Raw genomic sequence first — 60,948 nt, 5'->3', positions numbered from 1 at the left:
ATGAAGAAAACAACTATATAAATAAAAATGAATCGCCAAATGTGTTGGTAAGTGCAAAACTCGAGAAAGGATTAGTCCAATTTGCGCTGTCTCCATTTTGTATCAAATCTGTATCAAATATGTATTCCATGTAACGGAGAAACATATTATTTGCAAGTAACTGAAAAATCTTGAACGAAAATTGTGTCTGAAAATAATTTTACATTATAATGAGTTTTGGTAGAAGTACTAGGAAATTTATAGTAAAAGCAATTAGTAAAGGGTTAATTAGAAGACCAATTAATGAATAGTTCTGCGAATAGATTCATGAACGTTCGCTTAGTAAGAAAACGTGAATGTTTGAAAGTATGTATACGAAGTGTGACGGGTCAGCTAGTAAATAAAAAAAATGGATTTTGGTAGATGACCGGACACTGATTATTTTGCAGGGTACACATAATTTATTAGATTTATCATCTGATCAGATGTTGTTCACATCCACATTCAGCATAATACAATGTTATTCTACAAGAAGTCATATTGAGATATGATAATGGTATTTATTCTGCGCAGCGAGTTACGTGAGATCACTCACGTCACTTTTATTATTCTATAGTGAAAAGAAAACGCTCCTAAATTGTGAAATGTTTGAAAGCAAACCAAGAGTATTGGTTCAGGTTATTTTTCCAGAAAAAATAACTTTCCATCGCCTATCAACCAAAATTCTTTATAGTGGAATAAAAACGTTTAACTCTGCTTCTCTAACACCTTGTTGCTCGCAATTTTTGAGCATCGCTTTGCTGACATTAAAATGTAACAAGGACATTTCCGCTTTTTTAGTATGTGATAAATGTCTCACTCACCCAGAAATAAATTTCTCACTGAGTGAGTGAAGTCATCTCACCTCATTTGCCGCGCTTAATAAACTTCAATATTCAGAACTACAAGAAGCATGATAACATCAATATATATCAGCAATATTGGATTACTACAGCATTGCTATGCAAGATCTTCACTACGTGATAATAACTGCAAAATATTCACTGGTTCTTGGCTTCTTCTTTGTCGTTTTCATTTTCCTTTGCCATTAGCAACAATTGAAGCACCAGTAAAGCCTCTATTTTGTCCAGAGGATCCATGACACCTCGTTGTAACCACTTTGGTATTGTGGTGCGTGCGTGGCTGAATCCCAGCTTGTTCAAGATGTAGTCGATGCCGTACGGTTCAATAGATTTGCCTGCCCATGATAACAATCTGGAAAAAGATAAGTTACAACAATCGCATCAAACCGCTATGTCGACATGTATCGAGTCACGTATTTTACCTCACGGTTGGTTCCAAATGCCACGTCTTACAGCTGAAATTTCGCCAATCAGTTCGCAAAAGTAACTCTACGTCCGGTTTGTCAGACTTTTCCTCCGTTCGATTCCTAGAACCGGAGGTGCCCGCTTCCGGTATGTTTACGGCACTTCCATTGGCGAACGATTGGTTCGAGTCTTGTAATGAAGCAGATTCTGAGCCCTTGGACATCGACTTATTCGATGGGGTCGGCGATGGGCAGGTATTTGTTGTCCGATGGATTGGCGAGGAAGCTCGTGCACTGGTTAGCGTTCCGAGCTTGAAGTAAAAAAAATAACATTAGAGTGGGGAGTTTCGTTTTTATATTCCTAGCACTCACCACCCTGTCTTTTTCCCTCAGGTAAGATGTAATCAAATCGTGCAAGAAGAAGAACGCATCAGCATCCACTGTGACAAATATGTGGTCTTCAAATTCGGTTATGAAACTGCACTCAACAAGTGGTTTATCTTCTGCAAATTACAGTTTTATTATATGGTGCAAACGGTTCATATTGATAAAAAAAAACTCACTGGTAACATCCGGTGTAGTAACTCCTTGCAAATGTTCAGTTTTAAAATGCAATTGTAAGCTGGGTAAAGCGAAAATCACCTCACGGTTATGATTTGGATCCTGCAATTTTGGATGCGTTGATGTACCAGCACTGACTCCCCTGGACCGTTCAAAAGAATTAGTGTGATGCTCTTTATCTCTCTCCAAAACCGGAAAACGATCGACGGCTGTGTGTCAGAGAATTGAAAAATTACAATCATTCATAAATCACGAGAAAGGGTCTGGCCGGGTATGGAAGTAAAAAGTGCTCCCAAACCAAATCATCCGCTCTATGAAAAATAATGTATAGGGTACTAAATAAGAAATATTGACTATTTTTTTGAACTCCTATGAGGTTCAACAAAAAATGTATGGTAAAAAACGTACTTTTCAATTTTTTGCACGCCATTCTAAATAGCTTCGAGATAAAAATTTGAAAAAATACTGTGCAAGTGCATCTGGTGTATCGAGAAATATTATCAAAAAAATATTTTATCAATCATTTAGGTACTAAAAAAATCTTGAAATATAATTTTTTTTGTGGGATTTAGAGATGCACTACTACTCTAATTCGTATTTAAATTTGATTTTGCACCTTTTCTTGATATGTGCGATTTTTTTGAGAATTTTACCAGTGTTGCGCGGTACAAAACAACTATTTCTAAATTTTGATTTTTCATAGATCTCAGACCCATTACAGGTTTTGTTTATATTTAAATATGTATATTCATTTGTTTGTTTATATATATTATTTGTGTTGATATTGGCGATCTTTTTTCAGAATTTCCATTCTTTGTGATTTTCTAGCATTTTTTAAATTTTCGTAAAATCTATTATTGTACTGTATTCGTGTATTCGTAAAAAGAACCCCAAATCTTATCACCAGCGCTATGAAAAGTACTTTTGCGAATTAGAAAATTAGATAATTTGTCTGAATCACTGTATGGTTCACTATAAGAGTTATGGCTAAAAATGTAGTTTTTTTTTCACGACACTCTCAACAGCTTGGAAAAGAAAATATAGACTCATAGTACCTTACTATGATCAAATTACAATCGAAAAGTCATTTTTTTGGCATTTCGATTTTTTTATACGAAATTGGATAGTTCTATAAATAGAACAGATGTTTATGTGTTTATAAAAATAAAAAAATGCAGACGGTGAAAATTAGGAAAACATTTTAAAATAAATGATTCACTGCAAACTGCTGTCACTTCTCCTCAGTCTTTTGCCAAAGATGCGGAAGCTTTGTTGGGAGATGCTCATGCAGTCCGGGCTTGACTTCAAGTGGATACCCCCTATCAGTGACTTTTTTGGTCAGTTTGTGGAATATAATTAGGTATTATTTTTATTACAAATTTTGTTACATTCGTCCATGTTTAGGAGTTATATGACATTTGGTAATTGAAATGATTATTGTCACACAATTTTCACCGTTGTCCTATCACAATTGGAAATATTCTATGTTTCGATTTCACAACTCTATATTCACTAAATTTGTAACACATTCATCCAAATTTATACCGTAAATTTTGTGTTTTTAAATAACATACTTTATTTATCATCTAAATACAAAACATGTCCCTTTTGAATCAATAAACTTTTTCCAAAGCAAAATCCATTTTTATAGCCGTATTCAAGAATTGCCGTAAAATAGTACCTTCAATACTTGATACCAGGGCACGGCATTTTCATAGTAAACTGAGGATAGTCGGCTGACTAACCGACTGACTATATCCGTAGTCAGTTAGTAATGGCTTTTGGCTTCTTCACGCAGTTTCTCCGCCAAAACGACTGAACAGTCAGCCGGCGTTTAGTCGCTATCTCCCTCTACCGACTCGATTATATCATTTCATTCTTCCCAGTCAAATTGTCCTCATTGCATTTTGAAGTGACTTCCTCCAAAACGAATTCGTTCCTCTCTCTCTTTCCCATGTATCTTTATGCATGCATCGATGTTTGAGTTCACCGTGGTTTGACAAACGCTACAGGTGAGCTAGATTTTTTGTATCGTACACGAGAATTACTCACACGTATAAAATAGCGTGTTGTGTGTGAGCTATTTTGCACGCCTAATACTAACTAATACTAACGCGAGGACCTTTATAGATTGCTTGATAAATGTCTAAGTTCGTTGGTTTGAGTTCACAATGAGTAAAAAATAAACCGTCCATTGATGGGGAAACTGCTTTTTTGCATCAAGAGTCAAGCTTTCGTTCTTCTTTATATGGACGTACAATAAGATTGCATACGGGGGTACAAAATTAGTGTCAGGGAGAAATGGAAATGTGGATTGAAGTCAGTTGAATGAAGAGGCAGATTTGTATTCATTAGTCGAGTCAGTTAAAATAATCACTGACTGGACTAGTTCACCAGTCATCCTCGCTAGTCAACGCTAGTCAATTCATTTTCTAGTCAAGTAATTTTTTTTTGGTGGTGACTGCCGAAGCAGCTCTAGTCGAAGCGGAGCTACTGGGAGTAGAGTCGGTCTTCATTTTTCACCGTCGAAGATTTCGGGCCCTGCTTGATACACTATGAAAAATCATGAATTAAAAAAAACAAATACGAACAGAGCAGCACTATGTCTCAAAACTTAATTTAATAATTCCAAACCTTCAAATTACGAAAAAATTGTACCGCAAAACCATCGAAAATTCTGAAAAAAAACACATCAAAAAAAGGTACATCTAAACGAAAATTATGTTTTAATACGTTGAGTGCCACTTTGAATAATGTGACGGTAGCGTAATGGACATTAAAATATTTTAGTCCAGTTTTATTTTTCAATTTTCATTTTTAGTAAATCTATCATTTTAAATTCTATCACATTAAGTTCATGTCGAACTTTATAAATTAAACATCATTTAACCATATCTTTCATTGTTGCCATGTTCTCGAAAAAAAAACCTTGGCTTGGGGAACAACTGGAAGTATTGCTCCCAATAACGATTTCTTCCGTTGCTCTTGAATGCCTCTCGGAGCATTTTGCCGCTTCATGTTGCCATCCAACGAAAAGTGACCAGCTGCAAGCAATTCTTGTTGTTTCTTAGATAGCAGAACACAATGAATTAGTTGTTTACTGTCGACAACATAAGAATAGCCTATATCATACCGACCTTTTGCTATTTCCTGCGTCCACAACCTCGGACTCCATCGGATTATCAGAAGACGCTTTAGAATTCTAGTTGAAAATCTGATTCAGATGGTCATCCGTTGTAACATCCAGCGCAGACGGACGGGCGTCATCACCTTCCACTTCGTTATTAACACTCGCGTACGACACTTTCAGAAAGGCTAATGCACTCATTTCTGGATTGGAATAACGAACGAATTCTCAAACGAATAAACTTTAACAGAACTTCTATTCGCTACAACGGTTGGTCGATGAAAGAGGTAGAATTCTGGTTTGGTACATGCTTCATAATATTTGCTGTAATAATTAATGGTGCCCAAGAAAATAACGTCTATATTAAAATGCCGTTCTGCGCATAGTTCTCACATGTTACTTTTTCGAAAAAATTCATTTTTTTCACAAAATGATGTTTCTATGCATAATTTTTCGGAAAAATTCAAAAAACGTATTGTTTATTCCCAGTATTTAAAAAAACAACACGAAGTTCAATTATCACATGTTGACATTCTATGCATAAGAGTCCCACAATGAATTTCATTAAACAATAGCTTACTGCTTATAGAAAACCCGGCGTATTGTTAAACTGGAATGCTTCAAGCTTCTGGTAGACAAAAACAATAGAAAACTTTGATTGCGTTTTTCTCAGTTGCTAATTTTGCAACATGGGACAACTATACGTAGAACGGCAGTATAGGGATTCAAAAAAATTACTTAATTTTTCTAATTTGATTTTCTAATTTTTCCATCACAAGATGGCGCCATATATATTTTTTTCCAAAACCCCATCAATATGGGTATCAAATAGAAGGGCTCGACTAGTAGAATTTATGAAAAATGCAAATCCATGGCCGCGGCCGTTATGGCGGGTTACATATTTTCCCAGAATCCCATCAATATGAATATCAAATGAAAGAGCTTAACTAGTAGAACAAGTTATTTTTGAAAAATGAAAATCCAAAATGGTCGCCAACCCAAAATGGCGCCATATTGTTTTTCAAAGCCCCACCAATATGGGTATCAAATGAAAGTGCTAGACTGGTAGAACACAGTAGATAATGAAAAATCCAAATCCAAGATGACCGCAGTTCCCAAATAAACAATTACTTTCTAATGATTTCATTCATCTACCCTGTTTGCATGTATGTTTGTTCGAATTTGTAGGGTTGTCCCACATTAATTAAAATTTGACCTCGTTCCTGATTACTGATTGGTCTGAAATTTGGAACATACCTTTAATTCTACTGTCATTATAAAACTGCGTATTCCATGATCTTGAAAAATTCAATTTTGCCGCCGCCAAAAAATGGCTGAATGGTTTGACTTGGAGAATACACTACATTATGAACAACATAAATTCGAAAAGGTCACCGCCACTAAATGGTCGACTATGTATTTTTTGCAAAGAATATATAGACGAACATTTAGTGGCGGCGACCTTTTTGAATTTATGTTGTTTATTATGTTTTGTGTTCTCTAAGTCAAGCCATTCAGCTAATTTTTAGCAACAGCCAAATTGAATTTTTCAAGATCATGGAATACACAGTTTTTTAATGACAGTAGAACGAAAGGTATGTTCCAAATTTTAGACCAATCAGTATACGTCAGAATACACAGTTTTATAATGACAGTAAAATTGAAGGTGAAATTTCAGATCAATCAGTCAACAGGAACGGGGTAAATTTTCTATAAATGTGGGACAATCCTACAAACATTCAAACATACATACAATACAAACAGGTCAAGCTGAATGAAACCATTTGAAAAGTAATTCGTTATTTGGGAACTACGTCCATCTTGGATTTGGATTTTGCATGATCTATTGTGTTCTACCATTCGAGCACTTTCATTTGATATCCACATTGATGAAGCTTTGAAAAAAAATGGCGCCATTTTGTGGTGGCGACCATTTTGGATTTGGATTTTTCATAAATAACTGTTTTCTGCTAGTCAAGCCCTTTTATTTGATACTCATATTAATTATTCAACATGGAATTATTATCCAAATTATTCAAAATTTCCGAAATAAAATACTCCGGATAATAGAGTTTAAAATTCCGGATAATCGAGTCCGACCTGTATTCCAACAAAAATTTTCAATATTTCAAGATTTTTTTTAGTACTTAAATTTTTGATGATTTTGATACACCATAGTAGGATACACTCTCAGTATTTTTTCAAATTTTTATCTAGTGAATAAATAGAGTAAATAGAGTGAAAAACATTGGAAAGTTCGTTTTTACCATAGATCCTATATTGAACCTCTTAGGAGTTCAAAAAAATAGTCGAAATTTCTTATTTAGTAACCTATACAATATTTTCCACAGAGCGGGTGATTTGGTTCGGGGGCATTTTTTACTTCCATACCCGGCCAGGCCCTTCGAAGCTGTTTACCATCGATTTCGCTATTTGCAAACGCGTAATGGAACCACTCATGGAGCGTTTTGAATTGAGGCGGAAAGATGACATTCCTCGTCATTCGAACAACGGTCGCGTTGGAATGGTGTTGTGATGGTTGTTGAGTATTCATTCCTAGTCCGAACGTTAATGACTGGACGACATGAATCTCTTCGGTCAGTTCAACATGTTGAGCTTCGGTAGCAAAGTTGATACATGGTTCTTTCAAACTGAACAACGCCCATGATTTAGATTTAAAATTGATTCCGTGGAAACAGGCCAGCGAAATATTTTTACCCCGTAGCTCCATCGTACCTCCGAGCACTGAGCCTACATTCGACAGTGGCACTCCTAGCGTTGTAAGCCACAATCCTTTGGTTTGCTTGAATGGGCGCTGCCAATGGCGATGATGTCGGGTGTCATGTGCATTCAGTTCCCGCTCGTAAGCTGACGACGGATCCGAAGCGGTCGAATATTTTTTTGCAGATTGTTTCCTTTTCATGTTACCACGATTGTTGGCTAGCCGCGGCTCTAAATTGGAAAATACTCGCTTGGAGGACTTGAACTGTTGCGAGAAAAACTCTTCCAATTTATAAAACATCTTTAAAATGTCAGCCGTGGTTGATTTGGATATCATCATTTGAAGTTGATCCCAAGATAGGTCTCCATGTATCAAAATTATCGCCGGATATTTTGTGGGCTGACCATTGTTGAAATCGCCTTCTTTGGAAAATTTCCATTGATCCCGAAGTTGAGCACTCAAAGAACTAATTCTGGTCATAAGCACACTTGTCCCCATGTAATCAAACTTGAGCTCTAAAGCAAGTAACTTGATTCCAACCTGATGATCGGGTTCGCTACCAGGATCTTCTTTTATGTGAATGAATGTATCTATTTTGCTTAACTCGATCGTTCCTCCCACAATACCTCCTTTTGCGTCTAGCGATGAACCTCCCAAACCTACACCAATATACATATTTTTATGGCCAGTGCTTCCGATGCTAAGTCGCCCGTCGCTCCTGAATGCTTTCGTTAGCCAAACGATGTTCCCCATAACATTTCCCATATTCATTTGAACGTTCAGTTTGGTGAAATTCACAGCGAATAATACTAGCGTTTCCCATGACGTAATTTGGTTCACGTCCGATGGTGAAGTATTTGAGTCCATGCTGGATGATTTCTGATCTTTCAACTTTGCCGCTGTGGATGAAGAGCTTATACTTCCTGTACTCAATTTTGGAATGTCATCTTCTAAGCTCAGCTTGAGTTTATCTCTATTCAGTGCTTCTCTTGGGAGCTCTGCATCGGCGGCAGCCTTCATGCTAACGTTTTCCACCACACTCTCCAAATCACACATGCTCACCTGTGGCACGCTTAAATCTCCTAGGAACAATCTCCTTACAATGCTCCTGCGGTACCATGCCTTAGGGAAAGCTAAAATTTCTGTTAGACGCCTCATGTCATATTTGAACGATGCCGAACCAATGTCCACTATGGTCGAGAATCGAATCACTGCTTTCGATTGGTCAGACATCTTCCTAGTGATACCTGTTTCATAGTTGATTTTCTTCGAACGGGTAATGTGAAACTTGACAAACTCTACGTTTATGCTAAGAGAATCCTTCCGTTCGCTGTCTGCCAACGGACTGAACTGATGTGTTTCCTTGAGGTTTGTTTTCTTGCCACCGTACGGATGGAATATATAAACGTTAAAGTCTGCTAAACATCCCGTTACGCTTAGACCTCCTGCTGATTTGGCTTCACCTTCACCCACACCAATACTCGTGGAATCTTCCTCCTGGCGATTTGAGCTGAAAATTATGTCCAAACTCGGAAGTTGGAGCATGCACTCAACTCTGGAAACCGGCAAACAGGAAAACCGGAACGTCGACGGTTGCATGTGGAAGTACACCACAACATCCACAGGAAAACTGGCATAGACAGCATAGTTATTCTCGAGCATTTGTAAATTCACTGGATTAGATGGAACAGAGATAATTTTCGATGGAATGGGTTCCAGAGTCTGCTCTAAAAATTCTAAAATGTGCGGTGATATGATCGTTTCCTCGGGAATACTCTGCAGTGTCATCCAGGCGAACAATGTCGCACGCTTCAATCCATGCTTGCGTGTAACTCCGAACGGATCGTTTGTACTGAGCCGTGGTGAGACACCTTCATCGATAATTTTCGATTGATACTGCAGCTTGACATCCAATCCGGGAATGTGGAAAATAGTCAAATCTACCAATGCCGTGTACGGAGAATTGTATTTAAGCCTGGACTTTTCCTTGTTTCTTCTCGGAGGAATGGGACTTCCCCAATCGGTTCCAATACTCCTTTCGCGTCTGTGATGGCGTATCGTACTGCTCACACTAGTTGTCATCTTTTCATCCGCTATATCTTTAGTGTGCAGTACACATTTTCCAGAATTCACCAGCACTTTTATGTCCAATTCAAAATCAATATTAGGCTCCTGTTGCTTCTGGGGATGGTTGGGGCTCTTTTTCCTCAGCTCCACCTGTTCACCATCAATTTCCAACAAATGGGGCACATCCGATGTCATCGAAGATGAATCATACCTGGCCCAGTCGAACCCAGACTCAGAGAAAGCAATATCGGAATCTGCACTTGGCAATGACGATTGACGCATGGCTTCCGTGAAAGTAACACGATTGGTTTGTGACATCTTCGTCCTCAAAGAGGCGCTCCTCGACGGGCCTGAGTTGGGAGATTCCTGCAAACTGTTCAACAATCCATCGTTTGTACCCATGTCTAACACAGTGCACCCATCAGCAGACTCCACCAGATCTTCTCTCGTTGGAGACGAAGCAATGAAGGAACGTGAACGGTTGGCGGACTTCAGCATTGGTTTCCGTACCACTGGTCGCTTCCATTTCTGAAAAAAAGTAAAAAAAATCTAAGTCAAAATTGAAAATAAATGAGTTTATCAGTTATCTTACACCATATTATTTAAAACTAAATGTATTCAAAGTAATTTTCACGATATCGTCAAAAATGAACCATGGTGGCTATAATTTCAACATTATATGGAATTCTTTAGTGTTAATTATGAAAGTAGCCTGAGTTAAAAAAAATAAAAAAAATATGATCTATATAGATATAAAAAAGGAAGTTATGTCTGACTGTCTTTCTGTCATACAAATGAAACACAAATTTCTGCATAACTCGAGAACTAATCGAGAAAAATGGAACCAAAATCGGCAACTTGAGGTTTTAGGAGGCAAGAAATAGTGGTTCGACACTCCTTTCCAAATTTATTAGTAAATATAGTAATTATAGTAATTAGTAATTTATAGTAAAAGGAAATTGTAAAGGATCAATTAGAAGATCAATCAATGAACAGTTCCGCGATTGGACACATGAACGTTCGCTTGGTACGAAAACGTGAATGTTTGAAAGAACTGATAGCAAAAAATCCATTTTGAGCCGGACGAAGTTTGCCGGGTCAGCTAGCATAATATGATATGATTCCCGGAAAAATCGAAAGTAATTAATAACAATAGAAATAACCGCAGAGAAGTAAGCGTTATGTCACACATTCATTCTTCATTCATTGTTTTTAAGAGCTTTGAATTTTGCAGTTCATTCGCCTCTTTCTCTCTCTCTCCTCTCTCCAGAATCTTATGTCAAGGATTACAGAGTTACAGATATTTAGTAGATTTTTTTTTTGTAAAGTATATAATTATAAATTATTCAAAAACCGTAAAAAGTGTATGACATTTATTGTCGTCGTCATAGTATCACGAACCACAATACTAATAATGCATAGTTGTGGAAATGCCTAAAAAAGAACAAGTGGAAGTTATTTCGCTGGTTCAGATCAATCATGGAGAGCAACTACGAAGTAGACTGTACACCCAAACTCAAGCTAAAACTCAAGAAGTTTGAAGAGTCTAACTGTAGTGAAATTATTGCTTTTATTACTTTTAGTTAAATTTTAGATTTATAGGCAATGGAGGTTTCGAAAAAAGCCAGAAAGGCAACCGAGTTCTCATCTACTGTGGTTTTGAATACCTACATTTTCAAACAAGAAATGGAATAGATACATGGAGGTGTCGTGAAAATCGAGAAACGAAGTGCCATTCCCTTATGAAGACAAGAAACAACAACATTATACAAGAGCCAAGTAGTCACTGTCATGATGCCGGTCCTTAAAAAGCTGAAGCAAACAGCGCTGAAAGAAGAATGATTGACTGAAATAAGTGCAATCGCCTGCAATGTTGCTGGAGCGACATTGTCAAAACTAAGCAAGGATGCAATTGCTTATCTGCCAAAGCAATCTTACCTTGCTAGAGCTCTTCGAAATCCTCGGAGCAGTGAAACACTTGTCGAATTCACCCACGGTAGATTCTGCAATTCCAGAGAAATACGAGGTTCAAATCGAGTTTTGCTATTAGGAGATTTATTGGGCCAATTAAGTCAAGTCATACTATTCGGCGACGAAACGTTTGACAAAGCCAACTCTATATTGTTCATGTTAAAGTACTGCTGACGAAAAAAAAATGAACTATTATACTTGGAGATGTTGAATATTTTGAAAAAAGGTTGGCTCCGAATATGGCTCCTTAGAAGATACTTCTAGATTTCAAAAAAGCTTGTATGAATGCTGCTAGATTGATTTTCTCAAAAGCCGAAATCAATGTGTTCAAAAAGTATCGCGAATTTTATGTTTTTTTATATTTATTTATTCATGAATATCTATTTTCTTCCCTTCAAAGTAATCCCCATGAGATATTATACACCTGTGACAACGTTTTTTTCAATTTGCGAAGCAAAAAATCTTTTTTTTTTCGTTGCCATCTTTCTCGTCAATCTCGTCAATCGTAGCGTAGAATCGTCCTTTCATGGGAACGAGAAAAAGTCACAGGGGGACAGATCTGGGGAATATGGTGGCTGCGGCATCATTAGATGCACCACACCCCGGCAATCGAAGAAAACTGTAAGCAAAACTCTCACATTCGACCGAACTTGGTGCGCTTTTTTCGGTCTAGGTTCGTGCGGCAGCTTCCATTGATATGATTGAACTTTGGTTTCCACGTCATAACCATAAACCCACGATTCGTCACCAGTTATAACCCTCTGGAGCAAATTTGGGTCGTCGCGGACAGAGTCCAACAGCTCATTAACAATGTTCATACGATGCTGTTCTTGGTCGAAATTGAGCAATTTTGGGACGAATTTCGCGACGACCCGTTTCATTCCAAAATCATTGATAAAAATCGAATGGCACGAGCCAATCGATATGTCTAGGTCCTCAGCAACTTCTCTGACGGTGATTCGACGATTGGCCAATACCACTTTCTTCACTTCATCAATTTTTTCGTCTGTGTTGAAGTGCTCGGGCGTCCAGCACGCTCTTCGTCGTTCACATCTTCTCGGCCTTCTGAGAACATTTTGTACCACCGATAGACGTTGCTTCGGTCCAAGGTAGCTTCTCCGTATGCCACAGTCAACATTCGGAATGCATACGCGCACTTTATTTCGTTTTTCACACAAAATTTGATAAAGGTTCTTTGATCCTGAACAGTGAGGGACAATGCCAACGCAGCACTAAAATCGAAGGAACCGCAAAACACCTGAAGTAAAAATTGATATCACTTGAGCGTAAATCACTTGTGCGAATGAACACTAGAGAGAAGAACACTTGCTTAAAAACAATTCCGTAAAGTCGCTTGAGAGTAAAATAGTCACTTATCAAATATCTCGGGAATGTCAAAAAAGTGGTTTTTAACTATCCCCACTAGGCGAAGATGGCTCTCCTAGTCCTTGTGTGAAAAAGCAAAATTTTTCACTTACCGACAACCAAATGGTACCTTCCTCCTGTAGTGAATATTGTCTGCCAGTGGTAGGGAAGTGGGGGGATGAGGGGGGAATTCCAAGCAGTGGAAGGGAGCCACGAGGTCTTGAGGGAAAATCCATCACGCTAGCGGGCACCGTCGACCGCGAAGCCACCAGGTAGCAGTGAAGCGGGAAAAAAACCTTCCTTACTCTCTCCTCGACCGGGTTGATGAGAAAAGTTACACTAGCAAAAGCGTCAACCACCAGGAAACGATGCCGTTCGGGAAGAAGACGCCGAAAGCTGAATGGAAAACAGCGTGAAACGAAAGGAGCAGTGAGAACTGCCGGTATAGTTGAGGATTGACTTCGATGAGGTTACCTTTTTTTTCTCGTCTCGACCGACTGAAAAAGACAAAAGTATATATTACCGCTTGAGAGCTTCGAAAAAAAACTCGCATTCGGTAGTGTAAGGAGAAAACTTTATCGTTACTCTTTCCAACACGATAGGATATGACCTTTCGGTTTGATGTCATAAGCGCGACGATGAATGTTGTATCTTCTACATTTCTCTCATATATGCATCGCGCTTCGATACAAGGAGATGCAACGCTGGTCGGGGTGTGGTTGAATGTTGTATCTTCTTCTTCTTTTTTGGCTTAAGAGGCTTTTCAGTTTTCAGTTCTCTTATATATGCATCACGATTCGATGCAACGTGATTCTCTGAGCGGCGCAAAATGGGCATAGCAACAACATTCCCATAAGCCATGCAATGTAAGCTTGCTCTCGAATTGAATGGAAAGGAGGAATGCTGCTTGTTGCATTAGAAAGCGTGTACGAGTTAAATCGACCTCTTTCATCGTTACATTGTTCACTTGTTTTACTATTTCCACTATGCACTGCGTGTCATAACTATAGAACCACTCCATTTTTCTGAGTTTTCAGAAATATTTAAGAAGTCGGTTGAATTGAAGTACATAGTGTACAATACAATAACTGTCTTCATTTATAATACTGGCTATTTGTACTTTATTGTTGTGTTCAGGTGCAAAATTTTCAGAAAACTAAAATTCCAGAGTTTCATAACTATAGAACCAGATAGAAAAACTCTCACTCCTCAACAAAATCAACGTGAATTTCACATGAATAAGTTTCTAATTCGTAGGACATCTTTAGTTCTCAATCAGTTCAAATAACCCTTTCGGGGTGGTTTCTACCAAGCTACGCCATGTTATAGTGTGTATATTGTTCTACGCAGAGGATACTGCTCGTTGAAGCTTTTCAAATGACTCATACTGCTTGTAAGCTGCATCTACTATTCGAACGATCATTCATCATAAGTTCTTGATAAAGTTTCAATTTGATAAACAAGCTGAACAGTCCACAATCTGAAGCCCCTATTCATTAAACCATGCCATGATTTTCCGGATTTTATGACTTGATGCCAAATAACACATCACTGTTTTTGACGCAAACCCCCTATATTGAAAAGTTCGACGTAGTCGTACGTCAAAAGGTCGCGTAATATAAAAATATTTTTTGATTTATGTAAATGCAATTCATTAAATATCTCAGAAGCAGAAATATATGACTTAGACCACTTTCATAATTATGGACCCATATAAAAACGTAATTAACTATACCTGTAGCATGTCCCTTCGGACATATTTAAAGCAAATACTCTGTAGTTCCTGCAGCCTTCTTTCTTCATATTCAATCGTTTTTATGGAAGCTCCAAGTGTTCGCAAATCATTCACAGTCTTCGTTTGCTCGGCTATTTCATTTTCCATCAGTAAGGATCTCTTCTTTGGATCTATCGTAGTGTCAAATAGAAATGATGGGAGAGAATCAACCGACTTTCTACCCTTCAGCCCGAATTCGCACGAAGCACGATTTCCTTCCAATTGATCCGCATCATCACTGTCCTGGGTGTCAGAAGAAATCGGTTCCTCGTCTTCCGAACCAGTTAACATGGTGAGTGTGTGACCCAATGCGGATAATTGTTTGCCAATATTTACATCGAGATGAATATCGACGCCCTCCATCTGCCATTTCACGTTGAGGAACCACTTTGCATTGTCCGGAGGTTTTGCAGCCACTGTTCGCGAGCAGACTTCATAGGTTCCCTCGGAAACGACACACAAGTTCATAATGTTGGCATCATTCATGTTAGGTTTCCATTCATCCAACGACGAGTCAAAGTCGTCAGCGAAACGGAGACAAAGTCCAAAAAACTTTCCTTTCGACACCAATGAGCCACAACTACACGCTGAAATTATTGTGTTCTCCAATGTAATAACTACTGCTCCTTTCTGTTCGAAATCACCAACCGAACGATTGCCCCAGTGTTGTGAGGGTTGATTCAGTGGCAAACAAATTCCCATATCCTCTACCGTTAATTGTAGGTACAGCGTCGACAGATTGGTGGTTGCCAAATGGTTGCTAAGTTTCTCAAATGGAACCTTTTCGAACACTTGTTGAGTTGCCATTAGAACTTCTTTGTTTAAATTAGCGCGTTTCTCGGTCCAATACTCGTAAGCGTTTTTATAATTCAGCCAAACAAGGATTGCCTTATCAACGGCAATCGGTTGAACGTACATTAATGGCCGCTTCAACGTTATCAAAACTAGTTCCTTATCATCATTCATCATCTCATCCTGGAACGCGTTTCTCAAACCGATTGTCGTGTTGAAAAATGCATATTGTTGGAATTCAGGTTCGGCTTCGTCGAATATTACATTCTTTATTATTTGACCGAGAGATAGATTGAGATCAATCTGTGCTTTCCCGAATAACTTGGTATTTGATCCATCAGCCAAATTCTTCACACGATTGGATAAATGCAAATCCAGCTGTCCCGTCTCGAACCTCACTGCCGAGTTGCAGGGAGTAGTAGCTGTCAGCTGAATTCTTTTCACTTTTATGTTCAAAGAAAACAAAATCCTCTTAATATGCGATCCACTATCGTCATTGTCCTCCAGCCAGATTGGAACAGGTTTCTCCCCTCCATAGACTTTCTGAACAACTTCGTTTACTTCTTTCATAAACACTTTCTGCACAAATACTAAATGGTTCAACAAGTCGGTTGAAAGACATCGCTCAAACACTCCAATTTCTGCTGAAGCTGCCAAGTAACCACCCCGCTTGAGTACCACCCCATCTATGGGTGCCTCCTCAGATCCACTCTCAGGTATATATTCGGCACTGACATGAACCGGTGGCAAGGCGATGCATGCTTCGGATGGCAAGTTGGTTTCGGTTGTTTGCACTTTTGTAGTGAAACTGAGAGAATGGTTTGGCAAGTCTATTGTGAATTTTGCTTTGTTTCCGGTTACTCCTGTGGAAGTGACATGATCCATCTTGTATTGTGCTTGTAACGATGGCAGAAGGGCTGCTGTCACCGATAGGCTTTGCAGAATTATATTGAATTGCATAACAAGTGGCTGTAATAGACCGCTGTGTTTGTTCATGGCAGCTTTGGCTGCCGTTGTACTCTGTTTACGTGCATTCGGAATCTTGTCGTTGGTCTCTCTTTGAGGATGTAACGGAGATTCTGGCTCTTCATTTTGGCGAGTCAATCTGGCCGAGCTTCTTGTGACGCGTAGCTCCTGGAGAGTCGAAGAAATTTGTTTAGAACCACGGGTCATCATTCCATGCAACGCTACGGGATGTTGAGGGATGTCAATGTTTACGATACCAATCGAAAGCAACCCGTTGTTTTTGTCCTTCCCTTTGCGAGTGATGCTCGAGTACAGCGTTTGACTTTTGCCGATGGTGACCTTCACGACAGTCCTAGGGAAAAGGATGTTTGTCAAATTATATTGTTTTAGTGCTAAGAAGGACAGAATACGTACTGTTGATTGGGGGGTACACCTTCCAGTAACATAATCATGGCTCGTCCGACTTGACCAGTCAAAGAGCATTCCAACGAGGCCGGGCGAGATTTTTTACGCCATGTGGTGCTACTATGAAGTGCTGTGATTTCTGCCTCCAACTTCAAGCCGCTCAGAGTGGCAAGTAATCTCGTTCGATGAATTTTTGCAACACCAAATACAACCAGTCTGGTTCTTTCTTGCGCCACAACATTCAGGTCCTTTGGTAGAGGCGTGCCTGATCTACCGTCTTCGTAATCACGATTAGCGTGCTTATTATCTTGGAGCAGATTGTACTTTCGCGCCTTAATTTGTCCCACGACATCAGGTGATAATGATACCCTTTAATAATTTCGAGATACTGGGTGTTACACAAAGCAAGAGTCGTGACAATACTAATCAACGTACCTGTGCGCAATGGTTTTTGCTTCTGGCATCGCTGAATAAAGGTCCAATAGATGATAGATTGTTTTCCAGCATTTTGGTGTGTCAAGGATACTATGGATCGGTCCGGTGAATGTTGATCGATCGAAAGGTGCTGTGAAATCTGCAATGTTAGAAGGAATATTTATGAATGCAAATAATTATTTCAAGAAGAGTATTTTTTCACAAAACGTGGAGTTTAGAGATTTGTGCTAGAGTTTTTTAAATTTTCTATTTCATAGAATTTCAGTCTCTTTAAATTGGTTCGTCTCAGTAAAAACGACAATGAAGCCGCTATATGGAATCACAGAAAGTTTTTACAAAATACATTACACTTAATTTTACATAGAATTTAACACAGATTAAACACATTTTGTTTTCTTCATTTTCAAAATCAAAAACACTTTTTGCGCTTGTTGTTCCCCATGGATTATTCGAATTGTTGTTGTTGGTCACATGGCAAGGATGGCAATGGGATGAGGACTTGCGCCGTGAGAATATGCCATGAAATTCCTGTTCCTCTTGATTATAGAGTATCTTGGAGGATGATCAATTATTGATCTGTCAAATTTTGTAAAATCATATCATCTTTCAAGTAACAAAATAATTTTTCAACTCTTGACTGACCGTTACTCAGAACGTCCCGTACACTCCCGCTAATTCCATACATGTTTCTTCTTTTTCCTCGTCATTCTGGCAGACGCACACACATGAATTGCTCGACGAAGTCGTGGATGTTGTAGTGGTCGCAGATTTGGTAAAAAGGTGCCCTGTTCATACCGTGTGAAACCAAATACTGCACTGTGCTCAGTTTGAATAGTACGTACTGCTTCCTAATTGCCTCGATATCTTCGAATCTTCGAACCAACAGCGGCTTTGTTGGCGGGATCGTAGCTGCCACGTAGATTCCGGCAACTTTAACCGAGAAGACCTGGTAGATGTCGACCTTGCTGGAAACTAGTCTGTTATTTCTTTCTGTGGCAGACCTACCGAGCTCGCTTCAGCTCGGAAGTTATTCTTGAAACCGTTTAATACTCGAACGTCAGGGAACCTCCAATCATTCACCCCAAACCAGTGTTGCTATCGTGGGGAAATTGGAGCGTGACAACATGTGGTGTTACTAAACATAGTCAGATGTGTTCCCACCCTACCGCTGGTTTTTGCAAGAAAACGTGCCGTTTTAGTTATGATCGTTGAGTCGAAATCGAAAGAGAGTTTCCTGCTTCAGCGCATACAGGTACTCCTGTCGTGGATGGCAGTAAACCCGAGACAGTCTACTCGGAGTTTCTCTTCGGTCAACCTTGTCAGTTTAAGGCCATAAATGAGGCGGCTGTTGATGATCGCTTTGGCCATCCGTACACTATCTTCCTGGTGCTTCAATGAGGTTTGGACATTGTTTTAGGCAAGTTTAACCGGTGTGTCCCTGGTGTCTGAGAGTTTAAACCCTTTTTCAGATGTATACTGGCTGATAGCTGCCTGCATCCTGATGTGTGGGATTTTGTGCGTGTCTGCTACCACCACCAGAAGAATGTCGTCCGCGTAGACGAATACGAAAACTCCCCTTGGCAGGACATGGGACAATCAGAACCAGAGTGACGCTAAGAACGGATCTTTGAGATAGCCCAGTCTTCTCGTGAAAACTTCTGGAGCTAGTTTTTCCTATTTTGACTTCGATGGTTCGACTAGTTCGACTTGACTTCGATGGTTCGACTTCATATACATTAGGGTGGCAATGCATGTATGGAAAAAAAAAATCCAAAACCGACCATGTACATTTTGTTTTTTGGCCCATAAAAATGACCTGTGCAAAATTTCAACTCAACCGGACATGTTTTAGGGGTGCCTCGAAGCACTCAAAATTTTGTTTTTGAAGTCTCGACGTTTCATGCGAATTGAAGACATTTGGCATCGAAATATTTTTTTTTGAAAACCCCAATTTCGTGTACCTTTGGAAATTTTCGGGGGTCTAAAAATAAAAAATTTGAGCGTTTTGAGGCATCCCTAAATCATGTCCGATTGAGCTGAAATTTTGCTGAGCTCATTTTTTTGGGGCCTATAAACAAAATGTACATTTTTTGAAATTCGATGATGAATTTTTTTCCATACAGAAGGCTTTTTGACCAACATTTTTTTTCGAGATGTGGGGTCTCCTCTTCCCATTTAATGCGTTGACCCAACCCCGAAGGACTAGTTCTCATTTATTCGATTTCAGGTTAGTTTTAGTTTGTATCCAAAATACCAAAATACCGTCGATGACGCCTATCGTCTGGTGTTTGCATTTCCCAGTTGCGGTGGTGAGCATTGAAGTGGACTAGAATGATTTTGGGGTCCTACAGGCCATCTAGCCTCAAGTGGCTTCTGTTTAAATTCGGGGATCCTACCACATGGCAGGTGAATACAGACGATGATCTGCGGAATAAGAACTTCGTTGAATTCTATGTCGGAGCAGGAGATAACCAAGCTAGAGTTTTCTGGTGATACACTTCTCCTTTCCTTTGATGCAGTTTGACGGATATGAAGTAGATTTGGTCGATTGGGATGATATAGGGGTATTCATCAAGGAGAGACTGGAATGAGCAACTTATGTTGTCCCGTATATTTCAGTCAGTGTTTGGATATCGATCAATATCGAATGATACACAATGTGTCATGCAAGTAACCTCTCACGAATATATAACCAAACATGAGTGGATCATTCAGATACTTGTATGAATGACAGTAATCACTTGTGTTACACTAAATGATTAAACAAAGAGAGGAACGGAGACTGTTGATTGCATATCTGATCTGCACCAAACATCGCGCACCATTTTCGAAGTCAGCATACAAGTTTGAACCGCATATCTTCTTCTTCTTGAATGGCGTTAACGTTCCCTGTGGAACTTTTGCCGTCTCAACGTATGTATTAACTAGCGTCATTTATTAATACTTAGTTGAGGTTTCTTAAGCCAAATAACACGCCTTGAATGTATTCCGAGGGGCAAGCTCTTGAATACGCGTGACCACAGTGCAAGTCGAAGGAAATTTCTCTGACGAAAAATCCCCCGGCCAGAACGGGAATCAAACCCGAACGCCCGGCATGATAATGTGAGACGCTAACCACTCGGCCACGGGTGCACAAGAATCGCATATATCGTCCCGTTCTACTATAGCGAAAACCACTGCACAGAGTGCAGAGCGACAAATGATATAAGAAAAATTACGTCATCATTCATATAATCTTACTACCCTTCCCTGAGCCTCTTTCTAGCTGAATAATCATATAGTTTGCACTCTCTGAGACTTATGAATCAGGATCTGCTACATTAGTTGAATATGAATCATTCGCTTTGCGTAGTCCGTATGATCCTACTGTTTCATGATGCATGGAGAGGTTCGATATGTATATGTTAGAGGCAAAGAAGAAAATAAGCTTTCTGCACCGAAACCGTACATGATGGTTTTGGTTTGTTGGCTCGTATGGGGAAATGATTTCTGTAAGATCATATTTGAACGCGTGAAAGAAAATATTACTCTGCAGCAGAAGGAGATACTTAAACCCAAGTTATTATTGCCCCAAATAAAGTACTGAAATCAGTGTTTGTCAATTGATCCTTTCACTGAATAGTTCGCAATAATAAGTGTGAGCCAATACAAGAAAACCATTCTGCGGTCATGAGGCTGCGAATCCTCCAATTCCATCCAAATTGTCGAGAAATGCAATATTTCAGACGTTTGTGATCAACTTCTCTCTTCCTTTCGCTCAGGTAAACATCCCCTCTTCCGTTTCCACCATTCTGTCTTTATATATCGTTCCTCTAGTCCGCTTACTGTCCAAACACTTGTACCTTGTACCATAGACTCGTCTTGCATCCGACAGCTTTATGTGCACCTTTCAAAAGGGCATAATCACTAATACTCTCTTCTTCTTTTATTCTTTCTTAGTTTTTGAGAGGCTTTAAACTTTGCAGTTCATTCGCCTCTAAAGATACTCTCACAAAACCGTTGCGGCGCATCATCTCCTTCGAGCCTCCGCAGCAAATGAGGAACCATACAACAGTGACTTTGGAACCGTACACACCCGCCCCGCCTTGTGTGTTTTATCTCATTCACATTCCATTATCGAAGCCCCGCGGCGGCCTGTCGTTGTAAAATCCGCGCGGGAGGGCCGTCCAGTGTGTTCTTACGCTTATCGAGCCCCCGCGGCGACCTGTCATTGCAAAATCCGCGCGGAAGATCCGTTCAGTGTGTTCTTACGCTAAGAGCATAAGCCGCACCGTTGCTTCCGCCAACACAGTTCTCAATCGATATGCGAATGAAGAAAGAGACGAATGGAAGGACGTTCTCATTACCGTCGTCGCAAACACCAATCATTCACGATATAATTAGCTCACCATGGATACCAGCCGAATCCATATATTCTGGTAACGTGGCGCATAAAAATTTCCCTCTAATCTTGCGGTGGTTTCCATCACATTTATGGCCCCGAACCCTGAGCGAGAGACCGGGGAAACCCGCTATGGCGGCGGCTAATCGTCTACATAATCACTGCTAGACACTACTTGAATGTTTTTGTTCACTCGCACTACGGAGGAAGCCCGAACTCTACGCGACGGCTTCTTCATCCACAAAACGCACAATACATACTTGTTTACTTGTTTCGGATGAAGTTAGAGCAACATTGGCTTTCCCATAGTTGCGGCGAATTGTTATATGGAATTGACGAAACAATGCTTCTTTGGCGACCACATTGACCTCCAGTGTTAAGAGTTCCGATAGAACATAAGCAAGAAGGAATTTTGTGAAACAATCGCGAATAGAGAAAACACGTCTGATTAGTTCGAGTTGGGACATTAACCCGGAGGTTATTCGTCCCTGAGCATTCAATATCTTGTTGAATAGGCTGGTTTTCTTCAGAAAACTGATCAATTTATTCTCGAAGGGTGGCGAAAGTACTAATTCCAGGGCTACTCCTCAATCTCACAGTACCGTCTAAACTCGCCAGTCTGTCGGCTTCCTCATTACCGATAATTCCAGAGTGACCTGGGATTCCGCAAAAAGTGAAAGTGGAAGCCTTCATATCTCTCGCCACATAGTGAAAGCTGAAAGCCTTCTTATCCCTCGCTACACAATTTGAGGAAATGTTGTGGGATTTTGAATGAAGGATTTCCGACTTCTACTTGATTTAGTAGATCTATTTTAGGAGGGGATTGGTTCCAGGGTCTAATTTTGGTTCTGGGTAAGGTAGCTATGGAAGGAAGGTTGAAGTTGGCCATGGAGTATAGTAGTTGGTTGGCTCTCAGTACCATCTTCGCGACCTTCGAGGCTAAGCCAATATGCAGCCTTCGTAACTACACAGACCGTCAAGTAGTGTTTGAACGGTAGCTAACCACACTCGGCCATTAATGTGGAAGTAGGGCTCATGATAAACACTCCAGAGGCACCTTGTTGTATAACGGACAAAGCTTCTTATCAACATGATGGATAGAAGCCAGAAGTTGACGATTTGCAAAATAGTTGTTCTATGGGCACAAGGAACTCTAGATGCAATCGTTTGGATTATTTAGAGGTGCTTATCCGAAGTACTCCTAACATAGGGGTAAACCCCAAGGATCTTGAGAGATCGAGTTGGCAGTTCTGAATCGTAAACGATTAGAATGAAAAATGTATCATGTTTCTCACCATATACTTGCACCTGAAAAATTTTACAGATATCAACAAATAAATAACGCTGCTTACCTCCGTAAGTGCTGGACAAACCACCCGTAATCGAGTTCTTAGCTTCTACCGAGGTTCTCGAAATGGAATCAACAAACGTCGCCGCCGGTGGGCTCGATTTGATCGGCGTTGTTACTGTGTCGTTGAGATTGGTGTAGCCCAGTTTTCCCTTCACAGACTTGCTGGTACTCCTCAATTTTTGAGCAAAACTATGGGGCCGGCTACGGGATCCAGGGGAAGGAGTCAAAGGTATTAGCGGTCCAAGACTTGGCATCTTCGATCGACTAACTGAATGCCGCAATTCGTGACGGAAAGAAATCTCCTCGTTGAACTTATCATATCGCTCGTCAGCGTAGTCGAAAATTGCGTTGTCGATATGAGCCATCAACGGCTCATTGAGTGAACCCATCAATGTCGGATCGTTGATTTCTGATGCTGGAAAATTGTGGGAATTATTGGTGCACCAAAAACATTAGATTCGACAAACATACCTAGGCTAGATTCGTCCTTCAATGGCGCGCTACGCTTTCCGTGCTCCGGATGATCTCTCATTTCATTTTGAGCATCCTTTACATTTTGATACATATTGGTGATTTGATGAAGTAATCGCAACAATGGCATGTTCACTTGCTGTGATAAATATCGTACATTCAAGCTGAAGTTTATCACTGTGCTGGTATGTTTCTTTAATTGCCCTCTGGATACATACAGCATGTTGTGTTTTGCGTCATCTGGGAATCCGTCAGTCATTTTAAGCAGTTCCAATTCGACTCCAACATGTTCACAAAGAAAAGCTGGTTGCTCAGATGGCATTATTAATGAAAACTTTCCATTCCCTTTCTTATTTATCTTGGATTTTGACTTTTTAGAGTCACCCCCTTCGCTCACGACGATATCAATACGCATTGTGTCGAAGCAGCATACGAGTGAAAGATTTGTACCCAGGCTATCCAGTGACGACACGTCCGAGTTCGAAATGCTATTGATCATTTGCTGAGGCATGACACCAAGGCAAGTTAACATTGGTTCGAAAATGAGGTGTGCATCAAGGATACGATTATTATCTTGCATGTACTTAATCGAATGAATTTCAGGACGATTTTTAGAAGTTGAAGGGAAACTCTAGAAAAAAAAACAGTTTGATTGTAAAATTTATCATAAGGCTGCCAAATGCACCAAAAGTACCTCATGTTTATCTCTGCTGTGGGTTTTCTTGGAGTTGCCATTCTGTTGTTTTGCCATCCACGAATAAAGATCTTCTTTTTGGTTTGGGGGTGGAGTCCAAGGTTTATCCATCGAATCCGACGAACTACATACAGAAGGCAGGGATCCTTCCTTCAACGCTCCATATTCAATCTGAGGATCATGTTTGTCGAAGATGATCGGGAACATTTGTATGCTTGCGCGTGATGGCGGTGCTGCTGGAGGTATGAAACTCTTTACCGAGGATTTCTTCCGTTGTTTATGGGAATTGTTAGTACTAGGGGAGGTGTTAAGCGAATCTCCGTGCTTAGTTATGTGGACTTGTACCGGTTCCTCAGGCACTTTTATTACTGTTAAGTACAAATATGGTAAACCGTAAGCAATCGAAAAAATTTGAAATTCAAATAAAATATAATGAAATTTTATATCCAGGACCAACAAATATAGTAACAAATCAGACCACAGCACGGACACAAAACAAAGACAAACAATACGTATAATATACAACAAAACCTCCTCAACGAAGAAGCAATGAATCAATTTTGAATGAGAGTAATTGTGGTTACCGTGATGCTGATGAGCAGTCGTTGTTTCACGTTGATGATTCGGTATACTTTGGCTCAATAGCATTGTATGCTCGTTCTCTTCGTCGCCCAAAGGGTGATTTTCAACGATACCCACCGGACCATTTTCTGCATCAATATCATCCGTATCTTCTGCATCCTGTGCATGAAAATAAAAAAAAGCAAAAGTGGTATTTTGGCGACAAATGTAGCATGATGAGGAGAGCTCGAATAGGTGTGATGATGCATCCTGAATATTGGGACATGTATAGCTAAGTTCATTAGTATAACCGGCTGATAAAGCCGAGTGCAAGGGTCAAAGATAAAACCGGGTACAAGCTGACATCCATTACCTTCCTCGAAGGTGCCAGGTACATTCCAAAGAACCAGGCTTGATAGATTCATTAAACTCATTGAAGTGAAGAATGTAAGTTAGGGCGATATGAATACGAAGCCGTTAACGATACATGCAGGTACGAGAGCACCCCTATAGTTCTTCTTACTGCGTTATTGCAGTGCCCTGACACAGTGGGCTGTATGTATGAGCTAAAGCCTAATCCAAATCTAAATCAAATGGTGAGCCTTCCCAAAAGGAAGGGAAAATATTCGTGCCATGCACGAATGTCTTGTGAAAGAAGTTCGAACACCAGGACCATTTTGGTACTGAAATCAAGGAAGAGTCTCTGTTTCGTCTTCATCGAAATAGATAATTCGTTTTCCAGCCACACCCATTGGAGGCCACGAATAACCAGTGCGCGACTCGCACATTCATGATGTTTCCATTCAACGACAAACGATGGCATCGGTTGCTTTGGTAAAACGAAGCAGAAAAAACAACAGCAGAGAAAACTAGCGGTATCAGTAACAAAAACAACAGAAGTAACATAACGATTAGTCATCCTTTCACTGGTTGACCGAACAGCGCATCAGATCAAAACCCGAACACGAAGGGAAAGGTCGAAACGTGAAAGTGTACACGAGAACCCGATAGAAAATAAAAACAAAGGAAAATATTTGGGACATGAAACTGCAAGTCTCTCAACTTTCTTTTCTTACGAGTATCCGATTTCTTTCGGAAATCTTGAGAGCCAGAGCGAAGGCCAGAACAGGCAGGAGGCGTGCTGACACATACGAAGTGGAAAAACTTTTATCGTGATGGGAAGATGCAGAAACGGTTGATTGATTGGTAGTTAATCAACGAGAGAATGTGTTAATTGGGTGTGAGACCACTTCTTCAACATAAGGTAACACCAATGACAATAAAAAATGCTACATGCAGCAAGAGCGCGCCGTGAAGTTGCCGGCCTAGAATAGCACTTCGGGCCTTGGTCCCTGTCCCTGTCGTAAGGCGACTAATCGGATGACAACGCGAGTAGGGGCGCGGTAAAGTCTATGGAGATAGCACGGGGGAAATACCGTGAACAGCAGGAACCAAAGGAGGGCTAAGCACATCAGAATCGACGCTAGTAACATACTGATTACGACGAACGACGAACACAAGAGTAATTGTGACGGAGTGCGCGTTATGATGGATGGTACTACCAAATCTGAAAACGTCTCGACTGGTAAACGGATACTGGTGAGGGGCGTGCATGCAATGCCTGATCGTGGACTGAAAAGATTAACACTGCGAGGATCGTTCCGAGGGAGCGAGCATCAAGGAAGGAGTCGTCTAACCGGTGCATACCCACGAGAGTAGCTATGACGGAGTACGCGTTATGATGGAGGACAAATCCGTTCGACGACGTGAACGTAATTGGTAGAATACATCGGATAGTAGCGAAATTGTACACCCGATTTGAACACGAAGCATTTGAGTTTGGGATCATTGCGCAAATACAGGAAGGGGTGATCGTAACGGAATCCTTCTTGATAGTAAGGTTGTGGCCAACGAGTTTGTCTACATTGGCTCGTTGATAACAAACGAACAGTAATAACAGCCATGAAATTCAACGAAAGACGTGTTACTATGGACACCAAAAATCTCTGAGGTTAAACAATCTTGGACCCCGTACAAAGTTTACCATGTACAGGTATATTATTATTATGAATTCAATAATAATATTAATATAATGTTATATAACTGCCGCATATCAGATTTGAGCAGAGTATGAGAGGCTTCCTGATGGATCATTGATTTTTCTTCAGTACAAAAGTCAACGCACTCCAAAGGCCCCTTTTTATAATTCCACAAACCTCTCCTCTTCTCGCATTCCGCATCTGTTGTCTCCGTTACACGATCTATCCAGAAAATGCATCTGAAACTGGCTCGTGTCTTGTTTTCTTCCGGACTAAACCGAACGGAAAAGCTTTCAAAAATAAGCAGATCTTGAATGATCTGGCGAGATATACTTCCGCTACTATAATGTCTAAAGTTACACCGAGCAGACTACGACTTGTAGCGGCGGATCGGATCAGCGATTTACGATTGAGTATTGCGTTTTCATCCCCTCTCACGGATTAGAAATCGATGGTGTGACAACCAGAACAAGTATGACGTGTGAATCCATTATGAAACAAATATGTTGACAAATTTAAAAAGTTGCCTTGATGTTTCTCAAAATTCTGGACTGCCGTCAGCTCGGAACAGTTGGCCTTGAAGGAGAAAAACCAAATTGACGCTGTCAGACCAGTGTTGCCCCAATAAATGAGAATTATTTTCATGCTATTAAAACAGATTTTTTTAGCAACGAATATTTTCGATGGTACAGATTCTTGGAATAGAAGGTACAAATGAAAAAGAATCCTACCCCTGGTACTGATGATAATGTGGCAACACTGCGCCAGATACGTTTTGAATCCCATTTTCTGGTTCCGCCTTACCTGTCTACGTGATGGTAGATGCTACCTGTGCGGCATGTGTTCTGCAAAATTGGGCTTATTTGTCCCATCAAAAACTCCAACTCTCCCTGTTTTTTCGTCAATTCCAACTTCTCTATCGGGATTCATAATGCTGTCTGACATCATGGATGGAATTTTTATCACGTTCTTCAATGTTTTCGACTCGATCAGAACCATTGTCATGCAAACATCAGAGGAAAAGACCTCTGTGTTGTCAGCTTATATTTGCCTCCGAGTGGCGACTTGCGGTTAGCCGCAAGCCACTTGCTAACATGTGCTCACTCCTTTCTAAGTCACGGTTGATATTTGGAGAATTCAACTCTCACAGAACAGACTGATGGAAATAGTACGACAACGACCGTTTACCTAACGGAGAATGTAATCCAGGATCCCAAAGGTAGTGACCACTTGCCAATCAAAGTTTCTATCACCAATGGGTTGAATTCTTCTGAATCAACAAAATGGCATATGACCCCACAATATACATTGACTGGTAAGCAGATGCGGACTCAATTCTTATAGTAATCAATTTCAGAGATGGAGAATTCTCTATTGCTCTTTAACACTAGAAAGACCGAAACTTAGTATATACCTATATTGCAAAAAAGCAGTCAACATGACTTGCTTGGGCAATCTAGTGTTAACAAATTTGTGCTCTTCAAACTTATGTACATCAAAACAAATTGGATTTTCGAGAAACCGTTATTGCTGAAAATTGAATAATGTGCCTTCCCCGATTCCACCGCTACTAAGGAAGGAATCGTTTCAGTGTCAAGAACAGTATATTTTTTTCGAAAATATTTTTGGCTATAATCCGGGCGATACGTAGTTAAAAGTTAAAATAGCTTCATTCTATATTGTCTATTACGTCGTTATTATTTAGGAAAATATCTCGACAATTAGCGATTTTCTGTCTCGAACCAACGCGTTCACTGCTTCTAACATCTAACATAAGCGTTGAATAATATACTCTTTATATGGAATGAAATTGGTTTCTGTAAAGCTGTGGCAAGTGAGCCTTAAGAGGAATGCACTGAAAAAAAAGAAACTATCACACACTGATTATCAAAACTCTACAAGGCGAAGTTTCCGAATGAATATGAGAAAACAGTGCACACTTTTATACTAACTTATGTCTAAAAGCACAGAAGAACTGACATTGCCATACCACCAAATTTCAGAAAACATGTTATCACTAAGCGGAAACACCGATGTACTTGTATCGATTCATGTTGTATCGAAGCATATCCCACAGTGCATGATGAAAATGACAATTTGGATTTGTTATTATTCGCGGAAAAAACGAAACTCAACGTTAATATATCGTTTCCCAGTTATTTACAATTAAGACTCTCCGACCCAAATAGAACTAAACAGCGTAGACACATGGTACTACACATCGCGTTTTGCATTCGCAACAAATCGTGTGTGGAGAACGTTCAATTGTATGAACTTACCCCAAATTGGTTTGTATCTCTGAAAGAGGAGAGTTTTGGCGGAATTGAATGTGAAATTCATGTTTTACTGCTCATTAAATGGATGTTCGTAATTTGATTGCAGGATATGCGAGGATGTTTATACCCACTTACCTCATCTTGTGGCAATGAAAACGTAACGCTTATTGGGTTGTTCAATTTTCCTTTATACTGGTGCTCGAACAACATCGGGTTATATAGAACGTTTTTCCACTGTCTGCTAAGAACAATAACGGCCTGTAAACCAAACAAGTAAAAATAACGTAGAACACGCATTCTCAGAAACAAACTTACCTGTCTCAGAATGCTCAATTGCGGGACGTATTGTTGTTTGAGATCACCTTCAATTTTCTGCACTGACTCCTCTAGAACGTATTTTTGTAACATGGTGCACAACAAGCAACTAGGGTCTTCCTGAAGTGTTTTAGCAAGTGGAGTAAACACTCCATGATAACGGCTTTTAACGGGTCGATGCACAGTTTGACGCTCCCAAGCATCAGCCATCAAGGCTACCATAACTGCAGTCTGCCGGACGTATAGTGTTCGAACTAATGCAACAACTTTGATTGCTAAACGATTACTAGGATTCATCCAGGCTGTAATCGCCGGAGATGCAGTACTCAGTAGATTCCAGTCTAACCGGGAGTAGTCAATTTTCCTGGTAATTGGAGTCCTTGGCGGAGCGGCAAAATTGAACCAAACTGTTTTGAAATCAATAACACAAGACGAGGTTTTCCCGTTGTCATTTTTCGAAGATACCACCGAATTATTGTGTTTATCACTCACAGAAGAATTCAAATCAGGATGTGCGGCTTGTCCATTTGCTTGATCTGATTCATTGAGTACACACCCTTCGTTTGGTTTGTTTGTTAACCGATCCCTCAACACACTGCTCTCTGTTGTTTTTTCTTTTGGCCGAGATTCGTGAGTAGCTGAGTTCTTATCTTTGATTATACTGGTTTTAGGAGTGGATGGTCTCTTCATGCCGATTTTTGCGAGAGCTTCTGCGGCCATACTACCGCCAGCTTCGTTAAGAAGGGTTACCAAGTTTAGAGGATTGTTACTTGTAACACTGCTCTGATTTACTTCTGGTTCAATCTTCTCCGGGGTTGGTTTCAATGTTTCTTCAGCATTTTCCGATTTTTCAAATTGAGATCTCTTGACAATTTTAACACACACACCCTCCATGCCGCATTCGAACATTATAAAACCCACACCAGAGTTGCAATCTGATCCTGGTTCTTCTGGAATTTTCGTACAGTCAAACATCGCTCTACTTCTGTGTGTTGGAATAGCGGTTATAACAATCTGTGAGTCTTGGATTGCTAGTGGCTCATTTTTCAACCGTCTCAGTTGAGCGTGTGCTTTTCCAACGTCCAAAGTAACTATCAGTTCTTCCAGTTGCTTTTCGGATGTTTCCAACAAGACCGGTTCACCCGGACTGTTATCCGGTCGCGTTTGGGATGACAGATGAGCTAGTAATGCTCTGGTGCCTCGGATCAAGCCGCTCTTCTTCAGCCCACCAGTACGAACCGTTGGTTGGGTATAAACGGTGTGCATTGAAGCCTTTGTTGTTTTACCCAGATGAAATCTCGTAGAAACTCCTTCGAAGCAAACCGCTAACAGAGATGCACAGCTTAATTCTTGCACATTATCCAACGCGGCGAATGATATCACTTCCTCGATCACTGAACTTTGAATCAGTGTTACGTTCATTTTGGGAAGCACAATTAACCCTTGGAGCTGTGTTGAAATACTTTCCTCGTACACATCGGTTAAAACGGGACCACCGGGGCCCTGCAAATTTCGTTCAGCCGTTGATCGTTTAGAATTAGAGTGAACCTGTGACCAATAGCTGAGAGATTGGTCCCGTTTAAGAATGTTCACGGCTTCTACCTTATTCACACAAGAAGCGTGCATATTGTTTATTATAGTTAACGGGTGCACCGTGGCTAGTGTGGGTATGAGCGATTCAATCATTCTGTGAAAATAAAAAAGTACGGTAAAAAATTCGCTATGCATTATCGACGTGCCAAACATACCTTTGAATCCCTTCCAGCAATAGTGGCGTCAACATAACGTCCACTTGTCCTTTAAATCGCACCACCACCGAATTCCTGGTTGCAGTTTCACCCTGCGAGCTCAAAAATTCACTCTCGCTCTCCTTGCACTCCTGCTTGTCGGTATTGTTCCGTATCATAACATTCGGATCCCATGGATGTGGCTTGGATAATGTGGAAATGTTGGAAGATGATGGCTGCTGGCTTCCGCAGTCAGTGCGCGATACAATCTTAACTTCCCGCCAATGCGAATAGTTATCGAAATGGGGAACCAATTTACCACCTATATAAACCAATCCTCCGTCTTCATTTTGCTGAAACATTGGCATCGAAAAGGCATCCGCTCCGAACGGCATGGAACAGTGCGACCAGTTCGTGCATCGTACTTGCGCTAGGTGAGTAACATAGCTGGCCATTAAAAGTGGCGAGTCGACTATGGAGCGATTTATCTGCATGTGTAAGTTGACCAATGTTATATCCTCTTGCGACGAAAGAGCCGAGATGAAAGAACTCGAAGAAAGCGAGTGCGATTCCGAAGAGTCGTGTGGATCAACCTGTGGTCACAATGAAAATTATTAAAATATTGAAATGAAATCATTTCTATTTTAGAAACGAAGTAGTTGTGGCTAGGAAGTGATAACAATAGTGAAATATATATCGAGCGATAGTCTTTTTGTCTATGAAAAAATGCGGTAAGCTTCGGTGCTAAAGTTATAAAGCTTCATTTTATGCTACTTTAGTGAATTATACACAAGTTTCAGTGCGATTTTACATTACATACATCTCGGACAAATGGGTTATCACAAATAAAAGAAACATTTACACGAAATAAGCGACTGAATCCAAGGATCGAGAAAGCTTAGAGTTAAGATCGAGTACCCAGCCATGGTCGCAGGTTTGTGGATGGAGAAGTTGACTGTTGTTTCCCTTGTTTTAATGACCGAAGCGGACGGTTGACAAGGAAATAACATGTCTTGCCAGCTACATCCAAGACGGCAGCCCCGTCACGATACCAGCCACCACGACACAATATTAATAACAATTCAGAAGGAAATACAAATAGGAACAATCGACGATTGCAAACTTTATACTTGGAACCAGGGCTCTGTATAGTCATATTCAACTGAGGATAGTCAGGGGACTATGAAGAAATTCCCCTTCGTATTCGATTGGAAATGACTTTTGGCTTCTTCCAGCAGTTTCTCCGTCAAGATGACTCAACAGTCAGTCGGGCGTTTAGCCTCCTCTACGACTCGACTATCTCATTTCATTCTTCCCCATCAAATGGACTTCATTACATTTTGAAGTGAATCCCCTCAAAATGAATTTGTTTCTCTCTCTCATGTATCACGTATGCATGTATTAATGTTTGAGTTCAACGTGGTTTAACATAAGGCCTGTTAATGAACGTTAAGTCGAAGCGAAGTTACTGGGAAGAGAGTCGATTTTCATTTTTCACTTCGAAGATTTCGGGCCCTGCTCGGAACTGTCTACAACTAAATATCACGGGTTCCAGCATCGCAGCGCAAAATGAACTTTTCCGAAACGGTCCGTATCTGTAGTAGAAGGTGGTTCTGGGCCCTATTATGTAATTCGAGTCGATAAGAATTTTGCTTTTTAATTCTATTTTGTTGTTATAGATACCGAGCTAAGTCAGTAGTATCGACCGAGTGAAAGCTATCGGCACAACTGTAATAATTTTTCGAGTTGTTTGGTTTGCTTGCTGCATATCCTTAGGGAATTAGTTTAGTTTGATTTGCATCCCTAATATTTACTTTTGATACTACTGTCGTATGTCGAGAAAGTATCGTTCAAGCTAATTTTTGGAGATGTGAACGTTCCGATCGGATCGTTCGGATCGAGCCTTTGTGCTGCCTACATAACGCGACGAATGAGAACGTCTAACCATGCGTTAACTTTTCAGTTTTCCAACGACAGGCAAACTAAAGTACTTTCATTCTCCGTTAGGACGTCCACAAGGTCACAACGATATTATCTGACCAACGGAAGACAATAATCTGAATTGACCATATTTAAAAAACGATGCATTCCTGGCATCAACAATGCCCAATACTACCCAACACCGCGACGGTGTAGATAAGCGCATCACCTTTCGAGGATGGTTGATATAGTACAACCGTCAGGTAAGACGCGACAATAGCACACGGAACCGTCGAGAGAACTATTCACACTATTCATATGGCACTAGGTTCTATCTAAGAGGTAAGTAAAAGACGAAACTCTCGGAAAAAATGATGTCATCTACCTAGTGGCGTCGAGTGAAGCTTTCGCACCCGGGGCGGAAGTATCCGTTTGCACCCCCTCCCTCTTCAGTATTTGTATGTGATATATGCCGAATGCTGAAGTATTTGTTAATGTAGGGGTGTTTTTGCTGCTTTTATCAAAAAATTCGACTCCGTTCAGAGAAGAGTGCAGAAAAGAAATGGAATTGGGAGAGAAGAGCATAGTGCTTGGCGAGCTAGTGATACCATTCTCATGTCACTTTACAATCACAACTAAATAGATTTCTTTCTCTTCTTCTTGTTGTCGAATCATAGAGATAAACGTTTGCAGTTCATTCGTCTCTAGGGCCCTTGGGACAACTCACTCCAACCTTCTTCTCCATCTGCCTTGACAAAGACACTTCATTGTCGTTCGACGCTCTTCAGCAAACATCAAACGACGTTCTTGAAATGGATTTCCGGGCGGGCACCATCTTATTTACAGTTTTTTTTATTGTAATTTCAATAGCCTGTTTTCAAAACAATTTTGAGGCTATTGAAGCATGTTTTCGGGCCAATAATTAATAAGCATATAACATATAAAAATATAACATGACAATAATTAATCCTCCGCGGTCGGAATTATTTTTACTTGAAAAAGCAGTGATGTGTAACTTTGTGAGATTATCACCCCTATTCTGTATTTCGATCGATTCGAAATATTTCGAACGACTTGATAAAATTCTATTCTGTATTCCGTTCGAGTTGTTTTTGCATTCGGTTCGATCTGTTTCTCTTCGAACATTGAATGGGCAAAACGTTCGAAATGAGGAATGCGAAATTATAACTCGAACGAAATAACGGTTTCGAACGAAATGGAAATCCGTCGGAATACAGAATAGGGCTGTATATACAGAATATGTATAACTTGTGAGATTATGAAAATGGATGGCTATTCTGGCGGCTTCTACTACTGAACAGAGTTCACCACAAGTTATCCACAGATTAGATGCGGTCTTGTCGACGTTTGACCGGTCCAGTTGATGGGTGTGGACACCATTCACTGCTTTCTGCTTCCAAGCTTCCAAGCAATCTTCTCCTCCACTGGCTGCAGATTGCAGTTGAGTTGCTCCTCCGTTTGCGCCAAGTGCAGTGATCTGAATCCTCTGTTGGCGGCGCAAACTGCCCGGTATAGCGCGTTTTGGTCGGCGCGTTCTGCGAAGTACTCGTGGTAATGACACTCTCTCCAGTGACGCTGTAGGATGGTTCATTCCGGTCTCTTTGAACGCTTTCCTCATCCTCCTCTCAAGGTCTTCTAGGTCAGTTTTGCTCCACTTGACTACTCCAAAACTGAAGGTCAGTAGGGGAACCGCGAATGTGTTGACCGCGCGTACCTTGTTCCCCGCGTGGAGGGAAGTCCTCAGGACACAGTTTACTCGACTCAAGAACTTGTCTCGCAGCTCCGTCTTGATGTCGGAGTGGCGAATCTCGATGAGCTGTAGGAATCCAAAATATTTATAGGATTCGTCACGAACCATGTCTCTTATCAACTCGCCGTCATAGATCCGTAGCCTCCGGATTCGGTAAGCTGTCCTTTCAGCAGGTGGAAACAGCGGCACTTGTCGAGGTCGAACTCCATGCAGACGTCCCTGCTTATTTTTTCGACAACCCGGATAGCTACAACTAGACGCTGACGTGAATCAGCGTAGACGTTGAGATCCTCATGTAGAAGGTATGGGTCACCTCTTCGTGCGCGCCGTCACCATACCTTATCTTATAGCCATGACCGTTTCTATTGAGTGTCCTACTGAGGGGGGTTCAGTGCCAGACAAAATCAAAGCGGATTGAAAGAGTCACCTTGGAATATCCCCTTCTTTATCTGCAGTGTTCTAGACTGCAACACATTTTTCCCATCACTGATGTGCAGAGACGTGCTCCACTGCCTCATCGATTGCTAACGACGGCGGGATCGATTTTATAGATCTCCAATTCCCGGGCGAGAAACAACATGGAGCCATGAGTCTTCCTATAGTCTATATAGGCCATATCTAGGTTCCGCTGGTTATATACCGCCTGACCTTTTTACATCCTTTTTGCTTTCTGTTCTTCTGCGATGTTGTTCGCAGTATTTTGGCGGTTATGATGCTGCTCAGTATCTTGTACAGATTCGATAAGCACGTTATCAATCTGTACTTTGATGGGTTCAATGTGTTGCATGGACAATTTCAACACAACTCTCCTTCTCCCGTCTTAACCACATTTGCCCATCGTGATGTTGTACTGGGGTCTCCCATATACCAGCCCAGAAGTTCGTCACATCACTAATATCTGGTAAACCTTCGCGGTAGTCGGGCTTATCGTCGCTAATGTGGTCGCTTGCACATCATTCTCCAGCCGCTGGCCGCTCGCTCTTACGCCCGTTCCAGGACCAGTTCCAGTTCGGGGAACCTCCTCGGGCAATCACATTCTATCTATTCTTCGTGAACGTAGCTTTATTTTCTGGGTGTATCTACTTTTCCCGGGAAACAGCGGGTTGGCGAGGTATATTAGAGCCATACCTTGTCAGAGGAACCTTTCCGGGGTGCCGCCCCTAATATGGAAAACAGATGTACCCCTACGCCTCCAGTGACCCGGGAGAGATATAGTTCTCTGACCAAGACCAGGTGTTCGCGCCCGATCTAAAAAAGTCGTGAAAGATCTTCGAGGAGACGTGAGATAGGAACATTTGAGACCAACAGGCAGACTCCTACCCTAGTGTTGATCCTAATTTGTTTGAGAATGTTGAGAATTTGAGAAGATTTTTTTCTGTATTATAGTGACTTTCAACACTTTTGGCTGGTTCGTCACTTTTACTTCCATTTTTGGAAGAATGTCGGGAGTGAGAATTGAACTCTTGACTTTGAGCGTGAGAGTTACGGATGTTACACTACGCCAGATTGCCTCCGCTTGTGTTTTTGATACATATGTGGCTTTCAATTCAATCAACAGTTGGTGTATAGGGACTCTTTCTGGAGGATCTGCCGCAAGGTTTGGTTAGTAGTAGACAGTTTTTGGATGAAGTCAGCTTTATAATTCCCCACAAATATGAGGGTTATGCACGTTTCTAATGCTGGTGTTCAAAAATCTGTACTTAATCCTCAATCTACACGCAAAATCGCACCATTCTGCATATTGCATAGCGCACAATTGCCTTCAAAACCATCAGAAAAGAAAATATTATTAAGTTCATTTGAACATTACTGGGTTCAATAATAAACCTCATAGAAACACTTCGAAACTCATAGACTCTACAGTATGAGTGGATTTTAATTCAGACATGGCCATCTCACCATTATAATCATAAGGAAAGACACATTTGCAGTGCAATAGAAAAGATAATTGCGAAGAACAAAAAAGCAACAATTACTTAGGGAGCGCATAGTGGAAAAAAACAAAAGCGACCAGTTAAAAATAATAGTAGGGATTCATTTATCTAGCGATACTACTCACGTCATAAACTGGTTTGAAATGTCGAAATTCGGGGCGAGGTGAAATATTGCTAAATTTACGCAGCGGTGTCACTAAACCATGGATCCGATGCTCCTCTTCGTTCTTGTGAAAGATAGTTTTACATACATGATTTTATATGAGGCGCATTGTCGATATAAGTTTTATGAAATGATAACATGAACGGACACAGATGGCTTCTCACATGTTTGAGCCGTTTAAAAAAGCGAATAAACAGAAACGGTTGAACACATGAGTAATCTGATGTTTATGGGTTCGATCGAAAGAATCCTTTATCTATAAAATTTTCTACGTTGAAATTTACTAAATTTGTTTGAATTTCGCATTTATGCAATTGAAGATAATTGAAACTTAAGAACTATTCTACTAGTTACATATAACTTAAAACAAATAAAGGTTCTTACCAACTCAGCTGTGGATTGCGGTCTAATAGGCAAACTTCGATGCTCCGGTGTGTGAATTTCATAGTCACTTCTGTGTGTAGACAGCTTTCCGTCTAATTCATTTGGCCCAACTATGCTGAGATCGGAGGCGAATCGCTTCTTCGGTATCACAGCGGAAACATCAGCGGCTTTCAGACTTGAGCTTCGCGAGGCATGTAAATCTTCATCTGCCGAAAAGAATGCTTCGGAATGATTCTCCGATGTAAGAGACACCGTACGCTGGACGTCTCGCACGATAACTTCTTCCGTCACCTTTGGACTGATTGAATATTCCGAATCAGATTCCAATGGGTGCGGTTGGGGCGCTGATGACGACAGCTCGGTTTGATCCTCCAAGACACTAGCCGTATCTTCGCCTTGAAAGTACTCCATTGTAAGACGTGAATCCGATGCACTCGTTTTTGGTGGCTGCGCTTTTATTGTTTTCGGCGTGAGTAGTCGTGACTCCGAATCTAACCGTCCACACATGGTGGTCGACATCTTCGAGTTGTTGGCTTTTGGACTAGACTCCAGCAAACGATAATACGGAACGTCATGTGAAATTGTGTTTTGTCTAAAAAAAAATTGACACGTTTGCAACAATTACAGAAAATAAATCAAAAATATTAGATAAAAATATGATTTTCGGAAAAAATTGCGAAGGATATAAGAGCAACAGATATAACAGCAAAGAAAAACGTAATATCACAACAGCCTACTATAAATATCTTGACATGGAGAAAACATAATTGGGTTAACGCCACACGCGCAATGCTTTTATTAAACTAACATTTCCAAAAATAGATAAATGTCCAAACCAAAATATCTGGAGTGTGGAAATTTCTTCAGACCAACAGTTTTGAATTGCAATGAATGATGTATTCCAAAAGAAAAATTAACCAGGCAAACCAGGTATGCCGTATTTACTAAAGAATTGTATCCTATGTTTCAAACTAACCGGGCAATCAATAGAACACAGGTTTACTTGCCAAAGACTGTCGCTTCCGACGGTGGATCGATGGCCAACTCGGATTGCGTCAATTCGGCAAATTGGGGCCGCCTCGATACCTTATCCTCGGTCAATGGAACTTCGCCAACATCAGATTGACTTCAGAGTAAATTTTATTACCAAAATATTTTTTTAATAAAAATTACTTTTTTTTGCCATGCGGAAATTATACCCATGATGTTTTTCTGTGTCAGAATATTTCTAGTAGTCTTTTGTCCCAATCCCAAAACTACGACGGAAGCTGCTTGAGACGGCTTAGATGGCTTGGATGACCCAAAAATCATCTTGGGAGACATCAACGCTCATAACCGTAACATAAAAACCAGACGTCAAGGGGAAATATCAGCGCCGACCTCTTGGAGGTGTTGGAGCTCTCGGTCCCAAATGACGGCACTGATACTTTCGATAGAGCTACCAGCAACGCAGCCATTGATTTTTCCGCAGCCAGTCCCAACTGTGTGTGTAGGCTAGAGTGGAACAGAGCCAACTACCTTCATGGCAGTGATCATCACCCGATAACCATCAGCTTCAACGGCCCGCTGCCGCCACGACTCGCAGACCCAGATGGATTTTCGAAAGAGCTGACTGGGCAGCCTTTCAAACAACCTCCGACTTTTCGCTATCTAGAGACAATCTAACCACCATTGCCACTTTCAATAAAACCATCATGGAGGCGACCGAAGACTCCATCCCAAGAACGAAAACCTCTCCGGAGAAAAAAGTGTTGCATTGGTGGTCTCAATCGGAGACCCAACGAAGAAAGCTGACATCAACAGGTATCGAGCGCAACGGTGGCACCTTTCTAACCGTTAACAGGAAATTGGACTATCGACAGTTCGGCTTCCGGTCGGGTATGAGCACCAATAACTACTTTGCGACTCTAGGAGACAACAGAAACCGTCACCACGTGGAGATGGTAGCACAGGACCTGGACAGAACATGGATTTCGTTAGTGCTGATAACTCTGGCATATTGGGGCGTTGACGGTAAATTACTTCACTTCATCGAGAACTTCGCCACATGCCACATACCTTTGATGTCAAAATTGGTAACATCGGCTCTGTTAGCGCATAAACCGGGCTAACTGCGGTTGGATGGTTCTGGCTAAGCACACTGTGGAAATTGAAAAACACAAGTTTTTGGAGTCCAAATTTTCTCTTTATATTTCACTCATTACACAACATTTGGTAATCACTTTATCGTTGGCGGTTAGGAAAATAACTGGGATCATGAATCACGTTGTGCGTTGCTTTTATGTTTGTCGGAAATTGGTGGGGTGATTATCCGTCGGCTCGACTCGGCTCGCTCGGGTGCTGTTCGTTTGTAATGTTGCTACTTATTTCATCTCGCTCTCGCATGTTGCGGATGATACGATGGAATGAAATGGAGAGCAATTGCTTCGGGTAGTGAATGGAAAATTTCTGTTGCTGACAAAATGGAGGATTTCAATTTATTTGTCCTGACATGTCAGAACACGTAAGCGCTCGCTACACGTGGCGCGAACATTCTCCCGGGGCGAAATGTGATTCAATTATTCTTAACTGCTCGTTGTCTGGATGTACAGCTACGATTTTCCCATTTTCCATGTTTGGGCAGGTGTTGTGTTTTCAGCTATGATGACTATCATGTTCGGCTGTATGTTCGGAAGTTTGTTTGGCCATTTTACACGAGTTTGTAGTGTGGACAAATATTCCTTGGGCAATCGTTCCCAAAACTGGTCCCGTAACAGGTTGAGATATTGCCAACGAGATAAACGATTTGATTGGACGTCTAAATAAGAAGGTCTTGGTACTGGTTCCAACGGTTTTCTTTGCTGGAGATGAGCTGGAGTTATCAGCAGCGGGTCATTTGGATCATCTGAATGAGCATATAATGGACGAGAATTTAGTATAGCTTGAATATGGGTTAGCATAGTGTAAAACTCTTCAAATGTTAAAACAGCGGTCTGAAGAGTTCTTTTCAGGTGATTTTTCACACTTTTTATTCCGGCTTCCCATAGACCGCCGAAATTCGGTGCTCTTGGCGGAATAAAACTCCATTCGATTTCCTTTGGATGAAGAAAATTGACAGTTCTTGATTGCGTTGATTCGTCCTTGAGAAATGAATACAAGAAATGCAATTCACGAGCGGCTCCTGTGAAATTCGTTGCACTATCGGAAAAAATAGTTTTCACCAAACTTCTTCGATTTACGAAACGATCCATGGAGGCTAGGAAGGCATCAGTGCTCAGATCTGTCACCAGTTCTAGATGGATATTCTTTGTTGTAAGACATACAAATAGCGCGATGTAAGCCTTCACGTGTTTTGGCTTATGTTTCCCTTCCTTCACAGTGATTGGACCAGCGTAGTCAACACCAGTTAATTCGATAGGCAAAGCTGGAACCACACGATTTTTCGGCAAACTGCCTATCAATTGCTGAACGTCTTTCGGATTTATTTTAAAACAGGTAACACAGCTGCGGACGATCCCTGACCTTGCCCTTGTCAACCAAAATTTCTGGCGAACCGTAGCTATAAGTCCTAATGACCCGATGTGGAGATTTCCGACATGTAATGCGTGAAGTAGTGATTCGGTAACTGGATGACCATGCGGTAGAAGTAATTGATGCTTTGCATCATAAGGTAGAGTCGAGTTTTGAAGACGACCACCAACTCGTAACAATCCTTTTTCATCTATGATCGGACATAGTGAAGATAATTTGTTTGGTGTCTCGCCATTGATTATACTATTCACCACAAATGAAAATTCGATTCCTTGAATCACCTTCACGATGCATTCTAAGGACTGTCTCATTTCGGAAACCATAACAAACGGGGTTTTGATTCTTTCCGATGGTTTTGATCGTAAATTTCGAGTAAAGCGTTGAACATAAGCGATGACTCTTTGTAATTTCCGGAAATTGCTGAATTTTTCAAACACTGGTAAATATTGAGTGGAGATAGATGTAACAACTATAACATGTTCTTTAATTCCAGGAAGACCTTCATCAGGAATGTCAGGAATTGCTTCAACATCATAGTTCCTAAGGTGCAAGAAGTCTGGTCCTTCCCACCACAATCGATTCTTCTTTAGATCAACAGGATACTGACTTCGCGAAACAATATCAACTGGGTTGAATTCTGTGCGAACGTGTCTCCTTTCGCAATTATTCGTTGAGCGATTCATTTCGATAACTCTGTTGCGTTGGAAAGCCTCTAATTTATGAGCCGACTTCTTCAGCCAGTACAACACAATTTGACTATCTGACCACAGCCAAATATCATCAATGGATAGTTTCATTGCGGCTGAAACCTTCTCCACCAATCGAGCCAGAAGTAATGCAGCATATAATTATTTTCTGGGAATGGTCATCTCGATAATCGGAACAATTTTAGAATTGATGCACAGTAAATTAACTGTTACTGATCCATCCTTCTTAAAACATCGCAGGTAGACACACGCCCCACATGCCTTATTGGAAGCATCGGCAAATCCATGTATTTCTATACGAGTGGAGTTTGATTCAACCATGCATATAGGCGTCCGCAGTTCAGCAATCTCCGACAATGAGTCTCTAAAAATAATCCACTCTCGAAGCAAGTCAGAATCCAACTTATCGCCCCAATCAATTTCGGAGGTCCAAATACGTTGCATCAGTATTTTAGCAAGTACTAGTACAGGAGACACTAGTCCCAACGGATCAAATAATCTAGCGATTTCTGAGAAAACGTACCTCTTAGTGACAAGCTTGTCAATGATAGCATCACCAATTTCGAATCGGAAACTATTAGGAATTGAATCCCACAATATTCCGAGTGATTCAACTGATCCACACACAGAAAGTTCATCGAATGTAGTGCAGATTTCTTTCGCCAACAGCTTCTGGAATTCTTCTTGTAAACGGACTGCTTCATTGTTACTTTCAGCTCCAGACAATACATCAGTAGTGAGCTCTAACACCTTTAATGGTTCTGAAGGAAATTTTCGCCAGAATATGCGCTGGAAGCGAGTTTGATGTTCATCAATATTAATTTGTCGATACATCTTGCTGATGTCAGTGATAAATGCACGACGATGTTTTTTAAATCTCAGGACCATCGAAAAAATATGGCTCTGTATCGTGGGACCTTCCTTCAGTACGTCGTTTAAAGAATGTTGAGATGATTTTGCTGTTCCATTAAACATAACTCGAAGCTTATTTGTTGTACTAGAAGGTTTTAAAGCAGCATGAAGAGGAGGATAATAGACTTGAACACTTGACGGATCCTGCCCATCATCGATTTTGTTACCATAACCAACATTGAGATATTCATCAATGAAACTGCAGTACTGACGCTTGATGTCTGGTTGACGGATGCTACTTAGATCATTTTCGGTTTCTCTGAGTGGAAGTTGCATGATGAATCTCCCGGTTTCATTAAGACTGTGTGTTCGCTGGAAAAGCTCTTCAGTTCTTTCCTTTTCGGTTGTGTGTAATGGGCTGAATCCGACGTCTTCTATCTCCCACAAACGTTGAATGCTTTGTATAAAATCTTCAGTTGTTACCTCATTCGAATGTATTTTTGTTTGTTGATGTACTATGACTGGAAGCTGATTACTACCTGCTGAGTTTTTCTGCACACCACCTGGATCGGTGACATAAGCTTGAAGTAGTTCCTCGATGGTGGTTGACACTGAATTGAAACGGCTTTCAAAGTCAATGTAGATTTCCTCTTGAATCTGAATCGCTTCATCGGCAATAATCGCAATTACTTCGCTGTGGATACCACTGAACTCCGAGTATGCCGAATCGACATTTTTAGAAAACGTTATCAGTTGCGCCATACTGACTTGGTTCCTTGCAGTTATAAGAGCATCCTGCACACGAACAATCTTCTGATTCGCTTGTTCACGTTGACGAAATAAAGACGCTAATAGTATTTGGCTGTCAGAATCGACAGCGAGCTCCCAATTAACAAAACTTATAAAACTTGCAGACTCATCTGCACACTGTGTAAGTGTCGGCACTGTCTTAGAGCCTTCAGCACTGGTGGCTTTGTTTGGGATATATTGCGTCGTCATTTTTTACGGTATAGTTTGTTTATCGTGTAACACTGTTCTTCACGTTAAAGAACCACAAATGTTCTTTTTCACAAAAACTCACGTTGTTTAAGCCACGAGGGACGCTTACTGGTACAATATTTTTTCACAGATTCACAAAAACTAATTGCAAAAGGATATCGATCAATTGCAACGCAATGTTCTTTCGACACCTCTATTCCTAAACGTCGTTTGGCAGCTTCACGCAGAAGCACTACCACAGGACATTTTCAAATAAGTTGATCAACTGCTACGCAATGTTCTTTCAACTTATTCACTTCACGCAAAACACCTTTTTTCTCGAATGAAGGGTAGTTTCACGCAGAAACACTACCACAAGAGGATGTCACATATGTTGATCAATTGCTACGCAATGTTTTTTCAACTAATTCACTTCACGTAAAACACTTGTGAATGAATTTTATTCCACAGGTTAGCAGAAGCCAATCCGGTTCGAAGGACCAAATGTTAGCGCATAAACCGGGCTAACTGCGGTTGGATGGTTCTGACTAAGCACACTGTGGAAATTGAAAAACACAAGTTTTTGGAGTCCAAATTTTCTCTTTATATTTCACTCATTACACAACATTTGGTAATCACTTTGTCGTTGGCGGTTAGGAAAATAACTGGGATCATGAATCACGTTGTGCGTTGCTTTTATGTTTGTCGGAAATTGGTGGGGTGATTATCCTGTCGGCTCGACTCGGCTCGCTCGGGTGCTGTTCGTTTGTAATGTTGCTACTTATTTCATCTCGCTCTCGCATGTTTCGGATGATACGATGGAATGAAATGGAGAGCAATTGCTTCGGGTAGTGAATGGAAAATTTCTGTTGCTGACAAAATGGAGGATTTCAATTTATTTGGCCTGACATGTCAGAACACGTAAGCGCTCGCTACACGTGGCGCGAACAGGCTCCCGGCCTGTGGGTGGCCGAGAGAGGATTTTTATACTCAACGCAGAAAAGCGGCTATATGGTGTTATGCAGCGACAGACATCAGGGTTCCAACACCAGGGTCCAGCTATACAAAAACTACATCCCTCGCCGGAAGAAGGCTGAAGATCCTTAGAGTGCTGCTCCATCATTTCGAAGAAGTAGGGATATAAGCTGTGCCACACGGTTGAATCATTTGAAAACTATCTCCAATCCGCACCGAAGCAACAGCAGAAAGATCCGACCACGGAAGGCCAAAGCTATCATCAGTAGTCGCCTCGCCGATGGCCTCAAACTGACGTGGTTGACTGGAGACAAGTTCCCAAAAACTCTGGCACCGATCTATAACAAGGCACCTGCCATCAACACCAGCTGCCATTGTCTGCGCTGAAAATAGATAATCACCTTCCGATCTAATCCTAGACTCAGCGATCGTATCGTATCTGTTTCTAGTCGGAAACTAGCGGACCCACCTGACTGCTCTTAGCAATACGTTCCTGCAGCGGATGGCGCATTCCACCTTCCTCCTGGTGGTGCATTCCACCCTCCTCCTGGTGGCGAAACAATCCTGGTTTGGTGCAAACGACTGAAGGTTCTCTACTGTTCCCATGCCGTTGTATCAGGAACAACTTCTGAACCGGAACGAGCTCGGCCGGTTTGATAGAATCCTTTAAGGCCATCATAGCAGGAAAATACCGTCGCCACGAGATCAGATATTCGGACAGCTCAAGAGGACCATCTGTCAAGTCTTTTCAGCCGAGATGGCCGGCATATTTTAGGCAACTAAATTTCGTCTTCCAAGACGCTCTTGGTTGTCTACGAATCGGCGAGAGCCATTGATGCCATCGGTGTTGTCTGGTCCAAACATCAATGGGGCCATCAGGAAGTACCTATTGCCCGACACTATGCTCCCCGGAACAGCAACATCAGGGACGAAACAGCCGACCGATTAGCCGGAATCGTTCACACCGTTCACATCGGACGTGAAATTGTTGATCACCAACTCTTTTCACACGTTTTGGACCTAAAGGTGGTTTGCAGAGATAGCGCAGTTCCTCAGAAAAGTCAAGGGCTCGATTTTCAGGTTTGTAAGTACTCTGTCTGCTTCCTCTGTCATCCAGATGTCATTCCTCCAATCCAAGGTTCGAATCAATCTCGATACGTAAAAAAGTCCTTCAGACGGCTTGGCTCAACTCTATTTCTCTTTAATCTTGTTGTTATATTATTCTCTTCACTACATCTGCCACTGACTCTTCCACGTTCAACGGTTCCTTATTTATGCATGACTCCGGCACTGGTACTTGTTCATTCTCATGTGATTTTTCAGCCAGATCCTTTGGATCAGCTGTATCGTTCAGTAAAACCTTCAAATGCGCAGTTACATCGCTTTCTTCTTAACAACGATGAAAAAACTGGAACTGGAGAAAACTCTGAACAAAGCTTGTCCTCCATTCTCATCCGCTTTGCTGTATCTGTATCTCCGATCTCTATGTTGCTAGGTCTTGCTCGTCGCCGGCTACCTGCATTATTCTTCCTCTTTTGCTTTTCCAACATATCACGATCTCTAACTGCCTCATCGGAACCAGTTACAGAAGAGACAGTTGACCGCTTTGTACGAGTACGGCGACCAAGCGTTAATTCAGATGGTGATCTGCTGGTAGTTGAATGTTTGGCCGCATGATATATTAGCGAAAAAAATTAAAGATTTTAAGTTGCTTAGAAGTACCATCTCCTAGCATGTTCCGCTGACCATTGATTGGAAAAATAAATTCCTTTGTTGTTTTTGAACTTTACACACTTCGATCTGATTGCGATCTCTTGCTTCATCTCTCTTTTCTGGAATCCCCACAATGCCGCTCATGACCTCCGAAAAGTATTTCTCAAGTCCACACTCCATTAATTGTTGGTGTAACCGGAGAACATAATGGGCAAAGCGCTCATTTGGAGACTACCGCATGTTCCGCAGCTTATGACGTTCCAAGACATCCTGTTTGTGACTCCAGACCGGTCGATTGCTACATCATACCAAGGCTTCTGTAGCACCACCAGTGGAATATCCTCGGTTTCCTCCAAGCTCTTAAACATTCTCTGGTGTTGCGGTCCTCCAAAATGTAGCATCTTGGCTCGCATGAGTTTCTGATCGATGATTTGGTATGATTCGAAGTAGTATTCTAACGATTCTTTCCATTCTTGCCGCTTTTTGGCTCTCAATTCGTTAACACCGGAACATCGGACTAGGCATTCTGCTTCCTTAATCCGCTCGTTGTATCCGTCCTCGCATTCTCAAACGTTCAATCTTCTCCCTCCTCCAGATGTCATTTCAATAACCCAGGTTCTTTCGTCATCAGGCATATTCAATTTAAAAGTGAAGATTATGCATATTGAAGGTAAACTCTATTCAGTATAGAACCCTACAAGGACGTAAAAAGAATGACAGAACAACGAATCCTATCTAGACTGAGGACCGAATACTGCTCGATCGGACACGGATTCAACAGAGGACATTTGCGCCTACTCTGCGACCACTGACAAATTCACAACTTCGTCGAACACTTCCTATGTGGTTGCCCGAAATATGATGTTCTGCGAAATCTCTACGGAATCAGAGGTAGTATGCGAGATTTATATACTCAGCGCAGAAAAGCGGCTATATGGTGTTATGCAGCGACAGACATCAGGGTTCCAACACCAGGGTCCAGCTATACAAAAACTACATCCCTCGCCGGAAGAAGTCTGAAGATCCTTAGAGTGCTGGTTGATCACGAAATTAGCTTGCTGTTGATATCTTGAGCGATGATTCAGCCAGAGTAGCGGCGCTTTTCTGCTCTTTGAAAGATGCCGAACTATTCTTCAAGATCTAACGTCTGAACAACGGATCAGCCAAGAAAATCTTTGTTCCTTCCCTCCAAGATGAAGAGGAATAAGAACATTTTGCCATCTTTATCGGCACGGCTTCCTTTCCACTGACCAGGGGTCATGACCCGAGGACCTTGCCATCTGGTCCAGCAAGCAAATGTCAAACTTTCTTGTTAAATTGTTTTTAAAAAGGCTTTTATGTGCTCAATTTTTGTGACATTTGAAGTTCAATTTTCATGTAATAATTTCATGTACAATGATTTGGCGAATAAGACCAGGAGGCTGAAAATAAATAAAGGAGGAGGACTCTAAAATAAAGAATTAAAAAAAGTAAGCTGTTGTGACATTACGCTTTTTCCTTCGTGGCTATTTCTGTTGTTCTCGTTCCCTTCGCGAACTATTTCCGGTCAAGAAAAATATTATAGTAATATTGCCTCACCTTCCACTGGAATATGAAAATCTTCTGCCTCGACTGCGGTCACCACTGAGTGGAGAACCGTTGTCTTTCTCCTTCACTCGTTCCAGCGAAGACTTTCCTGATTTGTCGCCTCCGTTTCTAATCAACGTATTGTTCGGTGATATATCGCATTGTTTCTGTGTGAGAATCGATTCATGTTTCGACGGCAGAGGAGATTTTGAGTCACTGCAAAACCTCGTGGCGCGCAAGTTTGGTTTACCAACGTATTCGTAGCATTCCTGGAGCGAAACCGGTTGTAAACTGTAAGGTGGTGTGTGAAACACTAGTTGATCATCATGCAACAGACTCTGCCCGAAGCCATATTCACGTGTGCTAGGATGAATATGATAGCGCGCGATATTGATGAATTCCTGAAGATCTTGGGCCGATGGCTTAAAAAACCGAGGGCCATTTCTGTTGCTACCGAAGAAAGCACATCCACCTACGCATCCGCACCGCACTGGATCACTGTTGTTAGACCATAGGAACCACAACCTTTTAGCTCGATCGTCGTGAAGTTTCAAATAACTGTGGTAAGAGGTGGGATTTGCATTTTCACATTGAACATTACGATTATTGCACGTATACTCACTTGTGTTGCACCAGATGTAAACAATGCTCCGGAATTGGTAGCGCAGAAGCAGCCTCAATGATGACCGGACCCAATGACAACGAGCCAACTTCCAGCCACGGTTCGGTTGAATCAATATCTTTGTTGATACTTTTCGTTGAATGTATTGAAGCATAAATTTCCTCTTTCTCCCGTCGAAAATGATCTGATTCATGGTTCCGTCGATTGTTCAACGAACCGTACGGATCGTCTGGATTCTTATGATCTTTGGAATCACGGCGATACAAGTAAGGTACCTGCTGTTGCTGCTGCTCCGTTGTTTTCTTTTGTTTCATTCCGCAGCTAGACTCATCTTTTCGATCTGCTTCATGTTTAGCATTGTTATGAATGTGTGCCTTAGTAGAGCGACTACTTCCCGTAGTGTTAGTATTACTGTGTGAATTGCCATTACTGTGAACGAAATGTCCTCCCGTTGAAACGAATTGCCGCAGAAGAATCGTCGGAATCAGACTCGTTACACCGGACTTTACTTGTTGGCCATGCAAATTACACGTTGCAGTTCGAATAGGTGAAATCCATGTATGCATCGCTGTTCCATTCTCAATTAAATAAAAATCCACTGCATCAACTGCTATTCGGGTCATACGATATTTGATATCTTCCGTTGAAGGACAACGGTACTTGGAATCTTCTTTGGTGTGTGGACAAACATTGGTTGGAACACCATGGTGACAATACCGAACGGTTTTAGGAGATTTTAGTTCATTCTCAGAATCTATTGTTAGAAATGCCAACGTTTCCAGCCCAGTTATAACATTGCATAATTGTGGTATTGTCATTTTGCCAGACAATTTGCCTAACTGCACCTCCAATAACCAAGCGTACTCAACAGTCTCTTCCTCGAGTTGTCGTCCTTCGTTGCTGAACATTGCATGACCACGGACTTGAACCGCTGAAAGAAGCAAGTGACCTTGTTTGAGATGTTTATCCTTCGAAGGCCTGATAATGTTGTCAGATGATATGAGGAAAGACGGGCTCACAAGAACTTGAAGTTCGGTTTCGTGGAAGCGTTTCTTCATCTCGAATCCTAAACGTTCAATTAGGACCACGGGGCACGGTGGGTCATTGTCATTGCAGTTTTTCATTATATGAGCTTGCAAATCATGAATAGTAACGCTTACTGTCACTTCCAGTGGCCGGTACAATCGTGGATCGAAACGCTTAGGTTTATCGTCAATGTTGACACTTGTTTCAGACAGCGATTTGTTTGGATCGTCCTTGGAGCTTGTAGATTTGGCACCACTACCAACTCCACCACCAGAACTGGACTTTGAATTCGACTTCTCCATATCCGAAAAAGCTTGATCTTCGCCGAAAATGTTCTCTTTCAGGTGAATAAAATTCTTCAAAATAGATCCGTATGCGAGCATTATTGAGGAACCAATTTCAAGCTCAACGGACACCTGATCGGGTGGCAAAGTAGTGGGATCAAATTTCGGCTGACCTGCACTGCTCCAGGTTATCGCAGGTGATTTTCTCATCTTTGGAATTCGCATTGGGCTGAGCAAAATTTCTTCCTTCTCGGGCGTTGTGATGTCGGCTTGTGGATCCGGTCCTAGGGGTGGCATCGGGTGGTAAATATACTTAATAGAAAGAGCCACAATGGGGACCGTCCAACAATCGATCCAACCAGTCGATCGCTGACAAACGCGACGCCACTTTTTCGACATTAAGTCGCTCTGCTTTTTTATGCTGCCGTCGCGCATCAAAATTCTTGCGTTTTCATCCATTCCTACTAAAATCGGTTTGACGCTAGATTGTTCCGGAAGATACATACTCAAATCTAGCCCTTCTCCATGTATCCAAAACACGATAGGGATTTTTAGTGGCAGAAAGTCGTTGAACGGCAAACTGAAGCTCAAATCGAATAAATCTCCACAAAACGCAAGATGATGGTTTTCCTGGTTAGTGCTGGAGCAGTCAATCCAGTTGTACTCATTGCTGAGGGTAATGATTTCAAACTCCTTCAAGATAACACCAAACTTCCACGTATAAGGTACAAAGCTCAGTATATCTGGTCTAGCTTTGGAGGCCCAATCCTCTATGAGATCTTGGAAGAATTCCTTGTGAGAAAAGACAATATAAGCGGTTGCCTTGCTACCAGTAAAATTAATTGTCCATTCTTGATGATCATTCCATCGAACTGGATAGTGAATTTTTACGTTGAACTGTAGTGTTTCACATTCTGCCAGACTACGATATTGCAAACTAGTGGTTGCTTCTACATGTAATAGCTGGCCCGTCACCTTGGTTTTAAAACCATCTTGCAGGGTAATCCACGGCAGAGTTAATTCCAAATAAGAACCCGCTCCAATATTTACATGAACTGCATTAGTTTCTTTGTTCTTCGAGAACAAAACGTCGATTGTAGCTTCATTCAATGTGCTGAGGCTCACATCAAATGATTGGATTTCTCGTCGATCACCCGGTTTGGGTGGCTTTGTTACCTGCATAGCTTGGTAGTCTGGAGGGAAGAAAAATCTAAACAAATGATCTCGTTGTCGATCCGCCCACGGACCATAGCTGAAATCTGTGCCTTTGCCACATTTTATGTCAATGCCCCATACTGGAGGCGACGCTTCGACAACATCCCCATTAGCTAATGTCAATGTAACTGGTTCTTCAGGAACAACACCCGCCTCATCCATGTAGAAATATAACTCCATATTGTTGGACATCATTACAACAAATCCTTCTCCCATGTAACGAGGAGGCTCGTCAACAAATCCGGTGTATTTCGGGCTTGGAGCTAGCAAAACTTTGGCATTCTCAAGCTTCGCCTTCACGAAATGCATGAAATGGTCCAGTTTAGAAACAGCCGGTTTGGTACTGTAAACACAATGGGCTTCTTCGACACAAATCGATAACGTTGTTGGAGTCAGCCGATTACCAAAGGCAAATCTTCCAGAACATATGTCGATTTTGATCACTGGAATAAGATCCCTCCAAGTCGTAGCGGTCATTGCTTCCGGTCGAGGCTTCTTAGTTTTTCCATTTTGTTCGCCACTCTGCCGTTGATTCTCATAGTTCATCACTTGCTCCTTGATACGAGCCATTTCTTCTACGTTCATATTCTCCGTTGGAATCAGAACAGACGGTTTCAATCCAAAAGTTCGCTCTAATTTGGCGTAAAGGTCCGATCTATTGTAGACATGAAGCTCGAGTCCATTAAACATAACTGAGAGCCGTGTATCGGAATGTGACAAATCCTCCGACACATCCTTCGGAACATACGATCGCCACCACCGGAAGATGAAATAACCGTCCTGGACCCGGACTGTGTAGTCATAGTTGATGTATACCACGTCACGAAACATAATCTTTCCAGCAAGAGGATTCACATTGAGTGAACCTATTTTGAAGTAAGCACCTCTGATGAATAATCGGTTCACAAGTTTAGTGACAAAGTATCCGAATACCCGTGAATTGTAAAAAGTAATATACGTCACCCAGACGATTGATGAAACCAGCGAAAACAACAGCCATACCTAAAATGATACTCAAGTTATTAAATTTTGATACGAGTAATTTATTTTTGTTACCATATTTTTGTCCAATTTCATCTCTTCAAGTGACTGAGTCGTGTTGAATTGTCCCATACTCAAATCCAGATCAATAAGATCTGGATTCTCAGACACTTCGTAGCTCATTTTGGCTGGTAGTAGTTACCTCCCTAAAAAGCAAAAAAAAAAAATAAACGGATGGTATAGAAAAAATCAATTAGGAATTTATGTATGTAAACAAAAACAAGCCGGCAAAACATCGTTTCAAAACAAGCATGTTAGTATTTGTATTATGTTCGATAACAGAAAAAAATCACTACCACACCGAACCACAATCAGCAGTTTTCTATATCAGTCAGATTCAACAAAACAAAATGTCAATTTGTTTTTTTTTCTCATGGTTTGACAGCCCATCCTCAGAAGAAAAAAAAACAGTATCAGTACAAATTGAGCAATTATTTCCAAAATCAATGGACTGGATTATGAAACGCGATTTCCTTTTGTTGAAAATACGATAAAAACTGAAGTAATTATACCCATTGGGGTTCTGACGAAACTATTGATAGTGAATTTTCATTCTCAATATCACCATGACACGTAAGTTTGGTACCACAAATTAAGCTATTCAGGCATGTCAATTTCCGAGAATTTTATCCTAAAAACACTACTTACCCCCTTTAAAAGATAAATAAAGACTATTTCACTTAAAACAATAAATGGAACGCACGAATTTTAAAGAAAATTGAACATCACAGACGAATTTTCAATCACTATCGCCATTTTATTTTTCTCTATTTGACAATTTCTGCGGCGGCACAGACGTGGTACAGATGATAAGCAAACCAAACTCAGCCTAAAATAAAAGATAAAAAATTTGAAGCAGGACGAAAGGTGACATGCAGTTTGAAGTAATATATTGTCGTTTAAGCACAAAATCGAAGTTCGCTAGCTCGATTAGCGAAACGATCTTTACTAGTGAAGCAAGTAAAACTGTTAAAGTTTGACAGCAGTTTTCCAACAAGATTTATGTTGTTTTTCGGGACGAAACAGTAGGGTTTATTTAAAGAAAATTGGATGAATAAATTTTTCACTAAAATATAAATTTTATGCTTCAATAGCCATAATTACTTAATAATTTCGTAATCAGCATGCTCATTTAACTGTTTGTGATGCCCTTTATAGTCATTACATCTTGGGTATTTGTAGAAAGGATTTAGTTCGCATCTATGGAAAATCATTTTTCATATTCTGTTATTGGATTAACAAATTCGAAAGGCTGGGATTTTTCTAAGCGTTGGTAATTTCGCAACTTTAATCGTTGCTATTTTGGATAGCGACCCATTTTCCCACCGTTCGTTGCTATCATGGATACCATTTTACTACTTTCTCCTTCGCATCGGTGGGTATTGTGTGGTACTCTATAAGAGAACGACTGACTTCAACAAGTATTCTCTCAAATATATATTAACCGCAGGCGTACACTCAACTGTGTCGACATAATGGCGGTGTAGAAGTCCGACACCGCATAAACCGTTGCGCAGCAACCGTTGGCACTTCACTTCACTTTTCACCATCACCGAGCACGAGGTAAGACGTTCCTGCATCAGGACAGCTACGCTGGGGGAATTCCCCAAACAAGCACATCCGAGAAACTCACAGGTATCAAACGAGGATGTTTGTTTTTGTTGTTATGATTGCTCACGCGTCGGATGTTTATTTCGAATATATTTCTAATTCAAGTGACGAAGAAAGTGATTTTACCGATTACGCCGAACAAATGCTGCTATTCGCGAGTAGAATGATTTTTTCGGAATCCGAATAGAACCGTTGTGCTAATGAAGGTGCCACTCGATTGTTTAATGATTATTTTTCCAAGGCTCCGCTCTATACCGATGAGTTTCGTCGACGATTGCGTATACGCCGCAGGTTGTTTTTTAGGATTGAAACATGGACTGAGGAGAGACATGAATATTTTATTCAGCGATCAGATGCCACAGGAAAAGAGAGATTAGAAGGTTTCCAAAAGTGCACGGCTTCACGGATCTCCATAGGATGCAATACACGAGTACGTTCGGATAAGTGAATTCACGGCTCGAAAGTGCCTGTTGGAATTCTGTCGTACAGTATATCAAGTATTTAGCGACGAATACTTACGTTCACCAACTTGTGCTGATTTGGATCGTTTGCTGCGTGTCGGGGAGGAACGGATATCCGGACATGTTGGGATCCCTTGATTGTTGTCATTGGGAGTGGAAGAACTGTCTTGCTGCCTGGGCGGACGGACAGTATAAAGGGAAAGAGAAGAACCAGCAATCATCCTCGAGGAAGTTGCGTCCTATGATCTATGGATCTGGTATGCCTTTTTCGGCAAGCCCGGATCCAATAACGATATAACTGTGATGCATAGGTTGATAAATGACTGGACTGGGCGTACCATCGCTACTTCGCGTACCTGCAAGCATAAAATAGACCCCATTCGTGATCCTAAGTTTCCTCTCTAGTAACTCCTATCCCTACCTCCCCGTGGGGTACCGGTTACTGTCGTGAAGATCGGGTAACCAACCCCGGTGGGATCTTGGTCGTATGCTGACAGGGAAGAGGGTGTGGCTCAAAACAGCGTCTGTTCCCCATGTCAGGGACGGCTGATCACTGTCTTCGTGTCAGCGGGAACTTTAAAAAGAGCTGTGCACGTCAGTCCTCCGGCAAGACAGAGGATGGTGCAGGCCCTGCAAGCCATCCGTAAAAATGGAACGCATAAGAAAATTCACAAATAAATTCGAGACAGGACAATCGGACTAGACCCACACAAAGAACACGTACTAGAGATTGGAAGCACGAGCATGGAACTGCAATTCTCTCAATTATCTCCACAGCAAACAGAAACACAAATTAACCACGTTTTGATCGACGGTCAGCACTTCTCGGATATTATCGACGTCAGAACCTATCGTGGCGTTAACATCGATTCAGACCATGCTGCAACGAGCGACTCGACAAAACATGGAACGATACAGACTGAAGCGAAGGCAGCAAACACATCTCTTTCGGGAAAAAGCGCCGCCTGGAAGGAAAGAGTGTGAGGAGATGGAGCTGCTTTATCGTTCTCGAGAATCGCGGATGTTCTTCAATAAGCTAAACGCCTCGCACAAAGGCTTAGTGCCACGGGTCGAAATGTGCAGCAACAAAGAAGGAGGCATCCGGACGAACGAACGCGAGGTGATCGAAAGGTGGAGGCAGCACTACGATGAACATCTGCACAGCGCGCAGACAGGTGACCAAGACGGCGTTGAGGAGGACTGCACCGGTGTAAACAACGACGACGTACCACCCCCGATGATGGGTGAAATTAAGGACATTAATTAGCTAAAGAATCACAAAGCAGCTGGTAAGGATGGCCTCGCAGCAGAGCTCTTCAAGGGAGGTCAAGGAAAACTTGTAGAGTGTATGCACCGGTTGATAGTCAGGATCTGGGACACAGAACATGTCATCGAAGTAGCAATCGACTATTCTGGTTACACTGGATAGCAACACAGGTTGTAAAGCAAACAAACAACCAGTGTAACGGAAGAGACAAGTTTAGTTTTTATTCACTCCATGTAAGCACTTTGTGCAGTTAACACCTTCGTACCTAAGTGGTGCGGACTCAATCCACTTCATTTTCAAGCAAATTCATGCATGTTTTCAAGCGATTTCTTGCAATAAATTCTCAGACCACCAGGGATGCCAGATTTACAAATATGTTTGTAAATTTACAGACATATCTGTTTTATTTTTGTTGTAGACTTTTTGGATATAACAATATTTCACAGGTTTTTGAAAAATAAGAGGCTTTATTCATCACACCAAAGATATTCGACTCACCATATGACATTTTTCCACAGTTTTAATACAGAAAAGTTATTATATTTTATATCAATACATTTATATCAATACACATGACGTTAGACCAGCGATACTCAACCTGCGGCCCGGCAGTCTTTCTGGTTGGCCCATCTGGTGTGTATGAAGTTTGAAACCCGTACTTTTGCCCTGACATCATTGCAAACGAATAGAGGATACGATTATTCACAATCAATGAAAAATTGCATTCTCTGCAGGTAAGGAAAAATCTTGAATGAAAATTGTCTCTGATAATTTTTTTCTGTTCTAGATAAGATTGTTTTGCTGAAATGCAAGGTGATTTATTGAAAAATAGTTAAGTTAGGGTCAGGACTATGTCTTCTAAGTATTTAAACAACATCGAATAAAAATTTTCATTCTATTTTCAACAACTTACATTCGCTCTCGGGTCTGCTTATAACGAAATATGGGTTACTGTTCGATATTGTTACCACAGACATGGTTCATGACCATGTGGTGATCTAAGACTTGTATAGCCTCGCATGGCGGATGGAAAATATACACTGCATTTTCTTATAAATTTCATCAACGACAAGACCGCAAGCCTTGGTGGATGTCCAATATATCAACGAAGAAATACTGATTTTTATAAAAATTAACAACGCGTATGTACGTGTATGTATGTATGTGTAGATCGTTGAAACATTTAAACACATCTACAACACATAGGTTATTAAGTGGTCTGAAAAATCAATTTTTTCCACTTATTATATAAATGACAAATGAAACTTAATAAGTTTTGAATTACTGAACTGATTTGACCTAGCCTTTTATCAAAAAATATTTAACTTGCGAAAAAAATAATTATATTTTAGTAATTATTGATTGCAGTCGTATTTTTATTTTTTTATGACTTTGGACTAGAGGGCGCTATATATTTTTTATATTTTTTCTTGAAAGCTGAGGATTTTTTTACATAACATATATCGATATCAGAGATGCTATTTTTTTTGGTTTTTTAGTTATGATTTTTCAAAGTTAACCGGTGGTCCGAAAAATCATTTTCCCCCTTTGTCCAAAAATAACATTCTGCAAAAAATCATAACATTTTAACTACTGAACCGATTTAGATGATCGATATATTAAATGGAAGCCAATAAGCAAAATTTGAAAAAATATCACACTTGCGGGAAGTTTGGATTCTAGTAGCATAGGTCTAGTTTAGGCACATATGAATATTGATCGAAGACTTAAAACATGTTAAATTTACAAAGTTATAACTTAAAAACGATAATTATAGCATGTCTGATATCGAGATATGTTAGGTAAATAATACTCAGCTTTCCATAAAAACTATAAAAAAAATAGCGCTCCTATCTTTAAGTAAAATCTTTTCATAGAAAAATAACTCGTAAGCTTCAATTTGATATGTCGATGATAGCAATCGGTCCAATAGTTCAAAAGTTATGACTTTTTGTAGTGGGAGAAATGGGGAAAAATTGTTTTCGAGCCATCGATTAGTTTTGAAGAATCATATTTCAAAAACGAAAAAAATAGCATCTCTGATATCGAGATATTTTATGTAAAAATTATCAGCTTTCAAGAAAAAATATAGAAAAAAAGCGCCCCCTGGTCCAAAGCCATGAATAAATTAAAAAACGACTACACTCAATAATTGCGAAAATAGGATCGATATTATCTGCAAGTTCAATATTTCTCAATTAAAGCTCATAGGCTTGAATTTGATATGTCGATCAGCTAAATCGGTTAAGTGGTTCGAAAGTTATAAATTTTTGAAAAAAGTCATTTTGGGAAAAAGTGGAAAAAAATGAGTGGGTTATATCTATGATATAACCGCAAGGTTCAAGTGGAACTACCTTAGCTTAGCAATCATTCGTTTGTATTGATTAAATTCTTGATTGAATGAAACAGTTTCCAAATTCAATTGAGTTCAATATATTTGCTCTGTGAGTGAAAAAAATGAACAAATGCCGTGTAAAGTCAATTCATTTATTGTGATTGATTGTTCTTCGTTACAAGTAAATTTAATGACGGACCTTTTACGTTTGGTATGATGACTAGAACAAAATATATGTACGGAAGAATTATCAAACGTTTGATGAACCAGCCTAAGGGTGAAAATCTTTCCAATAAAGACAACAACAAAATTATCAAACGATTATTTTATTTTACATTTCCCTCTGAAGTTTACATCCCAAAAGTGTACATACTTCTCGAATCTCGAATTTGCTTGAAACTGGGAAGTTCATTCGCTTCTAGTGGCTGCACGATTTTCCCAGGTTCCTAAGTTTAGAAGATCATGTTAGGACAGACATATTCCACTCTGCACAAAGGCAAGCGAGGACAAAAGTACTCGCAGTTTGCATTTATTTGCAGAGCCGATATCCCCAGAAACCTCGGTTTTGAAGTCTGTGTTAGGGAAACACATTTCAATCGGAACAAAAATACCCCCGATTTGTATGAATTCGCAATGCCGATTTCCCCACGCTTCATGGATTTGAAGTCTGTGTTAGGGAAACACATTCCAGTCGGAACAAAAATGCCCCCGACTTGCATGAATTTGAAATACCGATTTCTCCAGGCACCTTGGTTTAGAAATCTCTATTAGGGAACACATTTCGGTGGGAACAAAAGCTCCCCCTACTTTCGTGTGTTCTTTTTCTTCTTTTTGGCTTTAAGAGGGTTTAAACTTTTCAGTTTACTCGCCTCTAGGCTCTTTCGTGTGTTTGCAATGCCGATTTCGCTGCTTGGCTTTAAAGTCTGTGTTAGGGAACATTTTTCGATGAGAACAAAAGTCCCCCTATATAAGTATTTGCAATGCCGATTTCCCCAAGGCTGCTTGGTTTTGATGGCTGTGTTAGGGAAACCGTAAATCGGGCCAATCAAAACGATGCAGTTAGGGCGTTTAGATAACGCCTAATATTTTACAGTTATTCAATTGTTTATCTAATGAAAAACAAAATTTTGTTAGTTGCGATAGATGCGTAGAAATATTCCCTATCAAGTGATGCAAACATCTCTCCTATCCAGTACGAAATGTTCGAGCTATAAGCATTCGAAATCTTTCATTTTTTCCTGCATGTTCTGTGTTTAGGTTTTCATTTTACCCTCCATATATTCCGGTTAGACGTAGTCCCACGTCAAAATTATTTCAGTCCGCATTTTTTGGATCACCCTAAAATGGAAATGCGCACCCTAATGAGAAAATAAAAAAAATACGAGTTTAATGTTTTGCGATAAAGAACAAAATTATCACTTCTGACGAAGATCTGAGAACCACTATATTAGTTAGGCATGGAATGGCTGTATATATATACAAAATACAATGTTACGTGCCACGCGATGTACAAAGTATTAATGAATATGTGAAAATTAACGTTAAAAGACATTTCTGTAGATCTGCACACTTTTACAGACTTTTCCACATTTTTAACAGACATTCACATGTTTTTACAGACTTTTTTTAAAAATCATCTGGCATCTCTCCCTTCCACTTTTTATCGAATATTTTCAAATCGCAGGAGTAAACATTTACGTGACTCTGACTTCGTTTGTTTTTATTTCGTTCGGAAAACGTTATGTCAAAGAGAGGGGACATTAAAAATGCGTTGCTCAGTGAAAGGCTGAGATGCTCTTTCAGAGATGGAATGGTTAATTAAACAATTGACGGAAAAATGTAGCTCGTTCATTTTATAATTTTGATTATTTTTGCCCTTGACAACAATACCTCTTTTATAGTGTTGATTATCATAAGAAAAATAACACTCCTGATCGTTGGATCTCTTTTGACATTTCAATTGGATCTTTTTTGACAGCCGTTTTGATTCAGTCCGCACTACCTAGCTTCGTACCAATAAAGCGTTTATACAAGTTTCTCGATCTTTCTTTCGCGTTCCAGAAGATTCTCAATAGAACAGCTACCAAAGGAGTAGAAGGACGGAGTAACCTGCCCTATCTATTAAAAAGGTGATAAACTGGATTGTGCCTATCGTGCCATCATAATCCTGAATGGTGCCTACAAAATTCTGTCTCAGATCCGCTTCCGCCGTCTATCACCAGTAGTAATTTTGTGGGAAGTTATCAGGCAGGATTCATGCCCGGTTGCTCGACGACGGACCAGATTTTTACACTGTGGCAGATCCTCCAAGAGTACCGCGAGTATCAAGTCACTACGCACCACATCTTCGTTGATTTTAAGGCGGCATATGATTAAATCGACCGACAACAGTTATGGAGAATCATGAACGAACATGGCTTTCCCCGAAAGCTGACAAGACTGATTCAGGCAACGATGAACGGTGTGCGTTGCAGTGTGCGGATCTCATATGAGCTGTCGGAATCGTTTGAGACTCTTCTGTCTGCTCTTTAAAGTGGTACTGTAAGGTGTTACGCGGAAAGGGAGCTTCAACATGCCGGGCTCGATTTTCAACAAGTCTAGTCAGTTTATCTGCTTCGCTAACACATAATTGGAAGAACACATGCGACGGTAGCGGACTTCTATACCCGACTGAAACATCAAGCAGGGCTGAATGGACTTGGAATCAATGCGTCTAAGACTCAGTACATACTAGCAGGAGGGACTGATCGCAACAGAGTTCTTCGTGGTAGTAGTGTTGTGATCGATGGCAACGAGCTCGAGGTGGTAGAGGAATTTGTCTATCTTGCCTAGTTGATAAAAACTGACAACATCAGCTGTGAAATTCGAAGAAGCATAGTCAATGGAAGTCGTACCTACTATAGGCTTCGTAGATCCTTAATGTCCAACACAGTGTTGCTAATGGTCACCATCGTATGACTGTTCATGGAGACGTATGTGCTGTGTCATTAATGAACATCATAAAATGAACAGTCAAACAACCGTCGAACTAAAAATGTCATATGACATTTCGGCTTTTTTCGTCCTATACATTAGATATCCATCGCCCCGTAATTAAACAACAGTGTTCACGGGGAACGCTCACCGCTGAAAACGTTCATTCAACACATTCGCACTTGATAGGGGAGAGTTCGACGGTTGCTTTGATATAGCAATCCGTCTGAATACCATCCATCGTGTATGGATGTGTGAGTGAGCAGGTGGATGTATATGTGCAGCTACGCTTGAATGCAGAATAAAGGGAGAAAAAGAATGCACACCACTGCAGTTTTAATGTCAAATGACATTA

The 60,948-nt window shown here is 40.8% G+C and overlaps 1 protein-coding gene across 2 annotated transcripts; it reads right to left on the bottom strand.

Annotated features, from left to right (window-relative positions):
* Positions 1-401: 401 nt before the first annotated feature.
* LOC129779710 (bridge-like lipid transfer protein family member 1) lies at positions 402-52,722 on the bottom strand. Of its 2 annotated transcripts, XM_055787338.1 has the most exons (21): positions 52,595-52,722; positions 51,962-52,092; positions 48,381-51,907; positions 47,771-48,316; positions 37,458-38,049; positions 37,036-37,137; positions 31,307-31,878; positions 29,559-31,245; positions 29,379-29,501; positions 24,952-25,108; positions 24,368-24,735; positions 23,674-24,304; positions 23,204-23,617; positions 17,471-17,609; positions 17,045-17,404; positions 14,834-16,982; positions 7,392-10,290; positions 1,849-2,055; positions 1,658-1,788; positions 1,304-1,596; positions 402-1,233 (listed from the first exon to the last, which is right to left on the bottom strand). In XM_055787338.1, the coding sequence occupies exons 2-21, from the start codon at positions 52,067-52,069 to the stop codon at positions 1,020-1,022; spliced, it is 15,219 nt and encodes a 5,072-aa protein (XP_055643313.1). In that variant the 5' UTR covers positions 52,070-52,092; positions 52,595-52,722; the 3' UTR covers positions 402-1,019. The 2 variants fall into 2 exon arrangements, with proteins under 2 accessions (XP_055643313.1, XP_055643314.1); XM_055787339.1 differs by lacking the exon at positions 37,036-37,137.
* Positions 52,723-60,948: the final 8,226 nt, after the last annotated feature.

Source organism: Toxorhynchites rutilus, chromosome 3 (assembly GCF_029784135.1).
Source record: "Toxorhynchites rutilus septentrionalis strain SRP chromosome 3, ASM2978413v1, whole genome shotgun sequence".
NCBI classification, from domain to species: domain Eukaryota; kingdom Metazoa; phylum Arthropoda; class Insecta; order Diptera; family Culicidae; genus Toxorhynchites; species Toxorhynchites rutilus.
This window is presented reverse-complemented; position numbering and strand designations above follow the sequence as displayed.

Coding starts and splice junctions, on each gene's coding strand:
- LOC129779710 (XM_055787338.1), bottom strand. CDS start 52,069: ATGAGCTACGAAGTGTCTGAGAATCCAGATCTTATTGATCTGGATTTG. Junction 24,736..24,951: donor GACTGCTCATCAGCATCACG/GTAACCACAATT, acceptor TGTACTTAACAG/TAATAAAAGTGCCTGAGGAA. Junction 23,618..23,673: donor GAAGGACGAATCTAGCCTAG/GTATGTTTGTCG, acceptor ACAATTTTCCAG/CATCAGAAATCAACGATCCG.